This window comes from Taudactylus pleione, unplaced genomic scaffold (genome assembly GCF_031769625.1).
Source record: "Taudactylus pleione unplaced genomic scaffold, aTauple2 ptg000256l, whole genome shotgun sequence".
In the NCBI taxonomy this organism is placed as follows: domain Eukaryota; kingdom Metazoa; phylum Chordata; class Amphibia; order Anura; family Myobatrachidae; genus Taudactylus; species Taudactylus pleione.
Window position 1 is genome coordinate 21,645,896 of NW_028284658.1, and position 72,089 is coordinate 21,717,984.

The window sequence follows — 72,089 nt, forward strand, 5'->3', positions numbered from 1 at the left end:
GGCTCTTCTCTGCTTCAAGAATAGACCCCAAAGTACCAACCAAACAGCTCCTAACTGTCATTTCAAAAACAGCCAGTAAAATGACAGAAGCTGATTACCTGGTACTTCTTCTCTCTCCCATATATACTGGCACAAATGCTTTCAATCCAATTCAAATGCAGCCACTCAAGAAATTATTTCCATTCATCTCTTTAATAAATACACTTTCTCTATGTTATAGCTTCCTCCCTCACACTTCCTTTACTGAATGGACTCCTCCCCTGGGGGAGTGGCTGGGCATAAACTGCCTTTAGTTACTGCGTGTAGTACAACTTCTGCTGCTGCTGCTGCTGCATATCATTGTCGTCTCCCCTGCAGACATTTCCCAGGCAGGTACAGTACTGTGTGCTGGCAGCTTATATTACTGGTCAATAATTTCTCCCCAGCATGATATCTATTTACATCTGCTCAACAATATTGGTATAAGTCACAGTCTCCTCTCTATACCTTGATCAGGATTGAAATCCTCCTGTTTGGACAGTTTTCCTTGCAGGTAATTCAGGTAATGACGCCTTTTAGTGTCAGACACCAGGCCGATTATCTTCCCTCCCCCATAACGAGGAGCAGGGTTGTAAAGTGGAGCACAGACTCACACCAGGTTTTGGTTTATACATGTACTGTGTTTTTCTGCCTCTCTATAGTTGTTTACCAGATGTATGTAGGTATGTAGACAGTGGACATGTAACCGCAAGGTACATACTGTATATAGGAGAAGACAGATATACTATAACACTATTAAACATCCACCTGTTGTTTGAATGAAAAAAAAAAAAAAGGGGGTGGGGGTTAACTTTGACGTTCCTGTGGTTTTGTATATGCCTGCACTATTTATTAAGTCTAATGCCAGGTATACAATGGTGCGACCAGCAATCGTGACGATGTCCAGGGACGTCTCATGGTTGCTCGTACACACTGCTGCGATTAATGAATGACGGAACGATCACTTGTTACGTCCATCATTAATATGAATGGGGCCGCATGCGATATCGGCAGGTTTGATGTGCAGCACATCAAACCTGACGGCCTTCGCATGCGATTGCGTGAGCGTGCATATCATGCTTACACACTGAGCGGTATGCACTATATGTCATTGAGATTTGGCCAAATCGTAACGACATCGCTCTAGTGTGTACCCAGCTTAACTTCAGTAATTCACATACAATGTGTTATTTACACCCTGCTCACTATGTTTGTATGTGTGTTCCTGGGATATACTGCTCATGTTGTTCTTTGACAAAGTAGGCCTGATTCAGAGATGCACGTAATGTCAGTGCCAGTTCCAGTATGCCCATGCGTCCTTATGGTTACCATCGGGAGCCGCAGGACGAATTTGGAAGCAAGAGCAGGGGATTTCAGTGGGCATTCCTCCAAAATAACAGGGATGGTGGCTAAAAAGACGCGGACGTGTCCAGTTACACTGACACAGGTGATAATGTTCACAGGGATAATCTGCGCCTCCATGGGGATGGTGCGACTGATGGTGCATTTCGAAAGGCACAGCAGTGGATTAGCGCTGCAGCTGGTGGGCGTCTATACTGAATACCATTGGCCGCGGCATTAGCTTAAAGATATAGGGCTGGATGCATGCATGCATCCAGCCACTCATCACAAGCATAATGGGGTTTACTAACCCCGTATGCTTAAAGAAAATCACAAAGGACGGCTCTCTCGGTAAGAGCTGTCCTTTGCGATAGAAGGACTTCTGTGTTTAGAACCCAGGAATCCTTCCGCGCATATGTCGAGTGATGCACCCGTCGCATGGATTATGGGTGGGATTCAATTGGATCCCTCTCAGGGGGAAATGGGAATAGGTGCCCTATTGGGTAACGATGGCATTGCCCGCCACATCCAAGACACGGAATGTATCGCATTCCAGAGCTTGTGGCATATGCGGTAATCGGCCAAACCTTTGACTGCAAAATCTGCTTTGCTGCATCCTGCCCTTAATCGCGGCAAAAGACAGAGTTGCGGCTGCAATGTCGTGCACCTGTGAGCCAGGCCCAGTGTGCTGTGTCACTTACTAATCCGTGTACATTTGCTATAGTGTAATGTACTATGTCTCTGTATGGTATTGTGTGCTGTCCTGACATGCACTGTACCTGGCTCTGTTCTGCATAATCAACAAGGAATAAAAGCTGTACCTCTTGTTGTTTTGTCTACTTAGCCAGCTGGCACTCTTGATTAAACCAGAAACCAATATTTTCAGGCAATGGAGTTAATATTACATGGCTAATGTAAGCCAATCATTCTACTTGTTGTTCCAGTTCTGCTCTTTCTGTGTATGTGCTGAGACTGCAGTAACCAGGACTATCTTATCTAATTCCTTCCTGTACATGGCTTCTCTATTGAAGTACTGCCAACTAACTACCCAGGGACCTTGCCAGGGTGTAAAGTTTTGTTGTTGGGTACTTTTCTGTCTAAGAATGTCCCTAATTTCCAGTATTGACGACTGCATTATAAGCTCTATGTTTATTGACAAAGAGTATTTCATATGTAAACTATTATAAAATGTGTTACAGAAGCCATAATGGGGTTTGTATGGTGCCAAGCATCCCCAAAGCAGTATCATGCATAACCTGTTAGTGCGGTGGCTCAGCAGCAGAGTATTCCTGGGCTATATTTTATAGACTTGCAGATTTGCATAATGTAAATATTCTTAATATGGTTTTCAGTTATAGAACAACAAAGCTCTGTACTGTCATTTGCTAAAAATCTATTTCTAAAACATAACTAGAATTAGATCAAAGTGCATTTTTAGACAACTGCTAATTCCTGTCCAAGATTTTACTTACAGGGACTGGGTGATTTACTTATTATATATAGCTTTAACAACTGTAATACATTTTACACACTAATAATTCAGGCAGTACAGTGTGCGGCTAATTTCGAACTGTAAAATGTTTTTTTTTTTTCCACTGGATATGCTTCATAAAATAAAGCAGAATTGAAAGTTAAGTTCAATCTATGCCTGCGGCATACGCCTGGAGAGACGGTTTGGGCGCATGCCAGCAACAGTTAGAGTAGGCCATATCTGCAAATAGATTTGTTGTGGCCAGGGACTGTCCTTACTGCGCATGCTCACAGGAAGGCATGGCCACGCCTCAGGGAGCATGTCACAAGTCACTCTGCATGCCCTTTCTGTTAGAATCCCGACACCGGCATCTCGGTTCTCTCTGCATGCCCTTTCTGTCATAGGCTGCTGTCATAGGCTGCTGGTGGTTGACTCTTTTGCAGAGAGACCGAACGCTTGTTGTTCTCTAGCGGTAAACCGCACAGGCTACAGCACTCCTGCTGGATGCTTATTCCAATAGTAGTACAAGTCTTTGTGTGGCTCCATATTTACACAATTCTATACTGAGTGCAAAAATCTTCAGATTTGTGCAACTCAAAATATTCATGGCTCTTTATAGCCATAGCTTGAACCTACGTTTAGGCCAATAGGTCATCTAAAATTATTAGGTGACTTGTGGAAATTTCTGATATCAAATGACATAATTGTGCCTGAAACTTCAATATATTGTAATAAAATACTAACATTGTGTTTAGACCTGTCCAGGTTCACAAAGAAATTTAGAGAACATGTTGAGTGTGATATTATACAATTTAACTTGGTGCACTTGCTGTTCTTGGTTTGCTCAGGAGAGAGTATTGAAAACTAGTGTGCACTGTATGCAAAAATGGTGGCTACTCAAGCTTCATACCTTATTCTCCAATAAATAGTATGTTCTTCCCAGTCACATGATGGAAGCTGAGAAAGTTAGCCTGGGTAAGGCTGATTTTGATGCAAAAGTCTGTAGAAGTACTATTGGTCCTATTTATTTACATTCACATAAAGGTCCGTAATAAAATATCATCTCTTATCGCTGCTATTAGATAAGAAATTATCATTTGGTTCTGCTGAAGAAAGAATTAACTGTATTGTGCATGTGTAGAAATCGGCTATCAAATGTGCTCACACACGTATTAAGGTGCAATTATTACACGATTTGGCCGTTTTCGATCGATCGTAACGACCAATCGTGTAAAAAGTGGTGTTTTCCTGGACGATTACGATGCCGATGCGCAGCATCGTTGATCAACTGAAACTGCAGTAAGATTTCGACCTATCGTGCAAATGTGACACACATCGTTCTGTGTTTGTGCAGAATGATAGAGATGCGTGATCCGTGCTACATACATCTGTGTCATTGACAGAAGCACAGACTGGATCAGAGAGAACTGTCTGTGCTGCTGCTGTTAAAAAAGGAAAACCTGTGTAAAAAAAAAAAAAAGGAAAGAAATGGCGTGCTCCCCCCCCCCCCCCCCCCCCAAATGAGCAACTAGCCTGATGTAGGGGTCCCCTGTATTTAAGCACAACCAGCACCGGGCAAGTCAGAACAAGCCCTGGTTGCCAAAATACGGGGGACAAATGACGTATGGGGTCCCCCGTATTTTGCACAACCAGCACTGGGCTCTGATCCTATCCTGGTTCTGGAAATAATACAGGGGGAAAAAATGAGTAGAGCCCCCTGTATTATCCAGAACCAGCACCGGACCCTTTCACTGGGCCTCCCAGCCGAAGCATTAACCCTGAACGTTAGTCAGCCCTGGCCGGGGATCCCTGTGGAGCTGGGGACCGCCCCAATAAAGGGGTCCCCCTCTCCAGGGCACCCCAGGCCTAGGCTGATAGCCTGGGGCTATCCCCGGCACCCCTGGGCGGTGGGTTGCCGGGTTGATTATGTAGTGTAGTGCATTTGAAAGTGTTGAAAATATTGTCTTTTGCTATGGAACTGCAGGTCCCAGCAAGCTTCCCCGTATGCTGGTACTTGCAGAACCACAAGTACCAGCATGCGGGGCATTATGAGTCCGCTGGTACCTGTAGTTCCACAGCAAAAGCAATATTAAAATAAACACAGGACACACACTTTACAAAGTAAAGTTTATTAAAACATACATGCACTCACACATGTACACATACTCACCTATGTATCCCTGAAGCCCCTCGCGTCCTCTTTGTCATGTATATAATCCATAGGGTACCTGTAAAAAAAAAAATATCCATACTCCCCTTCTCCTATGCAAAGTTCGGGTCCTCTTCTTTCCAAAGTAAGCATCCCCAGACTTGGCAAAAAAAACAACAACACGAATTTCACAGACAAACGGACTTTAAGGACGGTACTTCCTGAATGAGAGTTCAGCAGCGGGATTTCACTATGGAAACCCGCCCCTGAGCGTTCATTGGCTGAGAGAGGCGAGCCTTCCGCCTCTCAGGCAATCAACGGTTCACACCATTGAAGTCAATGGTGAGAACCACAAAGGTAACTTTAAGGTTACTTTCGCGGTTCTCACCATTGACTTCAATGGTGAGAACCACTCATTGGCTGAGAGGCGGAAGGCTCAGCCCAGATCCAAGCCTGCATCTGTGTCATATCGCACTCAATCTAATAAATATGCAATTATTAGATCGTGCACGATAGAGTGGGTGTACATCATGCAGCTTTTGTTGCACATCGTTCACTTCAGCTGCCGGAGAGAGTTGAAGGGAAATCGGATAAGAGATCGGCTCGTATACAAATCGCACCATGTACCTTAAGTTAGAGGACAGAGCCTGTCAGGGAAGATTCCTCTCCAGCTGTGCTTTAGGTATCGGTAAGACCTACTAATTACATCCTCAGATAAGCTCTGAAATGTTAAGCTTTTCAGAGCTTGATAAATAGCTCTGCATTGCAGAGAATTACAGGGACTGCAGTATTTTGTGTTAGTTTGCATAATCAAGAGGTATCTTTAATATCTCCTCCAATATGCTCTTGCTAAATAGCCTTGTTACTTCGCATTGCCTTAATCGTGCAAAAACAGCTGTTTTGTGGGATTTGAAGCTTGGTAAATATGACCCCTATGTTTCAAAGCCACTTTCTGCAGAAATCTACTACTGATTTTCAAAATGCACAGAATGTCAGACTACAGTGGCCATTTGCCTTACATGGATCTGACCCAAACAGTTGTGTCATTTCCTACCTTGACTGCGGTCATCTAACAAATGCTACTGTAGTTGCTGTTGCTGCTGTTACCTATGCACATGCTTCATATTGAGCTCTGATGAGCCCGTATATGATTTAAACTCATGTGTTTAATCTTTAAAATAAAAACGGATCCTCCTTATTAGCTGTATAAAGTATAGAGGTCGCAAACAGTCATATGATGCAAGAATCTGATATACAGATAGTCAGTCACTATGCTACTTCCTCTTTTCTTTCCGATGTACATGTTATTTCAGCCTCCAGATTTCTGTTTCAGAAATCATAGTCTTCATATAAATTTAACCAATTATTGTTTTATACCAAATAGTTAATATTAGAATTGGACTTCAAAATAAACATATTTTGCATTTTAATTTATTCTAAAAAAAAATTTCTTTTTAAATGTCCAGTAGAAGTGACATATATACCGTGCTGTAGATACATACAGTAAATACCAAGGTCAGTGTACTGATGTAATGATAGGGAGCTCTAATACTATACAATATAATGAGACAGGGACATGGTGAGGTCCAATGCAGGTTTGCACAGAGGGGCAAGTAGGAAACAGACAATGGGGCACCCAGATCCCAGCCTGCGTAGATCAGGACCCCAAATGTATGTGTTGCATAGTACTTTTAAATGTAAAAAAGACTAGTGATACTACTAATCCTCATGTGATAAAATTCCTGATGTCACTTGATTATAGCTCACTGGTCTGCTGCAGTTAGATTGTGAGGGGTATGGCCTCACAAGGAAACATGCACAATAGTAAAAAAGATAAACAGCACTGACCTCAGAGAGCATATAAACAATATTTAAATGTACATAAAATATGATAAAATGACAATAACATAGAACAGTTAGCTTTAAAAATAAGCACACTGTGAAGTCACTACTAATAAGAATTGATAGCAGCACCAGTGATACTGTTAATGCATAGCACCATTCATTTAGTACCAATTAGGACTCTTCCTCTATATACAGATATGTCGGTCTTTAGGCACACAGTCCGGCAAACATGAATTATTAACTAGTTGTAGAGGTAGGGACATAAACGACCGGTCGTGGCTCCAAGCTACTTGTAGCACTCTCCAAGCTTCCTCCGTCTCTGTGCCCTCCTAACGTGGTGCTGTGCACCAGATCTGATTCCACACTTCCCAGGTGTGTGACGCCACACTCCCACGTGGGGCTGGCAACGGACAGCTGATGTCCGGACACGTGACTGTGCGTCACTGTGACGGGGAAACCCAAGGTCCTGGGGATCGAGATGACAAGGTGGGAGAGTGCGAGCAGGTCTTCCTTCAAACACGTCACTGGTGCGTGAAACCAAGGGGTGTGTCTTGATGTGTTTCTCAGCCATATGGGACAGGCTGTTTCCTCAGAAGTCTGAGGAACAGCCTGTCCCATACGGCTGAGAAACGCGTCAAGAAACGCACAGTCATGTGCCCGGACATCAGCTGTCATGAGTCATCAGCTGTCATGAGTTGATTATTATGAAAGATTGCTGCTTATTTGTGGATTTTTTGCTCTTAAACAAGAACCAGTTTTTATGTGTGTTATGAAAATATATACAGATCCGATTCAGCATCCGATTCTCCGGAGCTCCCTGGCAGTCCCGGCAGCATATTTGTTGTTTTTCTTAGCACAGGTTCTGTCGTATGATCGAACCTGTGCCTCACGCGCTCATCAGGGAAACAGTCATTGAAATTACTTGAATTGCTGCACGATGGATCACATGAACAAAATAAACGGCACGATCTGCACACGCTAGGATGGAACATATGTGTTGCACATCTGATCGTAAGATCGCTTCTTACTAAAAAAATACACGATTTTCACAAGATCCATCATATGACTCGTTGAAAATCGGGCAATCGGCCTGAAATCGTGCAGGTGTATGGCCAGCTTTACTTTGTTATTTTTCTTTCTTTCCTTTTGTGGACTTGCAGTATTCCACTGTTGAACAGTTACTAAGTTGACCATATCTCTTTTAGTCTACATCTAGTGCATCAGCTGTTTTTTTTTTTTTTTTTTTTTCTTAAATGTGAATTGGTATGTTTCGCTTCTCTTCTTTTGTATGATTGTAGCTACACATCTAAACTTCTTCACCAATAGATTCAGCAATCATGACATCTGAAGGTTATAAAAATGTTTACTCGTCATATGGTAGGCGAATGACCATCCAAGATATACAAAAATTAATATTTATTTTTGGAACTTAATTAATTTAAAAGTCCATTTTATAATATAAATTTTTATGTTCTCACTTTAAATCAGTAGATGAAGAGACCTGCTTGCTGACAATGGTCATTTTTTATTATACATAACCTATTTCCTGCAATTACTTAGTCATTTTTAAACAGCTTTTTAATGCAATTTCTAATATATATGTGTACTCTCTAAGCTATGGGGTATATTTACAAAGGTGCAGGTTTTTAGAAGTGGAGATGTTGCCCATAGCAACCAATCAGATTCTAGCTATTATCTTTTATTAGGTGCAATATAAATAAGTAGAATCTGATTGGTTGCTATGGGCAACATCTCCACTTCTAAAACCCCTCACTTTAGTAAATATACCCCTAATTCTCTAATGGCTCAAATGCAGGGCCGGCTCTAGGGGTGTTCGACCACTGCGGTCGAACAGGGGCGCCACCCATAGAGGGTGCACCCCTCCCCAGCATCCCGATTTCCCGCGGGTGGTCATATTGGGAGGTCGGGGACCCGCACCGCCGGAGCTGCGTGCATGCTAACGATACTGGATCAGAACCTCTATACACTCTTTCCTATACCTTCTGATAACCTGCCTATAACCTTCTGAGGATGACACTAATTTGCATACGCAGTCATACAATAAATAAAGACTTAGACCTGGAATCTGTGGTTCCAAAGTACAAGTGTTATTCAAGTAAAAGTTCAGACAGTTACACGCAATTGATCCAGACACAATTTAGGCGCAAAAGGAATTATACAGACCCAAGTACAGTATACATACGCAGCGCTTCCGGACCCGAAGATAGGCATCAGCAAGAGACCCCTCGTCATTCAGCATTCAGCACGAAGACTAAGAACCCAGCGTTTGAGCACACATATTTATACCCCCCCAGAATAGACAGGACAATAGAGAAGTTTGTTGCTGATGTCATTGGTTCCCAGGAGAGAAGCATCTGTTACAGAGGATTTAACAGGCTGGTTCAAATAGACTCTCCCTGCCTCTAACAGCTGGGAGTCTTTCCCTTCCCGCTCCCTGTAACATCTAACAGTTAATACATTTTGTTGCTTGAAGTCTCTGCGATCCATAACTCGAGAATGCATGATGCGATCTCCCCACCGATAACACCGGAATACTGTGGAAAGAGTACGCATCAGTACGAAACCAAACACTGCTTGTTTAGCATGTATAAAACCTTAGTTATCAAATATCTTTATTTCTCAGCATTTAAACTAACTGAACCAACTTAAATCATATACTTAAAAGCTTATTAAACCTTATGTGTGAATATGTAATGTGTGAGTATTCGGGGTTTGATATAAGGACGCTAGTTAACTTGGGGCAGATGCGTGCGCATAAAGCTAATAAAACAGCGGTTTCATACAAAGTCCTATGCATTCACTAATATGCGACTAGTTAGTAGCGCAATTGTGCGTATTAATGTGTGTATGAGAACTGCTGAAAGATGCAATCGCATGGTGCTAATAGTATTATCGCCACATGTACTAAAATGTGAGTTTATCTAAAATGGCGCTTAGGCGGCCATTCGCAAAATGGCGTCTTGCGATCTCATTTTCAAGATGGCATCTTGCGGCCAGTCGCAAGATGGCGTCGCCGCGATTAAATTTTAAACTGAACTTGTCTCAGCCAATTATTCAGCTTCGACAATGCGTGCGGCATCCATTCAGTGACAGGAGAGGGCTGGGGGAAGCCCAGCTAGTGAGGCTCCCCCAGCCTGACGTTACTTGGAGGCGTGCCATGTGGGCATGCCTCCAAATAATGTCACATGGGGGCGCGGCCTATGGTAATTAGATCACGCCCCCATTTTTGGTCGCGCACGGCTTTGCTATGGCACGCTGTGATGAGCCCGCACAGGGAGCTCCGGCCCTGCTCAAATGGAGCAGTCCATAATGAAGTGACAATTAGGTAATGCAAATAGAAGGCATATAATGAAATGTATTGTTCCAACATAAGGTCAATGTACTATCGTTGTCCTTTTCTCAGTGCTACGATACTTTGCTGGAGAGGTGTTAGGGTAACTCGCCCCTCTGGCAACCACTGTTTTGCTTCTAGAATGGGTTAGCATGGGAGTGGTGTGCATGCTCGAGGTCTTGCAAAACCTTGATATCTCATTCGGGACCAATGGCGAATTCTTGCAGATGTCTGGGGCTGTGATGGGACTGGTGAGTAGCACATCCTCAAATGGCGCTATGTGTTAGTGGCAAGCAATGTACAGTGGCTGTATTATTAGCAGAATATGGAAGCTGGGTCTGCCTTTTCATACATTCTGGAGAAACGGAAATAACCCCCTTTTTTTTTTTTTTTTCAATGAAAATGCTGGAAAAGGGGTTATCATTGCAAATTGATCTCCAATGATTCTCAACTATGGGATTAATGTATGTAGCAAACAGCCAAATGGAACCGTTCATACAGTTCTGTTGATAGTCGTGATCTTTGTCTTGTATGTTTGCACAAGCATCCCCAAAAGGTACACCCCCCAAACTGCCTCTCCAGCGTAAGGAGTCCTAAGCTAAAGATAAGCAAAACTCTTGATACAGTTGTATACTTTTGTTGTACACATCCACAGTACGAAAATGTGGATCTGACCCTAACATTTATGACCAACTCTATTAGCCTGCATATGAGTTGCTATCCGAATGCACCTTCTACAAGCTAAAATTGAAGAGCGTGTCTTTCAAATCTACATAACACTGTCATTTTAAGGTTTGTTTTGCTAAGGTCATAGAAACTTTATCAATCACCTATTTGTCCATATGTTCTTTGGTTTGAAGAGGACAGAGATTGGCTATTCTATCAGATTATAATGTGTACAGCAGCACAGATTACTTCAGAAGATAAATGTGATCTTCCTATGACTTGACCAGTTATGTTGTTGTGTTAATATTGAGGACAGGTCTGTTATCAACAGGGCAGCGTCAGTTTTGTTTTTAATAATTGATCTTACATCTTCAAAGTTTTTTTTTATTTTTTTTATTTTTTTATGTATGTTTCATATAGTATTCTGGTATTACTGGTTCCACAACTTTGCATCATACCACATATAACAAACACAATCTGGAAGAATGCTACTTTTATCCTGGTGACTTTATAGTGGGTACAGAACTAGGTATGTTGATAGATCTCTTTATAACGTACATCAAGTGGTATAAAACTTTCAGGCTATGCTGCCAGTTTTTCTGTAATGAAGTACAGTATATAGTTAATATTGTTTTTAAAAGAGGCGCATTGAAATAAAATTCTGCTGCATGGATCACACCTCTCTATATAAAGATTAGGCATAAATGTCAGATAATTCTTGTATTGAAGTACATAGTAAACATATCTGCTAAATTTCACCCTCTCTTTTATTTTAGGCCAAGGAAAGCAGATGGTAATTCCATAAAACAGCCTGTGTCTGCAGCCACAGAGAGCGTAACGTTATATTTTAATCATATTCTTAAAATTCTATATATGGGGTGCTTATTTCTAAATGAGTGTACTTTTTGCCTTTATAGTATTTGTACTGAGTCATTACGGAGCTCTGGAACCATGTATAGGTTTTTATATAGGCACTGAGTTTAATATCTGTAATTGTTTACACGTGGGGTGTGTTATTCCTTATAATACACAACATTTGATAATAAACACTGAAAGGATTATTATCCTTTCAGATCTCACCTGTTTGTGCAGTTATTATTTACAGGATTTTATACTTATATTTACAACACGTGTGGTTTATAAGTTTGCGTAGCTCAAAGACACGAGTCAAAACTCCTAGCTCTCTATTGGTGCATACACACGGTACGATTAGTCAGCGATAACTATATCGCTGACTGATCGTCCTGCACCTTCCCGGAGTGCTGTATGATCGATATCGATCATTCAGCACACCGGCACCAACCCACCATAGACATTTATTACATTTATTTTAGCTACCAGTCTTCTGTAAACAATTAGGAGCATGAGATATTATAGTGTCTGTCTACCTTCATTTGACTTTAATTTTTTGCCTTGTACATGGCTGCTCTCATGCAATATTTACTTATGGGCATATCTACCAAAGGGCTGTTTTCAGGGGATCCCCACAATAGGAAATCATCCCTGTGATGTAACAAAGAGGCACTTCAGCAAATCACTCTAATATCTGCCGTGTTCCCTCCATTTTTATAATGTTCATTCTAGGTTTGGCGTGGGAAAGGGCGCCGGACCATAGAAAGGGCACTCTCGCGCGCCCGAAGAGGGGGCCTAGTCACAAGTAAAGGGGCTGTGTCTTTAATACACACCCCTTTCCATCACTCTTGAGGATGTGTTTAGCACTTACGGACATACTGGGCTGCCCCCCAAGCTCTTACCTCACAGTGAATAGATTACATGCGGTCCGCAAGTGGAGACGGCACCAGGCAGGCTGTTTTAAGGGCAGGGCAGATTCTGCCCTTTGGAAATCGGGCAGGGTGCGGCGCCCTGCTAAAACAGCCTAGCTGGAACGTTATTTTCACATAGCAAAGGCAGTCCCCATGGCTGCAAAACAGTCAGGTTTACCAAGCTCGGTAATATGAAGCATTCTTGTGCTTGGCCCTGGCAGCTATTGCCAGCTTCAGATGGTCAATGCATTGTTTTTTATTGTATGTCGGCCCCCACAGACACGTGTAAGCCGAAGGCCACCCATGCGCATTACGAGCTGTGGGTCTGAACCCAGAAGCAAAGTGATCACTTTGATTCTAGTCATTCGCCAGGACAGGGCTTTTTCAGAGATGTGGCCTGTCGCCTATAGAAGCATAAGTGCAAGCAGTAATTTTAATATTGGGGTGTAATTATCATGTACCAACCATATTAGGAATACGGATGGTCATAAATACTGTACGCCCCTTAGGGGCCCATTTATCAATGATTGCTTTTGCAATGCGATAAGGGCATGCCAGTAACGCCCCTGATCGCATTGCAGAAAGCGATCCTATCGGTCGGATGTATCATCCGGGATATGCAGGGACACGGGCTCCGAAAGGAGCCTGTCCCTGCGATGTCTCCGGAGAGCCGGCTAATAGTGCGCGGTGTAGCCCATAGGCTACAGCGGCTAACGCCATCTTCAGATGGGGTTAGCTGTGGGGGCCAATATTTGGAATGCATCACATTCCGGATATTGGTAAATTTGGCAGCATCGCATGCCCCGTAGAAACCTATGGGGGATGCGGCTACCAGCGGTAATGGAGGGATCACAGCAGTTATTGGGGATGCCTGCTGCGGTCTCTCCTTAATACGTACGGGGAACACTTAGTATTTGAGGTAAACCCCCGAAAACTGGTGTTTTCGGGGATTTTACCCCAAATGCACTTTAATAAATGGGCCCCTTAGTCACTTTAGCTGTTTTTACATCCTTCAATGGTTTTCAACCAAGTACACATATAAATGCAGTTCTTATTTTACATTTAGTTTTCCTGTTATACTTGCAGCTTTTCTGTACTTTGGAAACAGGTATATCCAGTATTATGCCCCAGAGAAGAAACAAATATGCCTCATAACCATAATATAAAATGCATTTCTGTCCAGCACAGAAGGAGATACAAATGATAAAACAAGGTAAAAAGATGCAGTAGGTCATATACAAATAAATAAATTCATCTGTAGGTGGAAAATCCATTAAGTGATCCCATCACAATAGTTGTATTCAGAGCTGCTTTGTGGGCGAGATGGACAACTATATAGTACAGGAATTTCTGCAGCGGAGTGGAGGCAGTGACTGGAACTGTATGTGGGTGGGATATCCGCTAAGTGCTCTGTATAGTATGTGTATTTCTTTTCTGTTTTTACATGCAGGTGTTTTAATTATTTAAAGACATCATGCAGAAGGTACTGTCTGCTATGAAGCGTTTTATGCATTCAGAGAATGAAGAGACCAGTCCTATATTACAAGGACCTGGACAAGAGAGTTGCCAAACTTACATCAGTATTCACAACAGTGACACATCCATGTCATGTAATTCTACGGAGGAGGTGGCCACAGTCACCTGCACAACCTGCCGAGGGACAGGCCGGATTCCCAGAGGTACTGCTGTTTTTACAGAGTATAGTTAAGATATATGGAACTAAAAGTGCCCCTAGGCTTGTAATAACAATGGGATGGGTACAGGATGGGTACGGGAAGCCGGCGCTCTGGATCCCGGCGGTCAAAAACCTACTCTCCTCGCACCCTAAACCTAATCCCCCCCCCCCCGCCCCAACCCTGCTACTTACCTTTTGGATTGCCGGCGCCGAGATTCTGGCAGGTGTCGGGATTCTGGCGCCTGGATTCTAAGCTGTGCTTGGATACTGAACATATCCCCATATTAACAAACCACATGCTTCAATATGTTTAATTTTTTATTACAATCTAATCATTAAGCCAATTTTTAATCTACAATAACCATATTATCAAATTCAGGGCAATTTTGATCATAATAGTAAATTCCCCATGCCAACTCATGTGCTTTGTTTGGTAGCAATAACTGAATAGTAATGAGAGCAGAGGATACACTGCAGGGGAATGAAATCCACTAGAACGGATGCAATACCTTATTGTACAGGCATTTTTTGTCTCCACACATCCATCATAGCTGAAAGAATCTCTAGGATAGGTTTAGTGTTTGTTCTCTTTGTAATTGTCTATTGCAAATATTTGGTGATAAACCTATATTATGCAATTGTTGTTGTTGCACAATTTTATGTGACTTGTACATACAGTATTGTTGGTATGTCTGCTTTTCCCATTCCGTAGAATTCTATTATTATTATTATTATTATTATTATTCATATTCACATTTATTTATACAGAGCCATATTCCACTGCGTCAAGTGCTACATATTGGTCTGGTGAAATTGTAAGCGTAAAAGGAGCTTGGTGGGCTGTATGATCCAGTCACACAGCTAATTTGGCCTGGGCTCAGCGGGTTTTGAGAGTGCAGAAAGAAAACATAGTAAACTTTGAGGTGTTAATTGGGTAGAATAGCTTATGGAGGTTACGTTCTGGAATTTTATAAGCTTGTCTGAAGATGTAAGTTTTCTGGGAGCTCTTGATGGTTTGAAGGCTAATAGAAAGTCTTGTTGTATGAGAGATACCCGCCAATAGTCGCAATGTGCAACCTTTGTCTTGATTTCCAGCTGTTGTAGTTCTCAGAAGATATTTGGAATACAATGGGGGAAAAACATTGTGTTCTCCATTGTAAAGAATGGGCCAACCAGATAAATACTTCCCTAGACCATACTCACCCTTTGTCAGACTTATGTTCACTTTGGACATTAATTTTAACCCAAATGTCCTTCAGTGTCAGCGATCGCGCTGAACGAAAACAGTTGGTCCCAGGGACCCCTCACTTTAATAAATTGGGGTCCTACTGTGCAGTTTCTGGGTCCCATCACAATTTATGCCCCACTGCCTGCAGTGCAGAAAAACGCACTATAGCATATTTTGCACTGAGAATGACATGGGGAGAAGGGCACAGGGGTGGGAGGGAAGAGTACACAGGAGAGTAGAAGGGGTACAGACACGGAGAGAGGGGAAGAGGGGGTACATGACAGCAGAAATGGTACAAACATGGGGAGAGGGGAACAGGGGGCACAAAGGTGGGAGGGAAGAGTACACAGGAGAGCAGAGCCCCTCAATTCCTGTATAGCATAAAAATTCGCTATAGCACATATTTTGTGGTCACTGAGTGTCTTTGATGTATGGTACAGGGAAACCCTCGCTTTTGTGGGAAGAAAATTGCTTACTGATAGGATTACCTAGAATCTAAAATCTTAATTGATGTGCTAAAAAGGCTATTTATTAAGTTGTGTGCAATTCAAGTTATGGCATGTTAAAAAAAAAAAAATGTTGAATTGTTGGTAAAACAGGAAAATAAAAACAGAGATGTAGATTAAAAAATAGGAAAGAAAAAAATGAAAAGTAAATCTAGAGAAGTGCATAGGAATAATGTTGGAATAAATAAACCTCACTATTTGTCTGCTTCCTCAGACAATTAAAATGTTGCACCCAGTGAACTGCCATACGCGCTGCTCCTACATTACACAGTATACACTATATACACCTTTTCTGTTTCTACTTCAGGGTCCATAGGGTATCCACAGGATACCTTGGGGTATAGGTGATGACGTCAGGCATCGGGCACCATAGAGTTAAGTTTTCAGTCCTCCCAGGATGCACTAGGGTCCCCCTCCTATACCCCGCCCCGAGCCAAGGCATCTCAGTTTAGTTTGGTGCCCGGCCGGAGTCGGATGCACATGTTGGAGTGGGGGCTAAGAAGAGCCCCTGAAGTTTTCTTCAAGCAGCTGTGGCTGCACATCTGGAAGTACAGCATGGACAGTCAGTACTGACGTCCATGCCGTCTTCCCTCCACCCCCGCCGGTACCAGAACGCCGGTACCGATCCGGGGATGCTGGTGAGCATCTGGGGTCACAGCTAGCGGTGACCCCAGATGTTTGGGACCATGGCCCGGATTCAAGGGGGACAGCAAGGTAAGCAGCGGGGTCCCGCGGTGGGTCCCCGCTGAACACATGGTCCAGAGTCCCCAGGCAGGGGGCTCCCTGGGGACTGGCTGCAGCGTGGAGCCAGGTTTCTAACCTGCGCTTCCACTACCCCCCTGGGACAGCGGACCGCAGCAGAGCGGTAGCGCTGCGGCGTCCCGGGGGTTAAATGCATGCCAGGGGAGCGCGCTTTCCCTGTCTCCCAGCCGGCGCCTCCCCCGCTGCACAGTCCTCTCTGCAATGCTGACTGGCTCTGTGGCAGCGCTCCTCCCCCAGGCCGGCCTCCTCTCTGCTCCTCGGCGGCCATCTTACAACCGCATGGTGAACGCTGCTGGAAGCCTGGAATCAGAGGCATCGTGGTCTGGGTCCCCCCGCATACCTCTCCTCCGATTTGGGTCAGGTCTGTGTATGCAGCGATGTGTCCTACCAGACTCTGTGTCTGGGTAGTTGAGAATCAGTGCAGGAATTGATTTTTCTTTGCATTGTATGTGACTGTGCTAGCGCTGCTGCCTGTACTTTTACTTCTTAACTGTCAGCCTTATTACTGTCCCTGTCTTTCTGCTAAAGCCCTTGTGGTGCGGTGCTGCAGGGTGGTCTCTCACTATACGGACAAGTATTGTTGAGAGGGGTCACATATTTACCATCATGTCTGAGAGTGACTTCCCTCTACAGCTTCGGTGTACTACATGCAAGGCACCTATAGCGGAGGGGGGGGGGGGGGGTAGCGCGGAAGGGCTATGCCGACCGTGTTATTTATTGGCGTGGCCTATTACGGTCACAGCACCGGTACAGGAGCCGCCCTGGGCTTGTTTCGCCAAGGCGCTTACAACCCTCGTGGGCCAGTTAGCTCCGCAGCCTCCGTTCACTCAGATGGGATTGTCCCAGCAGTCAGTGGTGTCGTCACCCATGCAGGGTTTCCTGAGACAATTAATGGTACCCCACAGTCTCCCTATTTCCCCTCCTCAGGTCTCTCATGAGCCTGCGTGGGTTAATTCGTTAACAAGCTCTGTACAGCAGTTGTCAGACGTGTTGCAGGGGGAGTCTGTGATACGGCCCCACAAGCGGCCGGTGGCGTCTCAGTCCGCTCCTTATGAGGATGACGACGGGACGTCCGATGATTGGGAGATTCTGGATCTTTTTGACCAGGAGCCTCCCCGTCCTAAAAAGTCGGACGCTAAGTCTAAGGTGTATATACCTGGCCTTATTCGTGCAGTCCGCACTGCTTTAGTTATTGAGGATGAGGAACCTCTGGTATCAAAGTCCAAATACGCCTTTTTCAAGGATGTTAAAGGAGATACCACAGTGTTTCCTCTTTCGGGACAATTAGTTGACCACCTAGAGGAAGCGTGGAAACAGCCAGGCAAACGATATCAGCCTCAAAGGCGTTTAGCAGTGGCGTATCCGTTTGTGGACAATTATTTTGCCAAGTGGGATTCCCATTCACAGGTGGATTCTCATGTGACACGCCTTGTCCGTAGTGCCACATTGCCCATGCCATCCATGTCCTCCCTTAAGGATGCTACGGACCGCAAGGTAGAGATCTGCCTGAACTCCGTCTATTCCCTTGCAGGGGGGGGCAGCACGGCCAGCTATGGCCATTTGCTGGATTGCCAGAGCTATGGAGCGCTGGGCTGATACATTGGAGGCGTCCTTCGATCCCGACTGTTCGGCTGAGCAGACGGAGTTGATCGGCAATCTCCGGGATTCGGCCACTTATATCAACGAAGCGGCCTTAGATATTAGTACCCTGGCGTCTCGAATTTCTTCGGCAGCGGTGGCTGCTCGTCGCACGTTGTGGTTGCGATCCTGGAAGGCGGACGCTGATTCCAAAAAGGGTTTGGAGGCATTGCCTTTTAGCGGAGAGGTTCTCTTCGGTCCGGACCTGGACAAGATTATAGCCACGCTGGCGGCAGCTAAATCAGCATGTTTCCCGTCGGCTGCTGTTCCTTCTGGTTCAGGTACATCGTCCTTTCGGTCTTATAGGGCCCAGGGTAGGCCTAAAGCACAGTCTTTTCCCCGTCAGGCTGGCCCCAAGAAATCGGCCAAGCCCCGGAAGCAGGCCTGGAGTACCAGACGTCCGGCCCCTAAGCCAGATGACAAGCCTGCGGCCTGACGGTCCGGGCCTCCCTTTGGGGGATCCCAAAGTGGGAGGCCGCCTGCTGCAGTTCGCCCAGTGTTGGTCGGTCACCACGACAGACACTTGGGTCCTCGAGGTGGTCTCACACGGGTATGCCCTCTCCTTCCGGCACAGACCCCCGGCTCGATTCTTCACCACGGGTCTACCATCAGACCGGAACAAAGCCACGGAGCTGCGGAAGGTCTTGCACACTATGCTCCAGGCTGGAGTTATAGTTCCTGTTCCATTCTCCCAGAGGGGCCAGGGTTTCTATTCCAATCTCTTTTTGGTGCAGAAACCCAATGGGTCGTTTCGTCCGATTCTCAACCTCAAAGCTCTCAACAAGTCTTTGCAGGTGCCGAAGTTTCGGATAGAGACCCTGCGGTCCATCATTCTGGCGCTGGAACCTGGGGACTACATGGTGTCATTGGACATACAGGACGCTTACCTGCATGTCCCTATTCTTTTGCGCCATCAGCAGTTCCTCAGGTTTGCAATCCGCAGCGACCACTTTCAGTTCCGGGCGTTACCTATTGGCCTGGCGACCGCACCACGTGTTTTCACCAAGGTGATGGCGGTCATGGCGGCTTCCCTGCGGCTGCAGGGAGTCTGCATGTTGCCGTACTTGGACGACCTTCTCTTAGTGGCAGGATCTCCGGAGCTCCTTCTGCGCCAGTTAGACCTGACCATTGCGCTTCTGCAACGGCACGGCTGGTTGATAAACTGGCAGAAGTCCACCCTGATCCCGTCTCAGCGGATTCTGCACCTCGGAGCCTTATTGGACTCGGGACAGCAAAGGATCTTTGTGACGGGGGAAAAGATCTCTGCCTTACAGTCGAGGGTGCGTAGTTGTCTGCAGAGCCGCCGGGTGTCTCTACACTTGGCGATGAGGTTACTGGGCTCCATGGTGTCGGTATTCGACATGGTGGAATATGCCCAGTTTCACTCCAGACCTCTGCAGCACCTGATTCTGTCCAAGTGGAATGGACTGCCTCAGTCTCTAAAATCCCAGACGATAGTGCTCACTCCGGAGGTTGGCCTGTCCCTTGCCTGGTGGTTGCAGACGACCCATCTCAACAAGGGTCGTCCGTTCTGGGTGGCGAATTGGGTCCTGTTGACAACGGACGTCAGTCTTCGGGGCTGGGGAGCAGTTTCGGGTCCACACTTGTTCCAGGGCAGGTGGACTCCGGCAGAAGCAGAGCTTCCAATAAACATCTTGGAACTCCGAGCGGTTTTCAATGCTCTCCAGCAGGCACATCGGGTTCTCCAAGGTCACCCAGTGCAGGTCCAGTCGGACAACGCTACCACCGTGGCCTACATAAACCGTCACGGAGGAACCCGAAGGCGGGTGGCTCTCGTAGAGGTGTCTCGGATCCTGGTATGGGCGGAGCGCAATCTTCCGGCCATATCAGCTGTTTTCATTCCGGGAGTGCTAAACTGGGAGGCGGACTTTCTCAGTCGCCAGGACGTTCATCCGGGGGAATGGTCCCTGCACCCGGACGTTTTTCAAATGCTGGTGGACAGGTGAGGTCTTCCAGAGATCGACCTCATGGCGTCCCGGCACAACAACAAGTTGCCGGTGTACGGGTCTCGCACAAGAGACGAAGAGGCGTCTCTGGTGGATGCTCTGTCCATCCGTTGGACGTTCCGGTTTGCTTATCTCTTACCTCTGGTTTCCCTTCTTCCACAGGTAATCCGGAAATTCAAACAGGAAGGAGGGACGCTCCTGTTGATAGCTCCCGCATGGCCCAGACTGCACTGGTTCTCAGACCTTCAGGGTCTGTCCGTGGACAGTCCTCTGCGGTTACCGCTCCGACCGGACCTTCTGTCACAGGGTCCTTGTCTTCACCCGGACTTGACTAGGCTGTCTTTGACGGCGTGGCTATTGAGATGGCCATGTTAAGTTCCAGGGGGTTTTCAAGCTCTGTAGTACGTACCATGCTAAGAGCTCGGAAACCGTCTTCCGCGAGAATATACCATCGCGTGTGGCATACGTTCTTCCAGTGGTGTCGACCGAGAGGTTATGCACCGCGGGAGTTTCGTCTGTCTCGGGTACTCTCCTTCCTACAAGCGGGACTAGACCATGGGCTTCGCCTTGCTTCTTTGAAGGTGCAGGTTTCGGCCCTTTCTGTCTGATTTCACCGTAGGATTGCTACATTTCCTGATGTGCGCACTTTTATGCAGGGATTTCTGCGTATTCAGCCGCCTTTTGTTCCACCTGTTGCACCTTGGGACTTGACTGTGGTCCTGAGGGCTCTCCAAGGACCGCCGTTTGAACCACTGGGCTCAGTGGATCTTAAATGGCTAACAGCTAAGACTGTTTTCCTTCTGGCCATAGCTTCGGCCAGACGTGTTTCTGATTTAGGGGCTCTCTCTTGTAGACCCCCTTTCTTGATTTTTCATGGGAACAGGGCAGTGCTACGCATTCGTCCTGAATTTCTTCCCAAAGTTGTTTCCCAGTTTCATGTTAATGACGAAATAGTTGTTCCGGCTTTTAACTCAACTGGTCTTTCAGTGGGTGAGGCCACTTTGGATGTTGTGCGGGCCTTAAGGACTTATGTTGACCGCACTTCTTCGTTGTCCTCTATGGCTTCCGTAAAAAGGGTTGGCCTGCTTCAAAGCAAACTTTGGCAGCCTGGATCCGTATGGCAATTTCTGAAGCTTATCTTCATGAAGGCCTGCCGGTTCCTCCTTCTGTGAAGGCTAATTCCACTAGGTCTGCGGGTCCTTCGTGGACAGCTCGACGTGGTGCCTCTGCAGTCCAGATCTGCAAGGCTGCTACTTGGTCCTCTGTCCATACCTTCGTGAGGTATTACAGGTTTGACACCTTCGCCTCTCAGGATGCTTCCTTCGGGCGGCGGATTCTCCTTTCAGCACAGGAGCGTCCCCACCCTTAAAGGATACTGCTTTGGGACATACCCAAGGTATCCTGTGGATACCCTATGGACCCTGAAGTAGAAAATATGAGCTATGGTAAGAACTTACCTTAGTTATCTCTATTTCTACGAAGTCCATAGGGTTCCACAGGACTCCCGCCCTGTCGCACCTGTGCTGCAGATGGGCTTTACTCTGGTCACCGGTTTTTCCGTCTCCCTCTGGTGAGAATGTGATTCTTGTGTGTTTCCAGATCTTTTTTTTTTCTCTCTCTTCCTTCTCCTCCTATGGCTTGGTAACTAACTGAGATGCCTTGGCTCGGGGGCGGGGTATAGGAGGTGGACCCTAGTGCATCCTGGGAGGACTGAAAACTTAACTCTATGGTGCCCGATGCCTGACGTCATCACCTATACCCCAAGGTATCCTGTGGAACCCTATGGACTTCGTAGAAATAGAGATAACAAAGGTAAGTTCTTACCATATCTCATATTTTCTCAGTACCCAAACAACACCTTTATGAATTTAACGGGTCGAGAAGAACTGGAACTACCAGTTTATATATTAACACTTCAAATTTTTTTTTTCGTGAAGTTACCCAGTTCACGGCTGCATACTCTTAACCTAATGGTGAACTTTCCTCATTTGGCACATATCCTTCCTTTCATATCTACATATTCAGTAATGCATGCTATTGGCATGGAGATGATACTGAAATCTAAAGTATTTGCTAGTTGGTGTTTTTGTTTTGTTTGTCAAAGCCATACTGTCAATCTGTAACCCTCTTACAAAGCTGTGATTGGAAGTGTATGCGCTACAAGTTTCGTTACACATGAGTGCTGTGTGACTGTAGTGCAGAGTTTCTTTTCGTGCAACTTTTTACCTTCAAATGCTTCTTATATACACAACAGTGCGACTAGAATGCACAAGCAGCTTCTGCTGATTAAGATATGTGGCGTGCCTATGTTCTGTGTGCAACTCCATTGTATGTGCATGGGAAATGCTACGTTACAGTGTCAGTGGCTGGACACACTAACGTAGCATTTCGCATGCAGATACACCCTCAGTCACACACACAACATAGGCACGCCACATATCATTTTAATCAGCAGAAGCGGCTCGTGCATTCTAGTTGCACTGCTGTGCGAATAAGATGCATTTGAAGGTAAAAAGTCGCATGAAAAGATGCTCGGTGCTACCAAGTCACACCACGGCCCGGCACGACTAGAAGGGCTGTCTAACACGCAAGGAGGCTAGATGTATGTGGAGGCTAGATGTATGTGGACACATCTGTAGAATGATGATTTCTGTGTTGGGGCATTTCTCAAAGATAGGAAAATATGGTAGCAGGTAAAACAGGAATTCACAAACCCTTCAGTTTGCTCTAAGGCTGCTCAGGAAGATGACATAAATCTGTGCATACTAGTGTTTCTAACAGAACTATTGAACGGTTAGTGTGATATCCATGTGTTTCTTTTCCAAACTACTGTGTTCTCTGTTTTTACTATGGCTATTTTTATACATAAAAAAGGAATGTCTACCCACTTCCTATAACTAGACCTGCACAAGGCTTCATGTAATAAAAGGAACATTGTGTTAACACAGGATAAGATCTACCTATCTCCAGCTCAGCATTTGAACTCAGTGGCTATTGAAACTACAGTATTGTATAAAGTGCTGCAGACTATGCTAGCATTATATGAGTAAGTGTTAATAACAAGTGTAGTATCCTATAATAACTTCTGTTAAATTCCATCTTCTCGTTCATTTTAGGTCAAGAAAAGGAGTTGGTGGCTCTAATTCCATACAGTGATCAGCGTCTGCAGCCGCGGAGAACGTAAAGTTAAAATTCTATGTGAATGGGAAGCTATGATAGTGGGGTTTTGTTTTTCTTTATGCTGATATTTAACTTGGTTTCAAAACAAGAAAAAATAACCCCTACTGCAAATTTTTTTTTTTAGTCAGGGACTTTTTTGTGCATTTATTTACTGTGCTTTAAACAGTGCTGGTCCTGCGAAGCCAAGATCACCTTCGAGATCTATGGGTAGTGGGGCAGAGCTTGGACTGGCATCTGTATGCCAGCTGTAATTATTTTCAAATAGTTTGAATCGATTGCATTTCTATTTTAATTGTAAAGTGGCAATATATTACACAGTGCCGTACATTTAGGGGATCATGATACCAATAATTACTATACAATGACATGAAAACAGAGAGTAGAGATGATCCTGCCCAAACAAGTTTATAACCTAATTTAGGGGTAGGTAACATTTTGCTCTATGGGTGGCAGACAATCAACATTAAAAGCGAAAATACTTCCAGACTATCCCCACCATTGCAACATGTACAAACATTTACAAAAGTTATAGATGAGTACTACAAATGTTTGTGGCTTCCCTGTTCTTTTTTGAAGCTAGATTGCTCAGGTTAGGCTGATAATTTGTAGTTTGGAGATCAGTATTTTGTACTGTTATTTGATTTTGTGCAGGAGTAACTGTGGCAGAGTTCCCTCATCAGAGGCCCAGGTTTCACCTGGAATGCAGGCCACTCTTGGGTTCTCCGGTTTGGAAAATGTGTAGCAAGCTGGTGAGGGAAGGAGGCACAGCAGCAGGTGAGGGAAGTGTAGCATGTAGGAGAATGCCTGACACGCCATGTGCATCTCAAAATATCCCTGAGTGCCAAGGGTTGCCAACGCAATTGATACATACTGTAAGTTAGCAGAATAACAAGTTGTAGCTGTTGGTGGGGAAAGTGAATATGGCTATTAAATTCTGGAGCATTATCAATCGACAATTTTTAAGTAGCCATTTCTGTGTAGCTAATGGGGGTGTGCTACAGTTAGGTGGGCAGATGTACTAAGCTCTGGAAAGTGATAAATTGGAAAGTGATAAACTACCAGCCACTCAGCTCCTAACTGTCATGTTACAGGATCCCATGATCCCCTAAATGCACGGCACTGTGTAATTTTTTGCCACTTTTCAAATAAAGTATAACTGCAATCAATTCAAACGTGTTTCAAAAATTGGTTAGGAGCTGATTGGTTCGTAGTTTAGCACTTTCCAATTTATAACTTTCCAGAGCTTATATCTGCCCCAGAATGAGGAAAGGCACCTGAAGGTAGATACAGGAAATGTAAACTAGACATTGTGGAATTCTTATAGACTTTCAGCTGCCGTGAACCATTCGTGTTCTTCTCCATTTGGCAACAGCAATGATCGTTGAACTCTCTCTGTTCAACATCTGAATTGAGATAGTATTTGATAAATCTTCAGAAAAACAACCCTGTCCTTAGTGTAATGACTCCACCATGCCATTTCCCCCTGTCACATTTGTTTTCATATGCTAAAATGCTATCCATATGAATCTAATCAATTTGCCCATTTCTATTTTCTGCCAATGCTCCTAAATTTAGATCTTTATTTTGTTGTTCAATGAACTGGGTTGAAACAAGAAAATGGGCCTTAGACTGCACACCCTGAAGAAAAAAAAATAAAATATATATATATATATATTTGGAGGTGCTACCTGTGGAGACAATTGATATATACACAAAAAGAAATGCAAGTGCACAACTCCAAATTAACTGATTATATATAAATAAATACATTTTTTGCAGTAAATAGAGGTTTTTACCATAATCTTGGCCAAGGTTATGGGCCTACCCACCACATCCGGGTAACCTCTGTAGGGTAGGTCCCTAACATACTAGGGTTCAAATCCAGAGTGCAGGACACCCCCAAACTAGCCCAGCTAAGCCACCCCAAGGCACTGCTATAATAAGAAAAGTGAAGTGTAAAGGAAATAGGGCTGGCAAGACCAATATTCTTTTTCATAATGAACTGATTGCTAACTTTTGTAAACAGTCCATACAGGGCTCTCAGGAGCAGTGATGGTTAGGTGGAAATGGGGGTGGGGTGGGCTTGGCCAAAATGGGAAGGTGTACTGTGTACTTTTCTAGCACTATGTGTGGCGCCACGATTTGGGAAGGAGGGCGGTTTTGTCCCTCTCAGCCAGGGGGCAAATCAGGTGGGGGAGGGGAATGGGGGGGGGGGTTTGCAAAACACTTGCACGTTATATCTGCAGGGAGAAGAGGAGTCTGAAGAGTCTGCTGCTGCTCCTGGACCCTCTGCAGACCAGCTAACAGAAGGGTATGCTGTGCTGGAGAGAGAGACTACTGCCACTGAGCAGCAGAAATCTCTTCTCTCTCCCTGTCTGATGTGCTACTGACCCTGGCTCCTGTCTGGACCTTCCAGGCTGACCCGCTCCCACAACCCCATCTCGATGACCTTGCATCCATGAGGCATAAGTGATATATCTAAAAATTAATACATCACAGAATGCAGATCAGCCAAAAGTTTATACTGTTTAAAATACTCTTGAAAGTACACTAGTTGGAAAGTAAATAGAAACAATCCACCATGGCTAGAGCACTCCCCATCAGTATGCAGAATATTACATCAAGCTTTAACCAGCACATTATACTTATCAGTCCCCCTAATATTACATCTAGCAATGACATACGCCTACTTCTTGTGCTGAGGAGTTTACATCACGTTGCAGCCTTGGCTACCATTGCAGTTGTGTTACCAATTTTCAGATAATTGTGGCCAGAACATTACACCCATCCATTACAGCACCTAGATGGTCACACTTATCTAGCTTTTAAGTCTGCAGTGACTGCCGTAAGCTGATAATAATGCGTCTGTGATACATGCACCCAGTAAAGGCATTAGCTGGTCGGCATTCAGAAGTATGAAGGTAGTATATATCTATTGACAGAACTAAAATAAATAATTCTGCAGCTTATAGACAACATTTAAGATTAATGACTGACTTTTTCTATATCAAGAAGGAACTATGGCCCTCATTCAGAGCCGGACGCTCTGAGCAGAGCGCTCGCTCTGAATGAGGGCCGTCCTCCATAAAAATGGAGCGTCCTCCTAGACGCTCGTATAGCTGTGGGTCACCACCCACAGCACATACGAGCGTGAAGGATGATGGTCGCGATGGTCTTGACCATCGCGACCATCGCCAGTACGACCAGAAGCCTGTGGTCGGGGTTTTCGACCACAAGCCCTGGAGTGATTTTTGGCTTTATCAGAGCCAAAATCACTCCCACTGACATCACTAGTGATGTCAGTGGGGCCGGCTTCTGACGGTAGGCGTTCCCTTGGGAACGCCTCCATCTGGCAGGCACGCCCCCGGCACGCCCACCAAAGGGGGCGTGCTGTCAATCAACATCGACAGCACGCCCCCTTTGATCAGACACAACGAGCGAAGGAAAGTCCTTCGCTCGTCGCGTCTGGCGCATGCGCACGACGGAGCTCCCTCCGTCGTGCGCATGCGCAGTGCACACCATCGACCCACTTGCGAGCGGACAGCCGCTTGCGAGTGGGTCTGAATGAGGCCCTATGACTTTTGTGCTGGTAACCATAGTGTATTTTGTCTTTTAGGAAGCTGTATGTGGCTCTTGCTGTTACTATCTGCATGCTGATCTTTTTCACTGTTGTGTTCTTCCTGTATCCACGCTCTATTACCCTTGAACATGCTGGTGTGAATTCATCATTTGTTAACTTTGATACATCAACGATAAACCTTGTCACTACAGTAAGTTGAAAGCAATATTCTAATTCATGTTCGACTAAAGTACATCTTACATAACGCAAGTAAGAGACACTATGGGGCATATTCAATTAGCTGTGATAAGCCATTTTTGGCAAAAAGTTTTCGCCAGTCACCTCATTTCGCCAGGCGAAATTACATCCCCGTATTCAATTCCAAAGAGTTTTCGCTGGTGCGGAAAGTCAATGCGAAAAAGATTTGCCTATGAATAGCAGCCGAAAATAAGTGCAGTTTAGAGGTGCAAAGTTGCGGGAACCCCCCTGCAGCCTTGGGACAGTCCCCCAAAGGTAAACTGTAAAAAAATAAAATAAAAAAAAGATTCAAAAATACTTAAGAACACCCCAAAAAAGTACTTTCATTTTGGGGGCGAAAAAAAAACAAAGTTGGGGTACAAACTAAAAAACTAGCGAAATAGACTCCAGGGGGGTCCCCAAGTATGTCCCAGGTGTTTTTAAGTTTGCAGGTGGTTTTTTTATGTTTTTTAAAACTTCACTTTAGCAACTTTAAAATATGCCAGCACCCATTTTCATGTACCCCAAATTTGCTGGGACTAGTTATTTTCTGAAAAAAAACCTGCTAAATATTATGGAACTGGTATGATTTCGGCCAGTTTGTTATTAAATTTTAAGTAGCAATCAGTTGTAAGGCAAAACCAGCCTTTTAACTGATTGCCGCTTTAAATTTTGCAGCGAACTCTCGGCAACACCAACATGGTCTTTCCTTGTAAATATGGCCACACTCACCAGAGCCTGCATCTTGCCGGCTATTCCATAAACCCCTAAATCTTTTATCGAGCAAGCTTACATAATGTTTGGTAACTTTAGCCAGAGGCAGATCTTGCTCTAAGTAATATTAACACTTGGTAATATGCCTGTAAACATGCACAACTGCATATTAGAGGTAACGGCCAGTAACATGCTACAAGTATTAAAAGCATAATATTCCAGTATTAGATGTTTGCCAATAGTAGTTTCTAAACCTTATGCCGGAATATCCAGGAAAATGCCAGCTGTCTTAGTTTATACCAGTTATAGTCTCCTAGTAAACTGCAAGCAGTGTTAGTTTTATACAATATGTATGTGATACCCAGAAATATGCCCTGATAACACTCATTAAAATGCAGGAATAGGAATTCAGGCTACTTTCTTCTAATTGGGTATCAGTCAGTGGTCAATTAGAAGCTGGTCGCTCAAGTTCAGGAACTAGTTGTTATGCTGGGTACACACTAGGTCGCTGGACGGCCAAACCCACCAACCAATCTGATGACTGGTAAGTGCATAGACACTTCCCAATCGTCCACCCGATGTGTCGGGCCTGATGTCACAACTGGGTGGGCATTTATTATCTGCAGACTCATTGAGTTGTGTCTCACCGCAGGGTCCCTGCAGCATGTGTATGAGCGATTGGCAGGTCGCTCATACGCACATCAGCAGATGCACCAATATATCTGCAGTGCTGCACAGACATATTGGGGGTACACACCTGCCGACACGTTCCTGATAGACTGGCCTTTCAATCGAACGGCCAATATATGGCCCAGTGTGTGCCAGCTTTAGCCAATCGGGATATAGTGGGAGATGCAGCAAATGAGACAATAGATAACAAGCCTGCACCATAAACTTAGGTGACAGCAATAGATTTACAATGTCTGTATCTGCTGCCTCCATAATCTTCCTTCATGGTGCTGTCCAAGACAAGCTGGTGAACTATTCTTGTTATACCTCGTTATATATATACAGGTTGAGTCTCCCATATCCAAAATGCTTGGGACCAGGGGTATTTTGGATAACGGAATATTCCGTATTTTGGAATAATTGCATATCATAATGAAATATCTTGGGAATGGGACCCCAATATACACACAGAATGCATTTATGTGTTATATACAGCTTATACACACAGCCTGCAGCTCATTTTATACAATATTTTCAATAATTTTGTGGCTCAAGTAAAGTTTGTGTACATACATGAAATAAATTTATGTTTCATTTACAACCTATACACACAGCCTGAAGGTAATTTTATACCATATTTTTAATAATTTGTGCCTTAGACAAAGTTTGTGTACATTGAACCATCAAAAATCAAAGGTTTTATTATCTCAGTCATGCTAAAATATTCCGTATTTCGGAATATTCCGTATTTCGGAATATTTGGATATGGGAGACTCAACCTGTATATGTAAAAGTCTGAAGACTGATAAAAATTAGGTCTCTGCAATGACTCTCTGTGTTTGAATAAGGAAGACTGAACGTGCAACTGACAGGTACAGTAAACATTGACAGTCATTTTATAAACTCAGCCATGGTGTAGTATTGTTTCCTTTCGGAAAAAACCTAGTCACAGAGGAGGCTGCCATATTTTCAAGAAAGTAAATTCCACATTCTATTGAATTAATATAATTATTTGCAAGGTAATATGCTAAAATGATTTGTATAAATAATGTTCATCCTAAAAAACAAAAAGAGATCCTGATAGTATATTTTGTGAATAGAGAGCAGTGTGTAATGGTAGCCATGCAGAAAACGTAGGAATTGTGATGCAAGTCATATGGTGCATACACACGGTCAGATCTGTCAGATGAATGATTTTACCAACGATTTGAACGATTTCGGACAGTATTAAAATGAATGAAATCGTTAAAATCTGACTACAAACACATCAGATATCGTTATCTGACATACGGGAACGCGCATCGTTCATCGTTGCAAGCCCACATGTCAGATTATCTTTCAGATATGAATGATTTTTAAAATCGTTATCATTCATATCTGACAACAGATCTGACTGTGTGTATGCACCAATAGAGCTTCAAAACTCGTATTTGTCTCTATGCGTTGTTCCACTGTAATCAAAGTCACTCTAGATTAGACTAATATTTGCAGTATCTAAAGAGCTTATTTACGCCAATGTGTTTATAATGTTGCCTACATGTGTTAGTTAATTATTGAAATTTGCATTCAATTTAAAATACATTGGGCCTGATGCAGAGTTGCTGGTAAGTCAGCTGTCTGTGCTCACACATTTTGTGCATGGACATAAATGCATAGATTTGCCCGTAGTCAGCTTTATACATCTCTGCAGTGCACAAACTTGATCACATCTATGCATTGAAGAACAGTCTTTGCAGTGTGCTAAAAAAAAAAAAGTTGTACTCGCAGCATTCAAAAACTTGCAAATCCCAGGCATGTCATCACAAGGCTGGTATCACTAGGGAATTGGGGACTACAAACAAAGAAAAAATGAGGCGCCATCCCCTCCGGGACTAGCGCTTGGGCGGCAGGTGTAAGATCAATCAATAAATCTGAAAGAATAATTAATAATCTTTCTTACTAGTGTACTACTTGATTCCAGCTAGCTCTGTCCTGCCCAACTTTAAGTGCTGTCATAGCACTGCTGCGCCCATGCGCTAACCAATTAGAGCACTCCTATTGATGGCAGTGCTTGCAACTTGGAGGCCAAACTTACCGCAATCATGCTGTAGTTTTTGGTGATTTAAAAGTCGCTCAGATTACCAACATATTACATTCTCCCCGACTATTGTAGAGCAACTTTGTCCTCCTCTTACCCTTGTGTCATAAAATCACTGGTTATATATATAATCCAAAATAATGGATTGATTTAATTGCGCACCGGAGGCAGCTGTGTTGGTGTTGGGAGTGCCGGCAGACTTTGGATTTTATATATATATATATATATATATATATATATAGAGAGAGAGATTTTGGGAGGATTCTATGAAAGGATTCTTTGAAAATATGTCAATATACGTTCTCCCTTTAGGTCGAAGGGTGTCTGCTATACCCAGAGTAGTAGGATTTTTTGGTGAAACCCTTAATTGTAAATGTTCCAAGTGTACCAGGTAATAAAGCGACTGACGTATAAACAATATAGTGATATAGATGTGTGATAGTGTTTACAAAATAGATAAATATAACACGTGTTTATAACAATATATAACACATTTTAATATTAAAAGGTAACAGGCATATATTGAGTCTATTTAAGTGCACGCAGCAAGTGCAATTGTTGAATATAAACAAAGTGCTAGTAAATAAATAAATAGGCCTCATATAAAATTCATATATAAAAGATGATAAATATATAAAAACAAGAGGAATATATAAGGTCAAAAACATGGAGGAATCAATACATATCAACAGTTTAAAAATATATTCTTAAAATTTTAAAAAAATGTAAACCAAATGAATAAATAGTCCAAGAAATTGCTATTAAAGGTATATCTTATCTGTATCAGTTCATTCAGGCAAAGGCAGCTTTTCCCAACGCATTTCATCCGTTTAGGGACTTCATCAAAGCTGCCTTTGCCTGAATATGATTCTATATATTATTACAGTATGTGACCTTAGCACCCACCAATTTAATTAAGTGTGTGCGGTTCTCCTATTGCACTTTCTGGCTCAGTATCGGTTTTATTTCGGAAACGTAATTTTATTAATTATGTTAACTGTCCTTTTTTTTTTTTTTCTCTCTCCGTAGAATAAACTGAACATAAGCAATAACAACTTGTTTGGGATCATGGTTATAAGTCTGAACGTGGAGGTTCTACACATGTCTGTTGTAGTCGGAACGCTCAATTTAAAGGAAGTTAGACATATTGGTCCGTTAGTGAGTGACCAGGTAACTGTTATCAAATACTGTTTATCTGCCTTAAAAATAACGCTAACACCGATTAGAAGATTTGAATGGAACTCTGAATCCATTAGAACACTTTGAATACTGTGCAGTCCTATATCTTTTACAACACTGAGTAGCTTTATAGTTTCATTTTAGATCACGTCATTAAGTCCATGTCTTGATTTTGTCTTTTCAGTTATTTTATACCGTCGAGAGTGCAGTGCAGGACAAAAGCACATTGTAAGTAAAGGAGTGGTCTTGTCCAAGAGACTTTTAGCTTGTCCAAATATCTTCTCTTAAGAATATGCGTTGCGTGTCTTATTTTTATTTTTTATTCTGTATTAAAAAATATATATATTTTATTTATTTTGGGGGAGATTTATCAAAGCTGGGAGAGAGATAACGTTCTGACATTTTACAGGCTGTGTTTGAAAAATGACAGTTAAGAGCTGATTGATTGGTGCTTTATCTCCCTCCACTTTCTCTCTCCAAGCTTTGATACATCTTCCCCCCCCCAGTCAATATTATTTTTATTGTTCTTATTATGTTATATTTATTAAGGTGCTACACAGTGCCACACAAGGAACATACATCATAACAGTGTAACTTTGATACATCCTAAGAACAAAACAAAGTCAATTTACATATTTTGTGAACAATACAAATCCCTAAAATTACAGACTAGGTAGGAAAAGAAGTGGTGAATGTAGGGAAACTAAACTGTATCTTGTAAAGCACGTGGTGGTAAGTTGCAGGTAATGCAGTGCGTCACTCGCTGAGTCTGTACTCAATGTACTGTACGAGTGACCATACAGTATAAGAGTTGCTGAAGGGGACTTAAAGACAAGAGGAATGGAGCACAGGTGGCATGAATAGTAGTCAGGGATAACCAAGAGGAACGTGGGTCCTGCCCACGACAGCTTGCATATTAAAAGGATACGGTAACAGTAGGGGGTGTGAACTGGGAAGAAGAGCAGGGCAAAGTCAGAGAGGTAAGTGGAGATTTATGAGGAGGTCTGGCGAAACTAATAGAAGCTGGGGACATTGGTAGAAAGCAGGGGCGTGTTAAGAGAGGAAGAGGCCCGTGTGCAGTCTCCATCAAGACCCCTTCCTCCATTCCCGGAGGAGCACAGAGCAGATACAGGTCTCCCAGCAATGGAGCCATTTTGTCTCCTGAACGAAATACTCCTGATAGTGCAGCAAGATGTTCATAAGGTGTAGACTTGAAATGTATAAAGGTCTACTACTATTATTATGTATTATTATAATTGATTAACCTTTTAATATAGTGCCAACATTATTATGCAATATTTTACAAAGTGTTTATTCATTCATAATGGTGCCTGCATAAGTTTTGCTTACAGGCTACATTTTCTACAGTATGTACAAACACAGATACAGTATACACTATTATTAATATTTCATTAGGATTTTGGACTTTGTGAGGAAGTGAGGACATCTGCAGGTAAAACATAATATGTGGATCCACACAAATAGGGCTTGGACAGAATAGAACCCATGGTCCCAGCACCTTTTGGTAGCTATGCCAACCACTGTGCCATCTATGCTACTAGCTGGCATACTTGGTGTGGAAGTTTTTAACTATAGACTAGTCTGTTCTTATTTTGCCTAGTTTCATAGAAAAACCGTGCTAAATGAAGCAAGTGGACATTCAGTCGAAACTTTCTGGACAGGTGCCTACCCCTTTCATATAAGCCCAGCCCTCCTTCAATAGTATTCATTCTGAGAGCTGAGAGGATGAGAGCTGAATGAAGTTTGACACTCTGCCCATCTGTGGTAGACTGACAGATATACTACAAATTAAGTGACAAAAATTAAAAAGGACTAGCGCAAATACTGCATTAAAATAAAAATGCATTTTAATATAGAACATGAAAATAAATATCTATAATGGTTATGTTGTTCGTAGCAACCTCATGAAGTACCGATGACAATTTATCAAATTCAATCGTTCCCTCTCATCAAGCACTGGCCCTGATTCAGAGCCGGACGCTCTGACAGAGCGCTCGCTCTGAATCAGGGCATCCCTCCTTCATTTTGGAGCGGCCTCCTGGCCGCTCGCATAGCTTTGGGTGACCACCCACAGCTATAGCGAGCGGCCAAAATGATGGTCGCGATGGATGCGGTAGGGTCTCGCTGCCGCAAGTCCAGGAATGCTTTTGGCTCTATCAGAGCCAAAAGCACTCCCACTGACATCACTAGTGATGTCAGTGGGGCCGGCCCCAGACAGTAGGCGTACCCATGGGAATGCCTCCGTCTGGGCAGCCACGCCCCCGGCACGCCCACCCTTTGGTGCGAGACCCATAATGACGGCTCATAACGACGGCTTGGCCGTCGTTATTCAGGTCGTGCGCGTGTGCACTTGGGCACCATCGACCCGCTTGCGAGCGCTCAGCGCTCGCGAGCGGGTCTAAATCAGGCCCACTGTCCCCTCTGCATCCAAGCATTATCTTCCCCATTCTTAAAAAAACCTACCCTTGAATATAACACTTTCTTTAGCTACCGCCCCATCTTCTCCTCCCTTTTGCCTACAAACTCCTTGAGAATGTTGTCTAAAACCGCCTTACTGCCTTTCTTTCATCCCACTCCCTGTTGGACCCAATTTAGTCTGGATTTCATTCCCCCACTCCACAGAAACTGCCCTTGCTAAAGTCAGCAAAGACCTCCTTGCTGCCAAATCCAAGGGCCATTACTTTCTGTTCATTTACCTTGACCTCTCAGCTGCTTTTGACACTGTGGACCACCTTATTCTCCTGCAAGTTCTTCACTCCCTCTATTTGTGTAATACTGCCCTCTCCTGGATGTCCTACTACCTCTTTGACTGTTCTTTCTGTTGCTTATGACTCTAGTTTTCCCCCATATTCTCTACAAGTATGTATCCACCAAGTTACTGTTCTTGGATTTCTTCTATTCTTCCTTTACACATCCTCTTTAGGTGAGCTCATCAGCTCAATTTGACCTCCAATATCCTCTATTTTCTCCAGGATGTCGTAGCGCTTTCTTAAATTTAACATGTATAATAATGAGCTGGTAATTTTCCCACCCTCCCAAATAACCTCTGTCTTGGAACTATCCTTGACTCCTCCCTCTCCTTCAAGCCACGCAACAGTCCTGCTGTTTCCATCTCGGAAATAACTCCAAGATCAGACCCTTTCTCACCCTGGAGGTAACTAATATCCTCATCCACTCATTGGTCATCTCTAGACTAGACTACTGTAACCTCATGTTATCTGGCCTCCCCGTTTACCACTTCTCTCCACTGAAATCTTTCCTTAATGCTGCTGCCAGTCTCATCTTCCTCTCCAAACGTACTGCGTCTGCCTCCACTCTCCTACAAGCCCTAGACTGGCTCCCCTTCCCCTTCAGAACCCAATTTAAACTCCTCACAATCACTTACAAAGTACAAAGCCATCACCTATTCCTCTCCTAATTACATCTCTGACCTCATCTCCCTTCATACTCCTGCCTGCCCACTTCACTCCACAAATGAATGCCGCCTCTCCTCACAACTGATTACTTCCTTCCACTCGCGCCTCCAATATTTTCCTTGTGCTGCTCCCTACCACTGGATTTCTCTCCCTTTCAGACTATCGACCTCTCTGCAAAGCTTCAAATGGGTTTTCAAGACCCACTTTATCAAAGCCTTCCAGGTCTCATTCTAACCAACTGTTCCATGCTCCCTGCTTCCTGTCCTTCCCCTCTGTGTCACCTCTGTCTGTTTCCCACTTCCTTTTAGATTGTAAGCACTCTTAACCAGGGCTCTCTTCCCTCTTGTATTTATTTTCCCTCACTTACACCATCATCTCCTCACTGCCAACAACGACACAAAACCTTTGGGTTCGATTGCCCTGCTGCTGATTTGCTTCTTATGAATGCTGATGGGGCAATGTTTATCAACCTTGTCCTTGTTTTACATTGTTTTGTACTGTAAGTCCCGTTTTTCTGTATTTATACTGTTCCAGTTCTATGTTGTATGTTATAAAGTTCTGGGTGCCCCCTGTGGCGCCGTATGAATGAGGATAATAGACATTAGTTAAATTAACAAAAAGGAAAATTCCATCAGGAGTGCAATGCAGGTTTTCGAGCGTCGACTTGCTACTGAGCTCATGTGATAGGTCGCACAGCAGACAGTGCTGCCAGGCATTCCCAAGGTTAAAACTCATGACACGTGAACATATGTGACAGGCCGACATGACACCTGACCACGTGACCGGATGCGGTCATAGTGCTGTCAAGTGCATAATAGACAGTGCTCTCAGACGTCCCCAGCTGCGATACTGTACAGTATATCTCTTCCACGAATGCCCAGCTTCCCCCATGGGAGCATGTCCACAGATAGTAATAAAGGTACACACTTTTTTTTTGCTTATGCTCTGTGGTGTAAAGATAATGGTGAAAATGTCAAAAAGTTCTACAGACAGTGATTAAAAAAAAGAGGAAGTGTTGCTGGTTATCTATAGCAGAGAAAGTCATGCTGCTTCAAAAGCTGGACAACTGTGTAAAGCTGGGTACACGATGTGTACCCAGCGCGATGTCTCGTGATGTGGGGTGCCGGCATTGGAAAGTGCGTACACACTTGCCGATGCTGGGAGTGACGACGCAACAGCGGGGACCATGTTGCATTCGGCAGCATGGCCCCCGCTGACTATATTGCCCGTCGGACCTGCATGCAGCGACATAGCAGGTACACACTGCCCGATGTGGACAATATGTAGTCTGATCCACTGGATCGGATGACACATCGTCTAGTGTGTCCCTGGCTTAAGTGTGCATCGTCTTACAGAAGAGTATGGTGTTGGAGTGTCCGCCACATATGACCTGAAGAAACAGAAGGTTAAACTGTTAAAGTTCCAAGCTGAAAGTGATAAACACAAGTTGATAAAAAATAGAAGAACCAGCATTATGTGAAAAATGTAGATCTGGATTGTGTACTGAGAGTTGATCTGTCAGTGTTGCAGTGAACACATGCAACTTAATGGCATGCTGATCATAAAACAAGCAAAATATTTCACAGTGAACTGAACATTGAAGCGTACGGTGCATATGTAACAGGCTGGTTGCAGAAATGTATAAATATTTGTGGTAATAAACTATTTGCTGATCACAAAGCAGCGGAGAAATTCATTGACGAGTTTGCCAAGGTCATCGCAGATGAGAATCTCACACCAGAACAAGTTTTTTTGTTTTTTTTTCTGTTTGTTCATTGGTATTACAAATTGACTCTGGGTGCACCACCAACACCAGTGGAATAAAACAATTCCCCAATAGGGGTTATATTACCCGTTTATTGTTGGTCTCTCTTCTATATGGAGACATAGATTTATTTGGATGTAATAGAACTTTTATCCTGTGCGGAATCAACTTTCCCTTTGTGCAACCAGAACAAGTCCATAATGCTGGTGAAACATCACTGTTTTGGCGTTATTTCCCCAGAAAGACATAGCCGATGAGACAGCTCCTACAGGAATTAAGGATTCCAAGGACAGAATAACTGATCTGGGATGTGCTGATGTAGAAGGCACACAAGTGTAAACTTGGTGTGAGAGGCAAAAGGTTACCTCTAGGGTATCCACTAGACGATAAAGTTGAACGATAATGATAAAATCGTTTGATAATTGTTCAAACATCGTTTGCAAATCGTGCAGTAATTGTTTCTAACGATGTACGATGCGCGCTCCCGCTGGTCGTTTGATCGTCTCCTCCATCGACTGAACATGCAGGTCAATTTCACTTGATTGCTTACAAATCGTTTACACATCGTTTACGCTGAACGATCAAACGATGAACCACTATCTGCCCACTATAGCTGAAAGCTCTCAATCACAGATTAAAACAACATAGTTTATTGTTAGATCTTTTGCAAATCTTTTGCAAATTGTTCAGAGTGGAAGATCATATTTCAAGGGAAACTTCAAGGGAAAATCGTTAAGAGGTTGGACAGGGATAAAATCGTCTAGTGGATGCCCCCCATTACTGTTTTAAATGAGTGAATTTCTTACTAGTCCATTACTATGCTAACAGACAGGTGTGGGTCACCAGGGAAAACTTTTCTGATTTGTTTTCACAAATATTTCGTACCAGAGTCCTTATGCTTACTGCAGGGAAGCTGGACTGTATGACGCTTACAAGTTTTTGTTAGTCCTTCATAACTATTCTGCTCATCCTCCAGCTGAACTTCTCATCAAACATAATGTTTGTCATGTACTTTCACTCAAAAGTGACTTCATTAATGCAGACATGTGACCTGGGTATCCTTGCATCACTGAAGAGTACATATAAAAACACTTGCCGCATGCTGACAGCATTAAACAGAGGCATGGGTGTAAAAACTACAAGGCAAAAAGGACCCGGCGCTAACGGTGGTGTATGTGGAAGAAGTTTCAAAATATGCTGCACACCTATACGAGAGGCTTCGCCAAGCTTCTCACAATGAAAATAACATAGCAAAAAATGTATAAGGTGGCGCTTGATAGACGCAAAGCAATGTGGTAGTACAATCTCCTATTTTAAGCAGTGTCACAATAAAAATACAATCTAAAAATTATAACAGGAAATAAACCTATAAAAGAGAGAAAAAAAATCTTCTCTGACTTGAATATCTTAGTTGTCACTAGATTCATTATAGTTTCGACACTAATGTGTCCACATTCTGATAAATGCATTGAATAAAATCACAATAAACCTCATAGATAACTACAATACAATGTTGCAGTAGTACTGGTGTGCAGAGGGTATCTTATAACTGATGATACGGGAGTGAGTGTACTGCTGTAGCTATGCAGTTTGTTAGACAAACACTCTTGTAGTTGTTAGGGATCAGGCCCAATGCACTCCAGTAATATGCCAAGCCGTATGCACCGTGGACTCAGTGCTAACTCTGTGCTTTAAGACTCGGTGAGCTCCAATAGTGTGCCAACGTCTAAAGTTAAATGTTGGAGATAAAGTCCGTGGCAGAGCTTACTCGCAGTGTCGCGTGAGGCAGAAGCACAGTAGCTGTCGCGGGCAGTCTCTGTCTCCACACCTTGCCGCGGGGACAGGTGAAGGGCGACACGAGCTTGGACAGTCCCGATGGGGTAGCGACTCCGCGTCCTCTAGGGTGAGTACCCAGCATATAGCACAGAGCGAGTGAATTCTCAGGTTAGTAGAGTCATTTAATAGAAAATAACTTCTGTATCCTTCAATGCGTTTCTCCTCACTAGAAGGCTATTTCAAAAAGGCAGAAGTAGCTTGCAGTCTGGCTGGCTTGATTTAAATACCATTGCCAATCAAAAATACCTTTTTCCACTAATTGGCAATGCTACTTCTGCCTTTTTGAAGAAGTGAATAATGCAGACGTTTTTAACATCGATAATGAGGCTGCAGTTCATTCATTGACCGATAATTAAATAGCCGAAATAGTTCTGAATCAAGGTGACCATGATAATAGTGATGAAGATGACTATGACGTTGTTGTTAACACTGCAGAAAAAGTGCATATAGACAACATGGTGAAAAGGTATTATTAGTATTATAGGTCTAGAGCAGCATGCATTCATAACAAACATGAAATCATGTTCATTTATAAAATCCAAAGAGAGACGACTTCTTAGACCAAAAAAGTTAGAGACAGATGACTCTGGAGGAAACATTTAAAAAAAAGCCATCTAGCAGAATGCCTCCTCCTCGCTGGAGGACCAACTTCTTGGTCCCTCAACTGCTCCTGATGGTTTTCTCGTACGTTGGGAATGACAGCCTGACGTTTTTTGTTGCTGCTGTTTAACAGCTGGTACAACATTCTGGTGATGTTGCTTAGTTACCGTGAACACATTATTTTTACACAGTATCAATGTTTTGTCTTATTTTTTTTTTACTGTTAACAGTACGTTGTAATTATCTACTGTTGAGTACTTATGTGTGAATAAGTGTTAGAAAATGATTGCTTATCGGTAGCATATAAATACAGGGCTGATCTAGTACGCATACTTTGTTTTATGCTTTGAAACTTTATTTCATGCACATAAGAATACATTGTATAAAATTACCTTCATGCTATGTGTATAAGGTGTATGTGAAACAAACATGAATGCATTTAGGAGGGAATCAATTAGCTGCGGAGTTTACCCTGTGGGTAATTACCCGCGCCGGCCAATACATTGAGCGGGGTTTACCCCATGCGATAAAACCCAGAAGTGGACTTTTCCTCGCAGCTTTAGGAGCTGTCAGTAAAAGTGACTGAGAAAAGGTACCTTCTGGCGTCTAACAGAGGGAGGGGGGGAAACCCATTCATTCTGCACTTTACACTGAATCAGTGGGTTAGTGTGGGTTAATCCCTGGCTTACCGCCCAGCGATTAATTAGTTACTAGGCGTATCCCACGGCTAATTGAATTGTCCCCCTAGACTTTGGTCCCATCCCCAAAATATCTTGTGGTAAGAAAATCTTCCATTATATGGTCCTAAGTATTTTGTATATGGGAGATTTAACTTGCATCATACAGACTGTTTCATATATAGGGCCTTATTTTGGTTGCATGAAGCTTTGTTTGAGGCCGCATCTAGTGAATATTATTATACAGCGTATGCACATTTAGCGAATATACACAACTTTGTGTATCATCGTGTGATTCCGAGCTGGGCGGTCAGTGAAATGGTTGTTTATGGGTATTAATCAGATGGTTACTTTGCGGACACACGCAAGAGAACCATTTCACTGGAGTGTCATGGACATGTATCCAGAGTTCAGTGCTATTCTGAGGCATGTGGCGAGGGGACACATATTTCAGAAAGTTCTTTTGTACCAAGCCGTATGTACCCTTATTAGCATATGGTTCCAAATTTGGCTGCAGCAGCAGTCTGGACTTGCAGCTGCTTTGCTTGTGACTAAGGAAGCCAATCCCACTCCATGTTTGTAATATCGGAATTCGGGATTGAAAACAAAATCTCAATCCCAGGATTGAATTGTACACCGAAAAAAAACAAAAAGCACACATTGGCCCCCACAGAAAAAAATATAGCACATTCATAGACCCAGCCCCCCACTGAAGAATGATCCTGTCCCTGACCTCAACTGTCAGACTCGCACTGTCACACTCAGTCTCAGCCAACTTGCATGCAGAGACATCACGCTGCAGGAAGAATAGAGGAGCTCCGTCTCGTAGTCCCTCTTACGCTACAGTCACTTATCTACTGTGACTGTCTGCAGAATCTCTCTGTGCAGAGTACAGACAATGCACTGTGTGGGCTGGACTGATGGCATGCGGCTGCTTGACCTATGATGTCACACCACCCACCACTGCACCACTTGGGAGGATGCACGCCCGAGGTTTAACTAATCCCGTGATCGCAGTCTCCAATCCCAGTATTAAAATGTCAGACTTTTTGAGGCTAAATTCTGGGATCCTGCGGAACGAGATCCCGGGAGTGGCTTCCATACTTGAGAATCAGAATCGGGCCCACAATTTACAAGAGGATGTTAAATCCCGGTATTGGCTTGCCTATTTGAGAATCTGAATCGGGCCTATAATTTACAAGAGGATGTTAAATCCACTAATCTTCTGGCAGCAGAGCCGATGTCACTTGAATTGCACAGTATTTGTATGTCCAGAATAGTAGTTGTGCTCTTTAAAAGCAGAATATCAATCACACAGTTTATAGTGTTTAGGATAATTTTATAGGGAAAATCATGTTTGTTGGAATGGAATGGGTACGGGAAAATCGGCGGTCAGAATCCCTCTCTCTACCCTAACTCTAACCCTACCTCCCCAGTGCCTGACCCTAAACTCCCCTGCCCTTTGCGAAGAAGCAGATGCCGGGCGATGGGGTCTCCGTGGGATCCCGCCCCCTACGAGTCCCGGGAGCTTTCTACTGGTCACCTGTGCAGGAAGCCCCGGGCTCCTCCTCCTCCCTGCACCCGGAAGAAGATTAGGAGGAGGCGGAGGACGCGGGAGGAGCGCGGGCCGGCGACCAGGGAGAGCAGGTGAGTGGGGGCCAGCGCTGGGCGACAGCGTAGCGTCTGGAGCGGGGTGCAGTAAGAAGCCCATAGGATTTCTGAAATCCGAACCCCCCACCCCCCCCCCGATCCGAGTCGTATCCCAGTCAGGCTTGACTTTTCCCGCCTGACTCTGATCTGAAATCGAGGCAAAACGTCATCATCCCGACTTCCGGATCTCGCAGGTTTTGGATTCTATAAAAGGTCCCCACGTCGGCGCCATTTCTCACTCCGGCTGTGGACAGTGAAGAGGGAGGGTGGGAGCTAGGGCTGGCTGGGCTGTGTTGTGCTGCTGTTGTCCATAGGGGCTGTGACCACTCAGTCCATAGGGGCTGACTGAGCTGTGTTGTGCTGCTGTTGTCCATAGGGGCTGGCTGGGCTGTGTTGTGCAGTCAGTTGCAGTCATAGGGGCTGTTTCCACTCCAAAGTCTATAGGGGCTGGCTGGACTGTGTTGTGCAGTGTCCCATAAAGGCTGTAGTCCTAGAGGGGTGCTGCTGTAGTGTTGTCCAGGGGGTGATCTGTGCATCAGGGGTGCTCCCCCCAAAGTGCACTCCAAAAAAAATAATTTGTGTTTGTGAAATGTGTGCGCAGTAGCCGCACGTGCATCAACAAAGTAGCGCCAAGCGTGCGCCTGTGTCATAAGTAAAGGGCCGGCTGCTGGTCTGTTAAAGGGTGGTGTAACCCCCAAAGTGCACTCCAAACAAAATAAAAAAATATTTTCTGTGTTTGTGAATTGTGTGCACTGTGGCTGGACGTGCATCAACAAAGGAGCAGCGCCAAGCGTGCGCCTGTGTCATAAGTAAAGGGCCGGTTGGCTCGTCCGTTAAAGGGTGGTGTAACCCCCAAGTGCACTCCAAAAAATATATATTTTTTTCTGTTTGTGAATTGTGTGCACTGTACGTGCATCCTCAGAGCAGCAGCGCCAAGCATGCGTCTGTCTGTTAAAGGGTGGTGTAACCCACAAAGCGCACTAGTCTCCAACAAAAATAAAACTTTATTTTCTGTGTTTGTGTGCGCCTTAGCCGCTCGTATATATCAATATAACATAAATGGAGGACCAAACTTTCTCCGATAAAAATAAAATGGGGAAAGATCAAGAACCACTTCCTCCTAGTGCTGAAGCTGCTGCCACTAGTCATGACATAGACAATAACATGCCATCAACGTCGTCTGCCAAGTCCGATACCCAATGTCATAGTAGAGGGCATATACAATCCCAAATGACAAAGCTCAGGAAAATGACCTTAAAAAGAACATTAAACTTGCCAATATGCCATTTACGACACGGAGTGGCAAGGAACAGCTGAGGTCTTTCCCTATGTTCATGACTAGTGGTTCAGCATCACATGACGATGGAAGCCCTCTTCCTGCTAAAAAAATCACGAGTTAAGCTAGCAAAAGCACAGCGAAGAACTGTGCGTTCTAAGAAGATATCACAAATCCCCAAGGATAGTCCAAGTGTGGTGGCGGTTGCGATGCCTGACCTTCCCAGCACTGGACGGGAAGTGAAAACTATTACCGTATCTATACCAACACAAAAAGATCAGTATGTTTTAAAATGCTTCATAAATTGTGATACGAAATACATTGTTTATTTACTTACATGTGGATGTGGCCTACATTATGTGGGCCGAACTACATGACCCTTACGTATACGCTTTATGGAGCATAGAAGAAATATTTTAAAACAATGTACCAACCATAGTATTCCTAGACACTACACCAAGGTACATGCAAGTGATCCTACATGCCTTTCAATCATAGGTTTAGAATCGATCCCCCCACACAAAGAGGGGGAGATAGATATATTAATCTTTGTCGCCAAGAAGTTTATTGGATTTTACAGTTTGATTCCTTATATCCTGTTGGTTTAAATGAGACCATTGAACTCAATTCCATAATGTAGGGTTAGTATGACTATGATAATTTATATATTCTTTCATTATTTATGATTTGGGTAGAGTATATCAATTTACCATCAAAGATATTCTACTTAGATAATGTATTTAAATGAATCAAGCATATAATTATTGTGGCTTCAATCATTAAGGGTTTATTGCAGGGGTCTTCAAACATGGCCCTCCAGATGCTGTGGAACTACACATCCCAGCATGCACTGCACATAGTTTTAGCATGCTGTTATATCAAAAAGGTGGCAGTGCATGCTGGGATGTGTAGTTCCACAGCAGCTGGAGGGCCAAGTTTGAAGACCCCTGGTTTATTGTATGGGTTGCAATTATTATGATGTACAATAATAGAATGGTCAATATAATTTGACTTACAATGATCATTATAATTACCGAATGTATATTGTGTATATCATACTTAGTATGATATATAATTACGGTATGTTTAATATGTATATACATATATCTATAAACCCTAAGGTTTAAAGAATTGACATTAAAATGCTATATTGTGTAATACATATATCTGTTTTGTTTATGTATTTAGATTATCCCTCTATAGTAGGCACTAGAACAATGAAGTAGTATATCCACTTAAAATATAAAGTAATGAAAAATGTCATCTGAGGTTTTATGCTAAAGGAGATATATATATTTATATATATATATATATATATATATATATATATAATATATAGTGTGTGTATTGATGTGTATATGTGCGTGTTCGTCATATACCAAAATATTTACATATGTGGAAAATGATGAATAATTTACCCAATAGTAAAGATAAATAGATTATTATTGTTTGAACTCTAGTTATCCAATTGTATATTATTTTTGCTTTACAGACACAATATTCTAATGATTTATGCTATACAAGTTATGGATCGTTTTTAGAAACAATATGAGGTGGAAAATTATATTGAGATCGATCTATATATAAATGTTGTGGCTATAGAATTTCCACATCCAGGATATAAATAGTCCATATATAGAATATCTAATGTTCCAATTAATAGGGAATAACAATAAAAACTAACATGATCCCCTAAAATTAGCGGGTATTATTGATATGTTATATAAACATCGTGGTTGCTAGGTAACGAAGTAACCTATGATGATGGACCACGTCACGTACCACGTGACTAGTGTAATCACATGATCGGAGCTCTATAGTCACGTGACTAGTGAAATCACGTGATCGGAGCTCTGTAATCATGTGGAGACCATCATTATACTCTGGGTTAGGTTACCTGGATGCGGATAAACAAAGCCCAGGATTGGTCCCTTATGCATCATGTGATCGCAGTATGATCACATGACCGGGATATATATGAATTTTTAGTATTAATAAAAGTGAAAAATATAAAGAAGAATGGTATGATTGTACATGTATCATATACCCTTTCAGGTAAGATTGTCTGTCTCCTCTAATTTTCAAAGTTATTATTTATAAAAAACGGATGTGTCAGATAATGATTACGAACAGGTGTTGTAGATCCCTGTAATTTACAGAGTATAAAAGAGCTCCTTTAGCTCTACTACACTATGCTTCTGATGAAGCTGGAGGCTATTGATCCAGTGAAACGCGTTAAGAAGACAACCAGACTTCACCTACCAACACCTGTGAGGTTGATAAGGACTTCAGGACACTTTGAACTCTCCTTTGGATAACATCATTTTTTGGACAATTAAACAAGCTTCCATCTTGGACTTTGGACCAGCAACCACAAGTGGACTAATATATACAGCCCCAGGAATTTGCACAGGACATGCTAAGAGGACTGTTATCACTTCAATCCATCAATTGGTAATTTTCACTGGGTTCAGATATTCAGTCAGTTTGGGAGCCAGTCCTAATACCATGTAAATATAGGAGAGACATTAATTGCCCACAGGATGTTTGGATTCGATTGAATTTTTTACTTCTAAAAGCTTTTATACTAATGTCTTTTTAAAGGTTTAATAAAACAAACATTTTCTGACACATTCGTTTGTATATAAATAGTTATATTTTCTTTATATTATTTGACTAGCGCTGGTTATACTATATTATTATCGTTTCTATTATTAGGGATTGACAATCCCCTACCAGCTGCTACGTAGTAGCGCACTATACCAATTATATATTGTTTCTGAGGATGAGGATACTGGTGTAGCTGGCGCTGAGGAGGAAGTTTGGCGAGGAGGATTCTGATGGTGATGTGGTTTGTTTAAATCAGGCTCCGGTGGAGACAGTTGTTGTCCGTGGGATGAAAAAGCCCATCGTGGTCATGCCTGGGCAGAAGACCAAACATTCCACCTCTTTGGTCTGGCAATATTTCTATCCAAATCTGGACAACAACTGTCTTGCCATATGTACCATATGTAAAGGTGAAATAAGTAGGGGTAGGGACGTTGACCACCTAGGAACATCCTCCCTTATATGGCACCTGCAGCGCGTTCATAAAAAGTTACTGTCACGTTCTAAACTTTGAAACTTTGGCTAAGACCGTAAGCAGTCCAGGGACACCTAAATCCCTTTGTCCTGTTGTATCCAAGCGCCTGCAAACCACACCGTCAACTCCCTCCTCATCAATTTCCTCCTTAGTCAGGATCGGAAGTAGTCCTGCAGGCCATGTCACTGGCATGACTGACTCTCCTATCCGGGATTCCTCTGGAGGATCCTGCATTGCTACGCCTACTGCTGCTGCTGGGAGTTGTTCATCATCCCAGAGAGGAAGTAGGAACACCACTACTTTTACTAAACAACTGACCCTCCAACAGTCCTTAGCGAGGAGGATGAAGTACGACAGCAGTCATCCTGAAGCAAAACGTATTACTGAGGCCTCGACTGCTATGTTGGTGTTAGACGTGCGTCCGGTATCCGCCATTAGTGCAGTGGGATTTAGACAATTGATGGAGGTAGTGTGACCTCGGTTCCAAATCCCGTCTAGATTCCACTTCACTAGGCAGGCGATACCGAGACTGTACAGAAACGTCAGAAAAAGTGTCCTCAGTGTCCTGAAAAATGCCGTTGTACCCAATTATCCACTTAACCACGGACATGTGGACAAGTGGAACAGGGCAGACTAAGGACTATATGACTGACAGCCCACTGGGTGGATGTATCACCTTACGCAGCTACAACAGCAGCGTCACTAGTAGCAGCATCTCAGAAACTACAGCTCGTTCCAAGGCAGGCTACGCTGTGTATCACTGGTTTCAGTAAGAGGCACACCGCCGACAACCTCTTAGAGAAACTGAGGGAAATCATCACCCAGTGGCTTACCCCACTTAGACTCTCCTGGGGATTTGTGATATCTGACAACGCCACCAATATTGTGCGGGCATTACATCTGGACAAATTCCAGCACGTCCCATGTTTTGCTCATAGAATAAATTTGGTGGTGCAGAATTTTCTGAAAAGCGACAGGGGCATGCAGGAGACGCTTTGGGTGGCCAGGAAAATTTCTGGCCCCTTTCGCCATTCAGCGACTGCGTACCGAAGACTGGAGCGCCAGCAAACACTCTTGAACCTGTCCCGCCATCACCTGAAGCAAGAGGTTGTGACGCGATGGAACTCAACCCTCTATATGCTTCAGAGGATGGAGGAGCAGCAAAAGGCCATTCAAGCCTATACATCCACCTATGACATAGGCAAAGGAGGGGATATGCACCTGACTCAAGCGCAGTGGAGAATGATTTCCGTGTTGTGCAAGGTTCTCCAGCCCTTCGAACTTGCCACACGTGAAGTCAGTTCAGACACTGCCAGCTTGAGTCAGGTCATTCCACTCATCAGGCTTTTGCAGAAGCAGCTGGAGAAAGTGAAGGAGGAGCTAAGATGGAGCGATTCCGCTCGGCATGTGGGACTTGTGGATGAAGCCCTTCATTCGCTTTGCCAGGATTCCAGGGTGGTCAATCTGTTGAAATCAGACCACTACATTTTGGCCATCGTGCTCGATCTTAGGTTTAAAGCCTATGTGGTGTCTCTCTTTCCGGCCGACACAAGCCTGCAGAGGTGCAAAGACCTGCTGGTGAACACACTGTCAGCTGAAGCGGAACGTGATACGTCAACAGCTCCTTCTTCATTTTCTCCCGCAACTGGGGCTGCCATGAAAAAACTTAGGTATCCTAAGCAACCCGCTGGCGGTGATGCAGGGCAGGCAGGACCAAGTTTGGACATCTGGTCCGGACTGAAGGACCTGGCAACAATTTCTGACATGTCTACTGTCACTACATATGATACTGTCAACATTAACAGAATGGTGGAGGATTACATCGGTGACAGCATCCAAGTAGGCATGTCAGACAGTCCGTACCTGTACTGGCAGGAAAAAGAGGCAATTTGGAGGCCCCTGTACAAACTGGCTCTATTTTACCTCAGTTGCCCCCCCTCCAGTGTGTACTCCGAAAGAGTGTTTAGTGCAGCCGGGAACCTTGTCAGTGAAAGGCGTAGGAGGTTGCTTCCACAAAATGTGGAGAAGATGATGTTCATAAAATGAATTATCAACTCTTGCAGGGAGACCAGCCTCCAGAACGTACAGAGGGACCTGTGGTGGTGGATTCCAGTGGGTACAAATTAATACTCGAGTATGTACACAAAACTGAAGAGGGTGAGGAATCGGAGGATGAGGACGACATCTTGCCTCCGTAGAGCTAGTTTGTGCCAGGACAGATTAATTGCCAGCTTGTTTTGTGGGGGCCCAAACGAACCAATCATTTCAGCCACAGTCATGTGGCAGACCCTGGCGCTGAAATGATTGGTTTGTTAAAGTGTGCATGTCCTGTTTATAAAACATAAGGGTGGGTGGGAGGGCCCAAGGACAATTCCATCTTTCACCTCTTTTTTTTTTTTCTTTGCATTATGTACTGTGTGGGGCCTAGTTTTTCAAACTGCCATCCTGTCTGCCACTGCAGTGTCACTCCTAGATGGGCTACGTGTTTGTGCCGCCCACTCGTGTCGCTTAGCATAGTCATCCAGCTACCTCGGTGCAACCTTTTGGACATAAAAACACTATTGTGAGGTGTTCAGAATAGAGTGGAAATGAGTGGAAATTAAGGTTATTGAGGTTAATAATAGCATAGGAGCAGAAAAACCCACAAATTCTGTGATTTTTAGCTGTTTTTATGCTTTTTTTTTTTTCTCAATAAAATACAGATCCAAAACCCAGAACCCAAAACACGGAAGGGTGGTTTTGGCAAAACCAATCCAGATACAAAACACGAAAAGTGGCCGGTGCACACCCCTAATATAGGGTAACGCCAGGTTTTTCTGGCGTTGCCCTCTGCACTGATAAAAGTGCGGCTGGGGCTTAGTATATATGGAAATGCGGTAAAACCCCCGAAAACAGAGTTTTTACTGCTTTTTTTCCTTTAGTACATCCCGGCCTTAGTGCCTAATGCTAACCCTCCCCCCAACCCCGCTACTTACCTTCATAATTTCGGCGGTCGGAATGCCGGTGCCGGGATTATGACAAGTGTCAGGATTCTGAGAGCTGGAATCCCCGCGGTTGGGATATTGACCACATCCCGACAGTATATGTAGTCTACATGCGCCTTGTGTGTCAGTGGCAGGAGCTGACAGCTGGTTCCAGGCAGTCAAAAAAAAGAAAATTTTTTTTTAACCTCTTAATAAATTTATATCTGTGTGAAACCGTAATATTGTAAGATGATACAACATCAGACCAGATATTTTGGTATCCCCTGTGGGGATTACCCCCTTGGATAGAGCTTGCAATTCAGTATACCAGATATGTAGGCCAGCAGTTGAAAAAGTTTAGTTACTACCACTTTTATTGAGCATTACAGTATTTTGGGGAAAGTCTTGCAGGAAGTGGTATAATTCGCCTTGTTGATTTGTCATTATATCTAGAATGAAATGGCAGTATTACATAGAGGGAATTTTTTTTTTTTTTTTAGAGTTGTCAGTAATTTTATTCAATATGTAGGAATTCTATTTAAATTCTTCTTTTCATCACTGACGATTGTCTGCAGAATTTAAAATCACAATTCTGTTAGGTGCAATATACACTATGTTTTGAACTTAACAGAATTGCTTTGTTAAAGCTGCCATTTAGAATATGAATCCAGTGATTCTCAGGGAATAGGAGACCTAGTGTATGAGTGTTTTTTGCCTTGCCAGAGGTGGGTGACCTGATTTTATCTTTTGATATCTAGTGCACTCTTCCACAAGTACCTAATATTCTACCGTTTTGTTTTCAGTGATGTCTGCACTTGGAAACAAATAAAAGTTCACAATATTCTGCTTCACGTTCAGTAAGTATACAATATGTACCAAGTTATACAGTCTTTTTTTTTTTAACCTGGTTACAATGATTTGCAATTGTGTGTTTCCACATTGTAAGCCTATCTTTTTTTTTTTTTTTTTATTGTACATATTTTTCTCTCAGATCTTTTGCTAGTATAAAATAAACTCATTCACAACTGATATAAAACAAACATAACTGTTGAGGATAGATTGTGTATGTCCATTTTAATCATAGGTTTTTCCTGGTAAGTGCCTTTCATATGTTAAGGACTTTCCTCATATTTTTTGTATTCCATATCCTTAACAGTCACCAGTAATTATATGAATAAGGTCTATTTTATGTTGAAATGTAATAACATAATTCCAAACTCTTTTTTACTTTTTTTTTTTTTTTCATTCTTTCACCCCCCTCCAGATTAATTTGTTATTGTTGAGAGACTGGAGGATAAATGTTCTAATAAGCTAAAGTTACCCCTCTTATGATTAAATCATCACAATAGTTTTGCACAGATTTTGATTTCTGTGGCTTCAGAGTTTATATAAACTATTTTATGAAGTTATTATAATTTGTAACCTGCCATAACCTGTATTGTTTTTATTTTATACCTTAACTAGCTGCTCTTTGCACAGTTCTTGTGTATTAGGCATAATTTCATTGCCTATCCACCTGCAAACTTGCTGAACCTGACGATATCGTCAGATTGTCCAGCATGTCTGCACGATGATAGATGTCTAAACAACCAGTGGGCACGCACATCGCTGGTCGTTTAAGACATTTTTGCAAGCGATTTGCAAACTATTTATGAACGATAACGATATCGTTATTCAATCGCTCACATAAATCGTCTAGTGCAATGGTTCTCAAACTCGGTCCTCATGTTTTCCAGGTCACCCAGCAGGTGCACAGGTGTACTCATTACTCACTGACACATTTTAAAAGTTCCACAGGTGGAGCTAATTATTTCACTTGTGATTCTGTGAGGAGACATGATAAACATGCACTGTTTGGGGTCCTGAGGACCGAGTTTGAGAACCTGTGGTCTAGTGGATGGGCACCTTTTTTAGAATGTGACATTTTAAGTATTTAAGTCAACTTTTTCCAGCTCTTTCAAACTACACTCCTTCCTTCTACAGTAACACTCAAGTCTTTTGACAAATAGTTTACTAGCAATTTCTTTAGTGTTCCCCACTGTCAACAAATGGCGCTTATCATTTTATGAACTTAGTACAAAATAACAAAAATTGGTCACTGCACACTCTTTGTGTATATGATAAAAAATAAAATACAATATCCTGAGGATCATAAATGTTACGGCCTGGGATCGTTGGGGCATTGATTCAACAAGATTGAGTAAATGTTCCTAGTCCATTCCCTTTTGTAAAGCACGGACAAAGTGTACTGGTTTTGAATACTCTTGGTCTATTCATACTGTACCTCTCTAGCTCTTTATCCACAAGTGCTCAGTGGGATGTAGGTCACAACTTTGACTTGGCCACTCCAGTACATTTGATTTTCGATTTTTCTTTTTTTCCTGAATCATTGTGGATCAGTGTTTGGGATCATTTTGTTTGTCTAACTGGAAGATCCATTTTATTGGCATATTCTTTTTCTCAAACGGTAGCATTTGTTTATCTAACATTTCTCTGTAAACAAACCGATCCATGATACTCTACATGTTGTAGATGACTGGCACCCTTGCTAGAGAAATTCTCCCAAACCTTGACTGGTCCCCTACCACCTGGCACCTTGCATTGTATTTTTTGATTTTCAGGGCAACTAAAATACTTTATTCCATCAGAAGACACCAGATTAAACTTGCTCTCATCACTACATAACACCTTGGACCAAGGTCCCGTTGAGGTGCTCCTTGGCAAAAGCAACCCTTGCTCTCCAGAAAGCAGTGATCCTTTAGTCAATGTTTTACAGTTGAAACGTGGACATTGATTTTCTAATTTTCCTGTAATCTTTGGCTATTTGATGCACATACTTGCAGGGATCACTTACCAACTTTTTTTTTCTAACCATTCTGTCCACCCTGGTTTGTGGCTTGTTGTTGACATGGCCCCTGACCCTCTTTAGATGATTCCAAACATTGACTGTTTAATGGAGATGCCAATATCGCATGCAATGCTCGCTTGGTTACATCTCGGCCTTAGAACACGTATGACAGCCTCCCTCACATTTGCAAAGTATCCTTTTTCTGTCTGTACCTATCGAGGAATTCCATAAAACAGTCTGTGATTAACGTAAACCATGTCCAGTAGAGACATAACTTACATTGGGATGATGGGTCAAAAGTCTTTTGATGTCTAGGCTTTGTATTGTTTTTTTTCTTTATAAAAATCTTTCTTACTAATATCTCATGGGGAAGCAATCGGGAAGCCGACTGCCTATATGCCGGCAGCCGGCTTCCCGACTGTCTTATCCCCGGCAAGGGTGAAATGCCGGGCGTCTAGATGTAGACGCCCACATTTACCCGACGCCGGGCGCCGCGAGCGGACAGCCGCAGGGGGGGGGGAGGGTTAGGTTTAGGGCTCCCGGGGGGGACTTAGGGTTAGGCACCCCCCGGGGAGGGTTAGGCTAGGGGGAGGGAGGGTTAGGGTTAGGCACCCCCGGGGGGGACTTAGGGTTAGGCACCCCCTGGGGGACTTAGGTTTAGGTAGCGGGGAAGGGGGTGGTAAGGGTTAGGCACTTAGAGGGGGGATTAGGGTTAGGCACCCCTAAGGAGGGTTACGGTTAGGGGGGTTAGGTTAGTGGATACTTGCCTATCCACGATCGGGATTTCCAGCGCTGTCGGGCTTCCGCTGCGTCGCACTCTGCTCCTGTCGGGCTGCCGCTGACGGGAATCGAACCCATTTCATACCCATTCCATCTCATGTAGTCCCTGTGCTGAGGTGAAATGTTTGTACTATATACTTTTGTGTATCAACTCAGATGATCACACTACTGTTGCCAACTCTGAAGGTGCGTATCCACTACACGAGTGGAACGACTGCACGATTACAACATTGTAATCGTACAATCGTTCATCATTCTGTGCAGTGGATAATGTGCCCACTGAAAGATATGTCGTTCAATGCAGGCACCGTCCCTCATCCCCGAACATGCACAGCCTGATCTCGTCAGGTTGGTCTGCATGTTCAGGCAATGACAAATGCCGACAATGAAGAGCGGGCGCACGCATCGCTGGTCGCTGCCGGTGTAATTACTGCACGATTACTGAGCGATTAAACGCTAACTATGTCGTAATCGTTCAAACGCTCATTTTTCTCGTTTAGTGGATACGCGCCTTAAGTGTGAAAACCAATCTGTCTAAAGACATTTGCGCTATACTGTACTGCTTTGTTTTTTAAAAATTAGGTGAAGTTCAAACATAATTAGGATACATCCCCTGGGGCAGAAGTATGCAATGTTTGGCTTTCAAGTTTAAGTAGCCATTGATTGCTTAATAATATGAACAATCTATTACCGATGCTCATTCTATTAAGGGGCTTTAACAATGAAGTGAGCAAATAGAACAACATTGAGTCCCCAGAAATGGGCACAAGCAATTCTTAATACTATTGTCTTTCCCACAGGGGTTCCTTAAACTGTTCATACCTTGGACATTTGGAGCAGATCGCATTTGAAGGATTTGAGTATCTGGATTGTCAAAGCAACTCAACTGTTCCCCATTAATGTATTACTCATGCACCATTGGGTGGACATACACTGTAGATACTTGTTGAGGGTCCCTTTCTTTTTACTGGTGTAAAACCCAACTTTTGTTGGGCTTTAGAATGAAGATTCAATAAACATTCTCAGGTACTGGTAAGCTAAAGGGTGCCTGCCTTAAGTTTGAAAATTCACTACAAGGCCATTGCAATGTACATTGTAAAACCTCTGATTCAGCATTATTATTTGATCAAGAAATTATTACAGCTATATGCACAGTTAATTCACTTATCTTATTCACATTGTCTCTCATCAATTTTGTAATGGATAAGTTACGCTGAAAACAGTAACAGTAAAATAATCCTTGCCATTAAACCTGAGCTCTATGGCTGACTTTTCAATGGCAGTAGATGTGAAGCACCATTATGTACAGAAGATGTTGTGTCTGGACCTTTGCTCATACAGCAAAGATTTTAATAGACTTCAATGGCAGTTGTATCTTGTCACTCGTTGGGGTACAGGTAATGTTACAGCATATTACATAATGTATTATGTCTGTCTTGTGATCTAGCCAGCAAGACCTTACAGCCAACCTGAAGTTGTCCAGGTTGCCCTAAGGCTGAAACTTGGTCACACATTGACCCAAATGCCTTAGTGATTCACCAAACTCACAAGATGCAAACTCCAGGAGGGCTCGTTAATACTATCTACATATTATTTGTAGTGTAGTGTTTAAAAAAAATTACTTTTTTTTTTTTTTAGACTCGCAAAGTTTCATTACCATGATAGAAATTAAATTTTCAAAACACATTTTCAACAATTTTCTCTATATAGTGTTTCATAGACTGCTAGAAATATTAGGGACATTGTTATGAAACTGGAAGTCACTTCGAGAACCCTCTCTCCCTTATGTTTCTCCCATCCTTATCAGACACTATTTGTGTATGTTTGTTAGTGACCGCTTACATTCATTTCTGGTGTTAATATGAACTCACAATAAGGCTGCCCATTCCACAATAGCACACTGAGCATCAGTCTAATTTGATTTTTTTTTTTTCTTGTGACAAAATGTACCTTTTGTTTAAAAAAAAAATAATCATTATTGTTGCTAATGTTACATTTGTGTGTTTTTTTTAGAATGTCAATAAAGTTGGATTTGTTTTTTTCTAATGTTTGTCCTCAAAGTAAATTGAGTTTTGTTTTTGAGGTAAATTTAGAATATAGTGTAACCGTTACCAGTCTTAGCAGCTTACCTAAAGTTTAATGTCCTCTGCATCCATATACACACACTTAACAGCGCTTATGATAATAGTGTGTGAAGAGAGATGGAGTGGATTACAAGTAATAGTATTTAATACATTTTAATTAAAACATTAAAAAAATTATATACAAAATAAATTGACCAATAGATACAGAGCTGTGGTCAAGAAAAAATAATTTCCATAAGTAGCAGGAAACATTTTTAAACAATTAATAGTCACTGTTTTTGGCACCTGGTAATGATTGTTTGTAATTGTCCAATAGGTAAAATAATGCAGCGAAAGCAACCTGTTCCTAACATAGCCTTTTAAAACATACCGGGAACAGATAGTGTCATAGTGCTGCTATTTACAGTGGTACATCATTTTAGCTCTTATATTTACCACCATGGAGTCTTAGTAGGGTCCCTTTAGCGGAGAAAGACCATGCAGCAGGGTAAGATCCCTTGGTAGAGGTGGATTATTAGAGCTGTGATGAAGCCAGTGTCCGAGCAAAGTTCATATGTCCTGTGTTACATCCAGCAAAAAGTTCCAAGGCTTGGTCCAGGTTGTATAAAGTGCAGTGAAGGTCCCAGCGCAGTAGTAGACAGTGAGGTAGGAGTAACATGAACGCGTTTAGCTGTAGTTCCCATAGCTTTATCAAAGCTCTTAATAAAGCATTCATACTGGCATTTACAGAGCACCCTGTTGCGCTCATATTTGGCCTATTGGAAAAGGTGTCATTTGTGTTGTATCTATTGTATGTTTTTTAGAATATGGAGACTGCTGAAAAGATGATCTCTCTGATAGGTCTAGTCTGTGCAGGCATACAATATCAAAGGTGATTGGGTCATTAAAAGATAATGGCAAATTAAAACCAGGATTACATATAGTTCAGTATCAGATATCATTAAGATAGTAAAAACTATGGGCCTGATTCAGAGCCGCTCGCCCGACGTGTATGCAAATTGCGTAGGCAGTGCTGTCTCACAGCAATGCATTAGCACGCCCAGTATTTCTTACAGAGCGATCACATAGTGTATGCAGACACCCACCAGCCTGTTTTAAGATGCCCACTTGTGCATGTCATGTCCAGGAAAAGTATGCAACCATCGGGTAACATTGGATGCGATTGAGGTTGACCATACCCTGCCGCAAGCACTTCAGTGTAAAAACAAGCCAGGTGACGTGTACTATGATGCTGTCTTTTAATTATGCACACCTCTAAAATGCGTTGAGATACTCAGGCACGCCTGCGTTTGCACCTCCACTCCCCCGTTTTTAATGGCCAGCCCCTGTTAGCACCTACAAACGGCTTCCCCTGTCACTCACTCTGCTGGGCTGTCTATGTGCAGCGAGCAAATGCATTGTGAACTTTCGCTAAGGTATGCTCATGTGCACAATGCATACCAACAGCAGCAGCGAGAGTATGCATCTTAGCAAGTGGTTGTATCATGTTGATGCAAAAGCGCTTGTTGGTTGGTATAGGATAATGGTAGCTGCTGGCACTATGGAGATAAACCCAGATCTCCTACAGACAATGATAATATATATAGTTATAGTGCCTGCGCTAGTTTGCGTAATTCTATAGGTGCCTAGTGTGACAATCAATATGTGTATATAGATCTAATAATACTAGGCACAGAGGGATAATAGTTAGGTGGTTTTAATGGATCTAGTACATACTACAACAAATCAATTGAGAAGTCACAATGCTCACTAATTTGAGGAGTAATGTATGCAGGATATGGTACAGGGAATGGGTAGTATATAAGTATATGGTCAAATGAACGTAGAAAAAATGGGAATAAAATAAGTGTCCTTTAAATATTGGAAAAAATTGAAATAATATATATTGCAGACGGAATTAATGTCCTGGGGGGGTTGCGCTCTGAAGGGGCGGCGTCCCGTGCCCTCCGGTCTGACAACTTGCCCTTTTTCTTGCTGTCCATGTTAATCCTTGTGTGAAAGGTTCTTTACGGTACACAGTCTCTCCACCTCCGTTGGAGTGTGTGCCAAATTACACACACTCTATAGGTCCCGTTGATTCACCAGATGCGGCGAGACCACCTGGACCACGATCACAGTTCATCACGTGGTTCCCGGCTATCGATCGCTGCGGCCGACCGCTCTACCCACAGGGTGGTGGGGAGACTAGGTCCGTACGGAGGCAGTTATGGTGTGTGCCGTGTGCACACTTCCTGGATACTCTGGCCTTTCGCTTCTTGAATTTAAGCGAATTCTTGCGAGAGATCTTGCAGGATCTCGGGGAACAGTTATTCTTGTTAGTGCTTACTCTGGTAAGTGTTCCTATGTCAGTGTGTGTTCCAGAGATGGATTGAACATTGTCCAACGCGTTGCAGCTTTCCGGCCTTCCTCAGGGATGTGGATGATGGATGTGTCTTAATCAGGTTTAAATAGGCTGCATGTGAGTCGTGGTTAGCATAGGGGTTGTCATGGAAACCGGGTGTGGTTCTAATTGGTTTCCTGTCTGACATGGTTTGCATATTGGTTGTCAAGGAAACCGGATTTAATTGATACTTATATACTACCCATTCCCTATACCATATCCTGCATACATTACTCCTCAAATTAGTGAGCATTGTGACTTCTCAATTGATTTGTTGTAGTATGTATTAGATCCACTAAAACCACCTAACTATTATCCCTGTTTGCCTAGTATTAGATCTATATACATATATTGATTGTCACATTAGGCACCTATAGAATTACACAAACTAGCACAGGCACTATAAATATATATATATATATATATATATATATATATATATATATATATATTCTTAGCGAGCGGGTCTGAATGAGCTCCTATGTTAGCAATTCTGTAAATATTATCTAGAGAGTTAATAAAGCAACACTTTCTTAGATTATTAGCTGATAAATTGCATTACATACTACTTCTAGCCTTAAAATATTTTGTGTCATGTATATCAGACCTGTCCAGCCTTTTCATTTATTCACACTATAATGTGATAATGTTTTACCTATTTATTGCACTTTATCACATGAATATTGTATATTTTAACTTTGTTAAATGTGGATAGTGAGGGGTTTCTGATTGGTTAGTATCTGTAACTGATTTCATATGGGTTTGGCCTTGGCCCTGATTAGTGGCTTCCTCTTTTGTCCCTTTTATTTTATTTTTTCCCTGCTTTTAAGTGTTCATTAAACATGACAATGTCATGTATGTGCGGTGTTGAAGCCTAGCGTATTGTGCAGCTTGGGTGCTTCTTCTAGCTCACAGATTCTCAAACTCTGTCCTCAGGGCCCCAAACAGGTCTTGTTTTCCAGGTCTCCGCACAGAATCGCAAGTGAAATAATGAACTCCACCTGTGGATCTTTTAAAATGTGTTAATGAGTACACCTGTGCACCTGCTGGGTGACCTGGAAAACGTGCACTGTGTGGGGTGCTGAGGACCGAGTTTGAGAACCACTGTTCTAGATCTGTTCTATATTTCCATCAACCTCCTTGCTATAACTGAAACCTATCTATACTCCTGCAACACAACCGCTCCTGCTTTTTTCTTTTGGGGGCTTGTCTTTCTCTCATACTCCCAGACCTGGGGTCCAACAAGGCAGTGGTGTAGGAATCTCCATTGCACCCTTACTGGTTATCTTCCTGAACCTTCTCCCTCCTTTGAGGTTGACTATGTCCACCTTTTCTACCCAGCCCACCTCTGTGTATCCATCATCTACCACCCCCTGAGCCTGTCTATTCCTCAATACATTTGCCACATGGCTCCCTTGTTTTCTTTATTGCAACTTTCCCTCTCTAATCTTGGGGGAATTTAACAATCATTTTTACAATCCTTCTGACTCCACTGCCTTTAATCTACTCTCCTCTTTTTCTTCCTTAAGGGGCATACACACTAAATGATAAAGTGAATTATACGGATGATAACGATATCGTTCATATCGTTAAAGATCGTCTAGTGTGTATGCACAATATCATTAACGATGCACGCTCAGGCAGATTGTGAACAATGTCTTCCATCTCCTGTACTTGCAGGCCAATCTGACGACGTCAGACTCTGCAAGTTCAGGGATGTGGCCGGATGACGTCACAGAACGATATCGTTAACTATATCATTCAGTGTGTATGCTAAAATCATTTGCCCGGGACTTCAAGGCATAACGCTTATGAAGCATATTAATGCTTTAGTCTCTCTCAATGAGACCTAGTCTCCCACACACAGTGGTGGCCATTCCCTTAATTGCACACACTTTTTTTTTTTTTATTGACATTTTTTCCCATATTCCAATAATGATATAACATTGCCATAAACAATATAAAAAAATAAATTGACAGATATAAGGAAATATCTAAATGACAGAAACCATGAAATCAGCAAACATGAAACACAATATATTATAATATGGAATATGTATTCGGTATGTTAGAGTGAAATAGAATGGAAGTAGAGAAAAGGAAAATTAGGAGAGGTTGAGGGGGAGGAGGGAATGCCAGTCAATTGCAGACTAGATTATATTGAAAAAGGTATATCAAAGATATACCTTAAATCGTTTTTAAAGGCGGCTCAGCTGAGAAATGTGCAGTCCATAGGGGACAGACTTTAATAAAATGTTCCGGGCTGTCATGTAAAAAACAGGAAATTCTTTCCATTCTGTATGTGAACCAGATAGAATGAATAGTTGCTAGTACAGAAGGGGGGTAGTAGACTTCCAATGAGAGGCTATCAAACATTTGGCTGCTTTCAAGATATGTTTACTCAGTTTTTGTTGAGCACGTGTGATTTTTGAAATAGGACGAGAAACAAGAGTAAATAAAGGAGTGTTCAGAACTTGAATGTTGACTACGTCCTTAATCAACTTATGAATATCTAACCAGTACTTCTGAATACATGGGCAGGACCACCAGACATGCAGCAGGGTTCCTACCTGTCCACAAAGTCTCCAACAGAGTTTAGAATAGTAGGGGTAGATAGAATGTAATCGAGTGGGGGACCAGATACCACCGATCATATAGTTTATAGGAGTTTTCCTGAATGCGGACCGAAATTGAACTTTTTGCTACCTCGGTTCTTATGTCCGACCATTCCTCAGCAGTTAGTATCTCTCCTACCGCTTTCTACCAAGCCTCCTTGTGAGTGTCTTTCAGGGGTTCATTAGAATTGAGTAATGTTTAATAGATTGTTGAGATTAGACCCTTAGTGGAGTGATGGTGTAGACAGAGTGACTGTAATGGTTTTTTATCAGGTGTTGAAGTGTATATGAGAGAATGATAGAAGTGATGGATTTGGAGGATTTGAAAGACAACCTTATTAGGTAGGGAGAATTGAGTTTGTAATTAAGCAAATTCTGGGAAGGTGCGCAGGGGAGCAAAGTCAAATAGAAACAGAATATTAGATTTAGTCCACAGAGGAAATAGTTTATGTTGCATACCTGGGTCGAATTCAGGATTGTTCCATAAAGGTGCCATTAACGGGTGATAGGAGAGTATATTATATACACGGGCATATAGATTCCACATGGTAACCGTGAAACGAACAGTAGGTAAAATTGTGCTCTTAGATGCCCGCAAAGGAGCAGGACACGAAAGGAGGGAATAAGGAGAATATACAGATAGCGCTTGGGCTTCAATAGTCGTCTAAACTCTCTGTTCAGGTGGAGCATGCCAGAGGACACACAAGACTAGCTGAGTAGCTCGATAATATTTAATGAGATCAGGAGTACCCAATCCTCCATCACCGCGAGGCTTCTGCAGTAAATGCATTTTTACTCTGGGATGTGTTCCAGCCCAGATGAAATGTGATATTTTCATCTGTATATTTTTCAGTATCTTAACGAGAATGTCTATCAGGAGAGTCTGCCCTAGATATAGCAACCGAGGTAAGATGTTCATTTTAACTGAGGCCATACGCCCTATCCAAGAGATTAAAAATGTATTCCATGTATGGAGATTGGACTTAATGGAGGAGAAAAGTCTAGGAAAATTGGCTGCATACAGAGTGGAGTATGTCTTGGTTAAATAAATACCCAGATATTTTAGCTTATACGCTTGCCACAAAACGGTAAATGCGGATTGTAAAATACGGAGGTCAGCAGGAGGGGTCTGGAGGTCTAAGATTTCCGTTTTGTCTGAATTAATTTTATAATTGGAGAATAGATTCTGGAGAGAGGAATGGGGTTCAGTCAGAGTTAAGATCACATCATCGGCATATAGAGCGATCTTATGCTCTAAGTTGCCAACCTGGATGCCGGATATGTTCGTACTCAGGGCCTAATTCAGACCCAGTAGTACGCTCGCAAGCGGGTCGATGGTGCCCGCATGCGCACGACGAACAGCCAAGCTGTCGCTCCGGGTCTTGCACCAAAGGGGGCGTGCTGTCGATGGTGAGTGACAGCACGCCCCCTTTGGTGGGCGTGGCTGCCAGACGGAGGCGTTCCCATGATAGAGCCAAAATCACTCCAGGGCTTGCGGCAACGAGACCCTACTGCAGGGTCTCGTCGCAAGCCCGATGGTCACAATGGTCTTGACCATCGCGACCATCATCATGGACACTCGCATAAGCTGTGGGTGGTAACCCACAGCTATGCGAGCGTCCAAGAGGCCGCTCCATTTTTAGGTAGAAGGGCCCTGATTCAGAGCGAGCTCTCTGGTCAGAGCGTCCGGCTCTGAATCAGGCCCTCAGTCTAATCCTAGAGGCTAGAGGTTTCATTACTAATGCAAATAGAGGGGACAGGGGGCATCCCTGGCGGGTACAATTGAGGATGGGGGAAAGGAGCGGAGGAAAAGCCATTAACTAAGACGGTAGCTGAGGGATTATGATATAACGAAGATAAGCCCTTAAAATGCACCTGTGAAACCCATGCTAAGCAGTGTTTGTTGAATAAATGGCCGGGCCACTCTATCGAAGGCTTTCTCCGCATCGAGAGCCATCACCAGGGTCGGATTTGATCTGCTCTGTGCAAGATGGATAAAATCGATTAGGTGTCTCATATTATCCGAGGCTTGCCTCTTGGGGATGAAGCCTACTTGGCCTGGATGTACTAAATAAGATAAAATGGGGGCTAACCTATTAGCCAATATCTTGGCAAATAACTTTATAGACCAATCTCTTTACTGAATGTGGTTTTAGTTTTTCATCTCCTGAAGGGTCTCGATCTGGTTTGAGAATTACCACTATATTGGCCCTGGTGGTGGCTACATCGAGCGACCTACCCTCAAACAGATAATTAAAGAGTGATTTAAGCATAGAGAGCAGAGGCTCTGTGAACTTTCTGTAATAGAGGACAGTAAATCCATCAGGGCCAGGGGCAGCTGATCTGCATAATTGTTTTATGGCTACTACAATATCCTCTTCGGAGATAGGGGAGTTGAGAGAGGAAACGTGATTCAGAGAGTTAAGGTAAATTACAGGATTCTAGATATTGGCGAATCTTATCCAAGTTTTGAGGGGTATTTATATCAATAGGAGAGAGGTTATACAGAGACGAGTAATAATCTCGGGATTGATTAGTCATAACTTGAGGATCGTGAGTGAGCGAACCATTAAAACACCTCAAGGAACTTATTCTGTTGCGAGTACGCTTAACTCGCAGTTGGCAGGCTAACAATGTGTCTGCTTTATTGGATTCTTCATAAAATCTCTGACGTGTCCATAATACAGCATTTGCCGCTTTTTTGGAGAGGATCTGAGAAAGTTGACCTTTAACTGCTAGAATTTTGATTACATGTGTTTTTTAGGATAGCGCTGGTGAAGCTGTGTGAGGGAGGACTATTAAGATTCCAATTCAATAATGTGCGCAATCTTTGCCTTCCTCAGAGCAGAGGTGAGACTAATGAATAAGCCACGCAATGTGGATTTGTGGGCTTCCCAAATTACAGAAGGAGAAATATCTGGAGTGAAATTAGTAGTATAGTAATCTTTCATGGCAGATGAAATTTCTTTGATGTGAGTTTGTTTAAGAAGCAAAGATTCATTTAAACGCCAGTAGCGAGTTGGTGACCCCGGATTAGAAACCAAAAGCTCCAGCTCAATAGCTAGATGAACTGACCATGGGATAGGGAGAGTACGTGCTCCCGTAAGCTTCTGGGTGGTATCCCGATCAACTAAAAAATAATACGCGTATGGAGATTGTGTGGTGGGGAGTAGTGTGTGTAACCTCCTGCTGTGGGGTATAGAGTTCTCCAGGCATCATAGAGGTCATTGAGCATCATATGAGATTGAAGATGTTTGGAGAGTTTAGATTGGGAGAAGCAAGTTGAAATGGGGCGTGATCTATCGAGATTGTAATCGAAGGTGGTATTAAAATCTCCCCCAATAATGATGAAGCCCCGTGGAAGTTGTGAGACCTGATTATAAAAGGTGATGAATAAGGAACCCTGCTGCATGGCTGGGGCATACACTGAGGCTAATATAATTTGATTTTCTTTTATTTTAATTTACTTAAATTTGTTTATTTTGTTCAGTTGAGGAATTGACAATTTATTATGTATGTACTGTAATATTTCAGCAAACCTATTAGTTGTAAGATGTATTTTCAAAATGATGGCATATTGTTTAATTGGCTCCATTATTGACTCTAACATTAAGCCTTATGCAATAACTGTTTCACTGGGTCCTACTGTTTCTGATCTCATACATGTAATTTTGCATTGTAAGTTATGTTCTTGATTTTTGTGCATTGCTTCAATAAAAAAAAAAAAAAAATATATATATATATATATATATATATATAATAAAAACAGTATAATTTTAAAGAAATGGGTGACCTGAAACGTTCCATGATGGAAAAGTATAGGCTCCACCTACTGTAGATAAACCTGGTAAGAGCACATTGAAATAAACATTAACACGATGTCAATATTAGAGGAAGAACATCAGTTAGGCCTGAGACCACCGGGGATGGAGCTGAGGAACTTTGCTTTGTTGAGGAAATCTGCTTTCGGATGGATTCAGGCAGATCATCAATGAGACCAAATGTTTTTAAAAGCTCGTTGCCTTGTGCGGGGGTTTTAACTACATATGTGCCATTCCTTGTGATTGAAGCTGAAAGGGGAAACCCCATTTATATCTAATAGAATGGTTGCGTAAGGTTTTAGTGATATTAACAAGGTCTCTGCGTTTCTTGAGGTTAGAAGGAGCAAGGTCTTGGAATATTTGAAGTTGAGATCCGGAATGAGAAATCGTTGAAGAGCCTCGAACTGATTGCAAAATCTGATCTTTCGCTTTATAATAGTGAAAGCGCAGGATGACGTCTCACGGGGGTTGACTTGGAGGGGTTTTGGCCAGAGTGCCCTATCCCACAGATCTTTGGACAGGTCGGGTAGTAGTTTGAGAAAAAGTCCCTTCTAGAACCCAGGGAGAGATTCTGCGGATATGCTCTCAGGAATGTTGCAGATACGAACATTATTCTGCCGATTCCGATTTTTGAGATCTTCCAGTTGGTCCTTATACGTATCAAATTCTGAATGGAGGTCAGCGAGTTCCTGTTCCACCACGCATTGGTACAGACAGACTTCATACATTTTTTGTTCTAGGGTGTCCATGCGAGAACCTAGTCCTGCTGGTTCAGATTAGAATTCCGAAAGTACAGATCTCATCTCTGATTGGATAGTTTTAGTGACAATAGCTATGAAATCTTTGGTTGACAGCATGGTCAGAAGTAGGGTCTGCAACCGGAGATTGGTTCGTTAGTAGCCCGATTTTTTTTTTTCTCACGCCTTGAGGATACTAGGTTTAGGGGGCAGAAGAATTTTTGCGAATTCTCTGTGACATGTTGGTTCAAGAAGTAGACAATTGCAGTCACCCTATAACAGGGCGGAGAGGTCACATGTTGAGATAGAAGGTTGTTGATATGGTTAAGCCTTGAAGAGGGATAGATTCTCTGGGACAATTGTGGATCACAGCATAATTCAGTGAAGGGAAGACATCTTGAATGATGTGGCTAGGTAGAAATGTGATAAACCATATCTATAGAGACAGTGATATATACAAATGTAACTAAATGGCGCTCCAAGCCAGTTTTGTAAATAAAGAAATCTGGAATATTCAAAAGAAAATGAAGGATGGGTTGGTGGTATAACTGTTGGGGAGCACTTTCAAACAATGTCAGTACCACTATTATTAGAGGGGAGGTCCAGCGTATATGTAGCCACAGAAGCTTGGTTGCCTTAAAAATGGAACCACACTTGTGAAAGAAAAAAAAAAGTATTCCAGGGATATGCATGTCAGCCCTCCCCTGGCCTCACTCTATCTGACTAGCTGTCAGACTGTGCTGGTTTATGGCAGAGTAGGGTAGCCGAGCCAAGTAGAGCAGAAGGGGTGCCCAAGCTGTCAGCTCTGGGGCGCAAGCTCACCTCACTCCCGGCGTCTGCACATGCAAAAAGCAGGTCTCTGTGGCCGATCAACACAGACGGGCATCATGTCTCTGGAGATGTCTTGGAGGAGGCCTGCAGAGGAAGGGCAAGCGGGCAGGAGGGAGAGCAGCGCAGCACCAGGTGGGTGAGTGCCGTACACACAGCTCGGGTGAAGCTCCGTCGGATGGCAGTCCGAAAATTTAGGCCCTGGCTTCAGGGCTGATGACCAGGCCGCATCCCGCGAGAGGGCACTAAGAACTCTCCGGCTCTTCAACCTCAGCCACCGACCATACGGGGGTAGTAGAAGCCGGCAGATTCAGTCTGTGACCCAGTACTGTCACCACAGTGGCTCTGGGAGCTGTTTGATTGGGTGCCAGGCGGGAGCCAGAGAGAAACTTGTCCAGTCTTGATGGCTGCCAGGCCATGCCCCTGCTCTTTACTCTCTTGCCCTGGCATAACAACCCCTCCCTTACCCACTACCTCACTACCTGTGAAAATGTTCACGTACTGCTGACTGCCTCTGGAAGAAGGCACCCTCATAGTGATTTCTGTCACTTAAAATTAATTCTCTGTTCTTACACTTCTTCCCTTTCACTCTCTAAACAGTCCACCATTAGTCCACCTACCATCCCTCCAACCCTTGTTGCCTCTTTGCCACCTTCAACTCCACTTCACCTTCTCCTTCCCTCCCTTTTTTGTTCTTTAGATTGCTATACTCATGGCTTCCAAAATTCGAATCTATACATCACAACATCTCCTGACATCAGTCCTTGATCACTCTGTACCCTCAGTATACCCATACTGCCCCCCCTTCCATCTACCTTCTTTGCCCACTGCCACCTTTGCACTATTGTCAACCCACTCTCTCCTACATGGTTTCTGCAAATGAAGTGTGCACCCTTCTCTCCCCTCTAAATCCAATCCCCTCTCATCTCCTCCACTCCCTCTCTCCAACCTTGCCTTCTGTGGTTTCTTGCTCTTCCATGTTAAACATGCTCTCTTCACCCCATATTCAAACAACCATCCCTTTTAAACCAGCCGATCTCTAATCTCTGCCCTATTTCCTTCCTTTCCTTTTGCTTCCAAGCTTCTATAGTTATTAAAAACAGTTTTGCCTCCTCCCTCTCCTCTCACAGGGTAGGATACAAGAAGTATCGCATTCGCATGCAGGCAGGCGTTAGTTACGTCGATATGCATGAAGGAGACTGCCAATGAAGGATTACCGGATCTATGACCCAGAAGTCACTCTGGTGTCCTTCTGTGCATGCACAGAAAGACATGTGCGCCGCAGGGGGTGATGGGAGGGAGCCAATTGGACCCCTCTTGCATCACTCTCAGAATAGAAGCCCATAAGCTTCTATAGGGTAACACTATCTGAAGATACCACCGCAACCCAGAGCATTCTGGGGCTTGGTGCATATGAGAAATGCGGTCAAACCCCATTTTCAGGGGTTTGATAGCTTTTCTCACATTGCTGCATCCCTCCCACTGTCTCCTTGATCCACTTTAATCTTACTTTGGTGCGGGCTGCTTCCTTGGATTGAAGAGAGCCAAAGTGATGAAGTACAAGTCACTAAGCTCCTAACTGTCATGTTACAGTCTGTGCTTGAAAAATGACAGCAGCTGATTGGTTGGTAGTTTATTACGCTCCAGTGTATCACTTTCCAGAGCTTAGTACATCTGCCCCTTTGTCAATTTATCCTTGTTAACTCTCTGCTTTTGTGTCTAAAACTTATTGTCTTCCAACCAAGCCCCCCCCCCTGCCGTCACCTCCCCTCCTCTTCTTTCCCTATCCATTGAAGGCAATACACTCTCTTGTTTCCAACCTCATATCTACCTACACTCATTTCCAACCCATCTACTGTACTTTTCAAATGACAGTCGCCTGCCTAACACACTAATTACATTTTTACACCCCCACCTCCAGGACTTCCCACGTCCTATTAATTACCGATTTAGTCTCCAAGGCTTCAAGTGAGCCCTCACAGTTTACCTCTTCATTCATACCTATTTCCCTCATAAATTTGTACCTTTACTTCCTACTTAAAGCCACCCTATTTATGTCTGCCCCTTGCCTCCAGGGTGTAAACTCTCTCTAGCAGGACTCTCTTCCCTTGTGTTTTACTGTTTAATAATGCACGCCTTACTCACTGCTCCTCATTTTCCTGGGCACTGGCCTACTTCACACGGGTGCTACTTATCACTGATGCTCACTGTCTTGTCAATAGCTGGGTCTGCAATTCTCTGTTTATACAACTTGTTGATTGGGGCATTGTATAATTTTGTATTGTGGAATTGTGTATTATTCGTTGTTGTCTCTGCTTTGTTTAATACAGTTAAATGTTGTCTCTGTTAACCTCCTATGTATGGCGCTGCTGACCATTTTTGTGGTGCCTTACAAATAAAAGATGATAATAAGTGTGTGTCTAAGACGTTTGTGTTAGAAATAAAGCAGTGCTATACAGGAGTCCCCATTAATTACCTCTAAACCACTAAAGTGGATAAAAGAAATGGACTAATAATGGCATAATCTCTTTCATGGGGATGCGGTTAAGATCCCAACAATCTGGATGCCGTCTGCTGGAACCCTGGCATCGGAATCCCGATTGCCGAGACAACACCGGCGCCAAAATCCCGACATGACTCAGAATGCCGACGCCAGGATCCTGATTGTAAGGACACTGGGGAAAGGGAAGTATCAGCCATGGGGGAGGGGAGAGTTAGGTTTAGGCAGCCGAGGGACTTAGGGTTACGCTGCAGGAGGGGGAGGTTACAGTTAGCCTCCGGGTTAGGGGGGGATAGGTTCAGGCACCACCAAGGGGGGGCTAGGGATAGGCACTAAGGGGGGAGGGTTAGGTTTAGGCACTTACTGGGAGGGTAACGAGGGTTAGTATAAGGGTGCAGGAAAATAGGGGTTAGGGGGTAAATACTTACCATTCCCCTGTCTGGATTTCAACCATCGGGATGCTGCTGTCAGTGTACTGGCAGCCGGCATCCCGTCCATTGGTATTTCATACTGATTCCCTTTCATGCATAGGTAACTATCTCTTCATTATTTATACCATACCTGCACCAGTTAATTAACCAGCATTCAGATGTAGAGTTGTATTAATTATATAGTAGTTATCTATGCATAAGTCATATTGTATCTGCAACAGCTAATTAGTCAGCATTTAGATGAGTCATTTGTATTCTATGGTTGGCTGTTTTATTTGCTCTGCTTGTTTAAGAATTTTATTGCAGGCTTTGTAGCACAAAGGTATTTTGGGGAAGGAGTTTCAGTCATCGATCACACAACATATCTAGTGTGTTTTTAAGTTTATATTTGTTACAATTCTGTGGTTGCTGTATTGTACAGTTATGCTGGCCATAAACTTGTACGACCAGCATAAGATCAGATTCATCTTACGATTTCCCTTGAACTCCCCGGCAGCTCATTGGCAGTCCCGAACGCACTTTGAACACACGATGTACATACGATCTCCCGTTACGACTGATCGTGTGCCTGCTGAAAAACTGATCATCATTCTTCAAAATGTCACTGAAAGGACAGCAGTTGGACGCATGGTGCATTGCATTGTCAAAAACACGGCACGATCAGCATACGAATACGATGGATCGTATGGGCTGCACATCTGATCATAGGGTACATTTTGGGAGCTGCGGGAGCGCCCATTGGATCATATTCTACTTAAAAAATACACGATTTCTACACGATTCATTTTACGAAGCGTCAAAAGTCGGGCAATCGGCCCGAAATCATGCTAGTGTATGGCCAGCATAAATTGGGGGAATGCGCTCCCTGGCATAGACAGAAAAGACAAGCTTGCAGAGTGCTATTATAAGAAAATAAAAATGTGTAAATCTCTATTAAAATTAACTTCTTGACACTACGAGAGACCAATAATGTTTATTTAATCTTTAGAATAGTAATTATCTATACTCTATCTCAAATTATGCAGCCATCAGTGGAGAGCAACTAATAAAATAATATTAATACATTGTGACCATGGGGAGTGATTAAAACCAAATACAAATATTACCAAAGTACTGTATATCTTATAACAAAATAGGCAAATTCAGCTATGACACATCTTTAAGCAACAATTGGGACAATGGAAATAACAGCAAATATCTGGTTCTTAGGATCCCTAAGGTTCCATTTTGAACAGTATACATAGTGTATGTTGTAAGAACGGGATGCAGTCAGGAAGCCGACGGTCTAAATGCCGACCGCCAGCTTCCCGGCAAGGTACTAATGACAGGCGTCGAAATCCTGACGCCTGTCATTAGACCTACGCCGGGAGCCCGACGCCCGGTATACCGAACAAAGGTAAGCCAGGTGCGGACAGCCACGGTGGGGTAGGGTCAGTTTTTAGGGCTCTGGGGGGGACTTAGGGTTAGGCTAGGGGAAGGGGGGGTTGGGGTTAGGCACCCCCCTGGGAGATTTAGGGTTAGGCTGCGGGGAAGGGGGGGTTATGTTTAGGCACTTAAAGGGGGTTAGGCACCCCTAAGGGAGGGTTGGGATTAGGGGGGAGTAAGGTTAGCGATACATACCTTAATTAATGATCAAAATTTTCAACCTTGCCGCGTTGCCGCTGTTGGATTAGAATCGCCGGCCATGTACACACTGATTTCGTAAGAACAAAGCAGCTCCTGACGCTTATGGTTGTAGAAGTATACATATGGCGATGGCAATTAAGATCAAATGAGCAGGATAATGAGCATGTGGCTCCACTGATACTCACAAACCTCCAGACACCCAAACTTCTGCAATACTTGTTCCTAAATAGTGCCTTAGATAAGGAACTCTCCTGTTCAGCAGTCCAATACCTCTCTCGTATCTCAAATAAAAATATTCTATGGGTGGTCACTAAAAACATATGGATCAAGGTGAAGTGGGGCCTGCATCTGAAGCACATATTCACTACACGAGTGTAGAATGACTGTACAATTACAACATCTTAATCATTCATTATACTGTGCAGTGGATAATGTGCCCACACTGATCGATATGTCATTCAGTGCCGACACCCTCCCTCATCCCTGAACATGCACAACATGTCCATATCAACAGGTTGGCCTGCATGCTCAGGCGATGACAGATGCCGGCAACAACCAGCGGGAGCGCGCATCGCTGGTCGTTGCCGGCATATTCACTGCACGATTAATGAATGATTCAACGATAACTATGTCATAATCGTTCAATCGTTCATTTTTATCGTGTAGTGCATATGCACCATAGCTATGTTTTTTTTAAGCTGCAGATCAATAGTATGCAGTTCATATTACTTTCCATCCTTTTCTACATCATACACATTTATATTGCTCTTAACTGATAACAACAGTACATTTTCTTATTACCATAGGCTAGTTGCTGACTATGGGGGTAATTCAGAGTTGGGAGAAAAGCACAAAAATGAGCAAACTTTAACCATGGTAAAATCCTGTTGCACTGCAGGTGGGAATAACATGTGCCCAGAGATTTACAGTTGAGAAGGGAATGTCCTAGCTGAACTTTAAACTGCAGGATAAAAATAAAGTTGTACAATTTCAATATTTATGGCCCATGGGCTTCTCACCCTCCTCACAACTTTACTTCCCACTATTTATCAGTTGATGGCACAACTATCTCTTCTAGCCCCAATGTGCGCTGTCTTGGAGTTATCCTGGACTCCTCTCTCTCCTTCAAACCACATATCCAGCACCTCTCGCAGTCCTGTCGTTTCCATCTCAAAAATATATCCAGGGTCAGACCCTTTCTCACCCAGGATGCTACTTAAACCCTCATACACTGACTAGTCATCTCCAGATCTGTCCTCAATGCTGCTACTCGGCTCATCTTCCTCTCAAAACGCTCCACATTTGCCTCCCCTCTCCTGAAAGCCCTCCATTGGCTCCTCTTCCCCTTCAGAACCCAATTCAAGTGTTTCTCACACTCACTTACAAAGCCCTCACCCATTCCTCTCCCATTTACATCTCTGACCTCATCTCCCTTCACTCTCATGCCCGTCCTCTTCTTTCAAAAAGTGCCGCCGCCTCTCATGCCAACTGATTACTTCCTCCCACTCCCACCTCCAAGATTTTGCCCGTGCTGCTCCCTTCCTCTGGAATTCTCTCCCTCTCTCTATCAGAATCTCCACCTCTCTACAAATCTTCAAATTGACTCTCAAGACCCACTACTTCATCAAAGCCTTCCAGCTCTCATCCTAGTCTGCTGCTCCTCGCTATCTACCCTCGCTATCTACCCTACCCTGTGTTGCCCTTATCTGTGTGTTCTTCCCCTTTAGAATGTAAGCTCTGACAAGCAGGGTTTCTCTTCCCTCATGTGCATCCCCTATCCTTACTTATACTATCATTTCTGCCTAACTCCCCACAACATCACTTAACACTTGGTTGCTCATGTCCTGCTGCCTATTTAAGTGTTATGATCACTAATGCAGCAAAGATTATAAACCATGTCCTTCTCCTGCATTGTTTTGTACTGCTAATAACAGTTTTCTTATGTACTTTGTAAGGTGCTGAAGAACCCTTGTGGCACCATATAAATAAAGTATAATACAGGTTCAGTCTCCCATATCCAAAATGCTTGGGACCAGGGGTATTTTGGATAACGGAATATTCTGTATTTTGGAATAATTGCATATCATAATGAAATATCTTGGGAATGGGACCCCAATATACACACAGAATACATATATGTGTTATATGCACCTTATA

At 43.2% G+C, this 72,089-nt stretch overlaps 1 protein-coding gene across 5 annotated transcripts; it reads left to right on the plus strand.

Moving 5' to 3' along the window:
* Positions 1-303: 303 nt before the first annotated feature.
* On the plus strand, positions 304-54,956 carry TMEM106A (transmembrane protein 106A). 5 transcript variants are annotated; one of them, XM_088480730.1, is made up of 9 exons: positions 304-372; positions 11,619-11,635; positions 14,056-14,284; positions 23,498-23,561; positions 27,178-27,331; positions 31,847-31,987; positions 32,181-32,224; positions 50,086-50,139; positions 53,711-54,956. In XM_088480730.1, the coding sequence occupies exons 3-9, from the start codon at positions 14,080-14,082 to the stop codon at positions 53,808-53,810; spliced, it is 762 nt and encodes a 253-aa protein (XP_088336856.1). In that variant the 5' UTR covers positions 304-372; positions 11,619-11,635; positions 14,056-14,079; the 3' UTR covers positions 53,811-54,956. The 5 variants fall into 5 exon arrangements, with proteins under 5 accessions (XP_088336856.1, XP_088336857.1, XP_088336854.1 ...); XM_088480731.1 differs by having other exon boundaries at positions 306-368; XM_088480728.1 differs by having other exon boundaries at positions 314-372; positions 11,619-11,676.
* The last annotated feature ends 17,133 nt before the right edge of the window (positions 54,957-72,089 follow it).

Excerpts from the sequence above, each read along its gene's own strand:
- TMEM106A (XM_088480730.1), top strand. The coding sequence starts at position 14,080 with ATGCAGAAGGTACTGTCTGCTATGAAGCGTTTTATGCATTCAGAGAAT. Across the intron at positions 31,988-32,180 it reads GTCCGTTAGTGAGTGACCAG|TTATTTTATACCGTCGAGAG; the intron begins GTAACTGTTATC and ends TTGTCTTTTCAG. Across the intron at positions 50,140-53,710 it reads AATATTCTGCTTCACGTTCA|GGGTTCCTTAAACTGTTCAT; the intron begins GTAAGTATACAA and ends TCTTTCCCACAG.